Below are 71,879 nucleotides of genomic sequence, written 5' to 3'. Positions count from 1 at the left end.
AAACATCAGTTCAGTATAAGGGCTGCAGAAATTTTTTCCCTAGAAACCTCAGCTACAGGCATTAAAGGATAGTTTGTGTTAGGGTGAAGCAACAATATCTGAGTGCAAAAGTGTGAATTTCCTGAACTGAATCACTAAGTTCAGTTTAGCAAATGTCCTCAAGGTAATTTCTTTAATTTCCCACCTCTGGGGTTTACATTGTTCATCAACTGCTTTCTATTCCAGATATGTGAAATCATTCAAAGTAAATAAATATGACCACGAAATACATTATTTAAGCTGGATCTTCCAAGTCTCTCAGACTTCAAAGAAAGGACTTTCATTTTTGGGGTTTCTGGACACAGGTATTCATATTTTCAGCAATTGTTTTCAAATTAGGATTTAAACTAAAAAAAAAAAATTTCCTTTTTTACCCCTCTCTCTACCTTTCATTTTTGGTTTTGGGTTTTTTAAAAACATATCTTTTTTTTTTTTTTTTTTGTCAGTGGATCAGCTCTCATTTGAAAGCATCCAATGAAATTTTTGGAGCTTGAATAACTAATTAGAAATGCCAAGTGGCTTGAAGCTGCATCTAAAAAAATAAGTGAAAGGAGCTGAACATCAGAAAATAACATAGATATTACACTGGTGTACTATAGACTCAATGGGAAAGGTCTAATTATAGGATTTTTGCTGAAATTATATTTTTCGAACAATAACAAGCTTTTTTCCCTAAAACTGCTTTTCCTTAGTCTGCTACTGTTGTATAATAACCCTGATTCAAACACCTCAGCTTCCCATCTGACCCTGGTAAACCCCTTCTCCCCCTAAATCCCACAAATGAACCTCTTCAGTCTTTGTCTTAGGTATTGTGCATGGGCTGTGGACAACCACATCTGCATTTTCTGCTCCAGTCCTTGTACAGCAGCAAAAGAACGATGAGTTGCTGGTGCTGCTTTCTGTTTTAAAGCATGTACTTGTAGCCCTGCATGTGGGAGAAAATAACAGACCACAGTATTACTAAAAATTTTCTGGGCATTCTCAGGCCTCTGGTCATGGGGATTTTTAAGGTGTTTTAAGTTCCTGAAATGCAGGTTGTTACAGAAATGCCAGCCATTGTTGATCCTCTCGAATTGTGAATTTGTGAAATGGAAAACCCCAGGACACATTGTTGTGGTGGAGGGACAAATCTTCCATTGTACAGCTTTCACAGATAAAAATCATCTCCAGTCCCAATGTAGAATATGCTGTACATTAGCATTTAAGGCAGCAGCACTGGAAAACAGAAAACAGGCAATTAAAAATATCTGGAATGTACACGTAGAAAATAAAGCAACAATAATAAAGTAAGGCCCACTTAAATTCAAGATAAAAGGAAATAACTTGAAGGTCTGTGATTATATGTACTTGAGAAATGACTACTCTGATGCACATAAAAATAAAATTAATGGACTCCTTAACAGCCTTCAAATGCCCCACGTGCCTACGTACACAAAGGGCTAATGTAGGGAAAGTATTAGTTGAGGAGACCATTAATTCCCTAAATAATGGAAAAACAGCTGGATTGGATGTTTTCCCATATAAATTCTATAAAATCTTCAAAGAAATTCAGAGTTCCATTTGCTGTGCAATATTCACCATGGTCCTGAATATAGTAACAAGCTAAGACATCTGGCATGATCCTGGTTGAGACTGTGCATATCCAACATCCTTTCATCTATCTACAAAGGCATTTTGAGAAGACTTAAACCTGTATTTCATCATTGCTCAAAACCACAACTAGATAAACATTGTTAACAGAGATTATTTGTGTAATGATAAACATATTTATGGCTTTTCTGTATTAATCAGATTGAATAACAAGAATCATTACTCATGAAGCCTGTAAAGGGTTTGGTTGCAAAACCATAGCTTTTAAACAGTGATAAAAGGCTTCTGCATCCATATCAGCAAATTGCACTAGATTTTTCAAACAAAATATTGTATCTCAAGTATAGAGAGCCCGGAATTAGTTAAAGCACCCTTTTCCTCCCATAAAATGCTGATTTCTCAAACCAAAAACTGTTTCTGGGGAAACACTCATTTCAACAAATTCTTGAGCTTGAAAAATGCCTGGGAAAGTTTCAGAATCATTAAATTAGTCTGTCCAAGAGGCAAAATTGAGTCTTTCTCTCCAGTGTGCAAACCACAAGAGAGTTATAGTGGCAGGTAGTTCCAATAGATTGTTGGAAGTGTGTCAAAGAAATGCTTCAATGGACCCTAATAAAATTCTCCCTGGCTTGAAGAGCAGGTCATCCAGACTGAAGCCTTTCACTGTATTTCCCAGTTAACAGTTTAGGAAGATACCCCTATTACTCTGACACAAGCAGCTACTTCTGGTCTTCTTACTTTCCAGATCTCTGGATTGCTCATAGCAAGAGATTGAAGGTTTTCTTTCACTTTGTGTAGGCCAGAATTGCCCCAAAATTTTCTTAATCCAGATCATCTGCTATCCTTTTGTCATTTTGTTCCTCACAGTGAAATAGGTTTAATGCATAGGGAAGACATCCATATGTGTAATTGCATTTGTTTTCCGAGGCTTTTGAATTATTTAATGTCCTAATAGTTTCTTCTCTGATTTTTATTTCCACTTCATCATCCGGTCCTATAAATATTCCTACTCAATTCTTTCTTCCTTCCTTCCTTCCTTCTTTCTTTCTTTCTTTCTTTCTTTCTTTCTTTCTTTCTTTCTTTCTTTCTTTCTTTCTTTCTTTCTTTCTTTCTTTCTTTCTTTCTTTCTTTCTTTCTTTCTTTCTTTCTTTCTTTCTTTCTTTCTTTCTTTCTCTCTTTCTCTCTTTCTCTCTTTCTCTCTTTCTCTCTTTCTCTCTTTCTTTCTTTCTTTCTTTCTCTTTCTTTCTCTCTTTCTTTCTTTCTTTCTTTCTCTCTCTTTCTTTTCTTTTTTCTTTCTTTCTCTCTTTCTTTCTTTCTTTCTTTCTTTCTTTCTTTCTTTCTTTCTTTCTTTCTTTCTTTCTTTCTTTCTTTCTTTCTTTCTTTCTTTCTTTCTTTCCTCTCTTTCTTTCTTTCCTCTCTTTCTTTCCTCTCTTTCTCTCTTTCTCTCTCTCTTTCTTTCTCTCTCTCTTTCTCTCTCTCTTTCTCTCTCTCTTTCTTTTTCTCTTTCTGCCTGCCTGCCTGTCTTCCTGCCTTCCACCTGCCCAAATGACAGCAGACTGTTCAGTTTCCTTGGCAAGCAGAATTTAAAATGAAAGCAAAAGCAAATTACAGTAATACAAATTAATTGCCTGGGGAAATTATATCTACAGCTTACATTCTCAGAGGGAAGAAGGATGATGTTGTGGTTTTAGGCCCAGCTGAGAATTAAGCCCCACACAGACATTTGCTCAACGCCCACTATCTCCCCCTCCCCTTGTACAATGGGAAGGAGAATCAAAGTAAGATTTGTAAGTTGAGATAAGAACAGTTTAATAATTGAAAAGAAATTTAATAAATTGAAAATAAAATACAGTAATAATGGCAAATAATAATAATAATGGTAGTAAAAAGGGAAAAACAAGTGCTGCACAATGCAATTGCCCACTGCCAGCTGATGTGGATGCCAGATCCTGTTCCCACACCTAGATCAGCTGCTCTTCCAGGTGAGTCTCCCCAGTTTATACACTGAGCATGATGTTCTATGGTGTGGAATATTCCTCTGGCTGGTTTGGGTCACCTGTCCCAGCTGTGCTCCCTCCCAGTTTCTTTTGTTTACCAATTCACTGGGAGAGCAAGAGACACTGAATATGTCCTTGACTTAGGATAAACACAACTTAGCAGAAAAACATCAGTGTGTTATCTATACCATTCTCACTCTTAATGTGAAACACAGCCCTGTAACAGCTGCTGAGAGGAAATTAAATCTATCCCAGCTGAAACCAAGACAGAAAAATATTTCTTTTTAAAGGATGACAAAAACCACGAACTGCACTGCCAATGAGGGTAGTTACAAGCATTCAGCCCCTCAGGTTTTCAGCATGGCAAGTCACTTGGGAGTCACTTATGATTGCCAAGTCATCAACTCCTGAATATAATTTTACTTTACTACAGCTCCCAGCAATTATTTTTTTCTTTCAATAAAGTATATGACCCTCTGAAAATACCATTTGAAAATCCTAAGATAGAGGTCTCTTTACTTAAGCTTCAAAAGCTTCATTTTTCAGACATTGATGTCATTCTTTGAATTTCCTCAGGGAATAAGAGGAAAAAACCAAAGGTTTTATTCATTAACTCAGATGTAAATCAAATAAGAGAATGTTACTTTCTTAGTCCTGTGTAAACACATATGCACTGTGGATATTTTATATCGCACTTCAGAGTGTCCTTGGAAAGACTCTGTCAAATTTCTAAGCGTACACTGTACCAATTACAGGCGATCCCCTTCCCATCAGAGAGTGTCATCTCAATAACCCACATACATTATGTCTTTTCCATTCATGTGCTTGTAGAGTTACAAAGTGACAGGTAGCTTAATCAATATTTTACACATACAGATCTATTACTTCATCATCTTACAATAACACATCACACCCCAGGCACTGTCAAAAGTTCTCTGAGGTCACTGTGCCTTTCTCTGACTCTGCTTACATTTGAAGCAGGCCCTAAATTGCTGGGACTCTCTCACAGAGCAGTAGACTGGATAACTTCCTAATGCTTGGCATGGCCTTGTCCCCATTTTATTGTCAGATATTAGTTCCATGACATTTAATTGCATATATTGACAGGTACTCCCTATTCGAAGATAGCCTAGAAAAACAGGAGAAGGATGAAATGCATCAATGAGAGAGGGAAGCCAAGAACCAAGGAATGACTGTGGCTGGATGACCCTGATGTGCTTAATCACCAGAAAGGTTGAGCTGTTTAACAGATTTGTGATAAGAGACTAGAAAATGGAATGCAATGTAGCTGATGGGCTCAGAAAAGTATTTTTAAAAGTGGGGAACCACAGAAACAGCACACAGCTGAGTCAGTAAGTCATGAGTGCAACAAAGTCAACTTAAAACCAGGGAAGAGGAGCAAGGAAGCAATAGTTTAAAAAAAGATGAAATTTTAGAAGGTGGCAGAAGTTTCTAAAGGAGATGAATTTCCCATTATTCTCAGAGAATGAAGAGGTTGGAGATGAGTTTTCAATCAGCCAGAGATGATGAGGTGACAAAAGAGCAAACGTGCCTCTGTGAAAGTCTACACAGAAGCTGGAATCTTGGAATATTTCATTTTCACACTGAAGTTTAAAGTTTTCCAGAGATGGGTGTTTTAAGTAGTGGGCCTCTTTGGGCTCAAGAATGTTTGCTGCAGAAAACTCACTTGACGAAAAGCAAGTGCGCTTACTATTCCATCATCTCCTCTTAAATGTTGTGCTTGTCACTCTTGTGATGCTTTGCAAACCTGAGCTTGGAAAACTGGCAATTAAATAACAGGAGTGAGATCAGGCATTCCCTCAAAGTGATTGGCCCATGGATACAAGCTAGTTTCAAGCCTTTCTTTCTAGACTGTTTCTCATCACAGTAAGTAAACCCTAGCTGTGTGAAGAGATTTGTGGCAGGCAAAACAAACAAACAAGCAAGCACCCATCCAGGAAGTAAAAAAGTTGACAAAGGAAATATTGATTCCAACTCTGAAAAACATTCCCAGTCATCCCTCTGTTTTTAATACTTTTAATATAAAATTGTTTTTTTGGAAACCAGGCGACACAAGAGCTGGGGAAAACATCAGACAGCAAAATTAAATATATACATCTATGAGAGATTCACAATGAAAGATGGAGGAGTCAAATTTGCAACACTGATGAGAGCTATTATACTTTTTGCTGGACATGCATATTGATAAAATGTTGGCTGAAAGCTAATTTTAAATTAAAACCTTTGACTTCTTTGGTGTAAATATAACTTTAAACAAATTGGTTGGTTGACAGAAACGAACCTATCAGATGTCAGTTGTGCAACATACATTAATTTCTGAATGTTAGGAAGCCCAAACACTGACAAAAATGAGAATGATGGCCTCAGCCATCATATGGAAAACCAAAGTGTGTTCTGAAAAATCTCTCTAAGAAATAATAGTTGCATGGAAAATGTACAGAGGTTTTGATTACCACTGGTTTGAATTTTGTATTTCAGGTCCAGTTTCCAGGCTTTCTTAATTGCTGTCATCTTTTACCTTTGGGCTGTTGAGAAATTTTAGATTCTTTTGCATACTCCCAGAGCACAAAGTAAGGAAATCCTTTTGTGTTATGACAATCCTCAGCTCACGAACAGTGTTCAGGTCCTTATTTTGCAAAGACAGCTTTGAATTTTTGTGCTCTACATATGGTCAAAGCCCCCACTCTCATCCCACCCCACACTGTGTGTCCTGTGGCTCCTTTGCCCACAGCCCTTCCTCCCTGTTGAATCCCGTCCCCCTCCTTGTTCCCCAGAGGAAAAGCAGTCAACTGGGAGGCAGCAACACACTCTGGCCTCTGAAAAGAGAGACAAGGAGACACAGGGAAACACGGGGGAGAGAACAGAAAAGAGACAGGAAAGCATCAGAGGGAGAATGGAGAGAGGAACTGGGGACTCCTCATTCCATGGGTGCTGCGGAAAGGCAGGAGTACACTGACCCTTGGCAAGGCCCTTTACAAAAGAGTCAGAGCAGACATGAAGGACAGAAAAGAGGTTTGAAAATCTTAAACAGATGCCACAGACATAAAGAAACATCTGCCAAAACCACAAACACTCAAGTAGGAGAAGGCATCCATCGTGCCTGGAGATGTACATTCTTCCCTGACTCTCCATCTTCTTACTCCTCAGGGGAAGACTGCGGCTCAGAAGCTTTCACAACATATGCTACAACATATGTCACTATGTCACAGCGCCATATGGATCTTTAAGATCTCACAGTGTAAACAGCATGGAGGGGATTTCTCAGATCTTTGTAGTAAATGATGACTAGAAACAGCTTAAAAGCATACATATGATGTGCTAGTGGGTAGTATCCTTCAATCTGGAGATTTCAAACTTTTTTTCAATTGTAGCAGTCATCTCTTGAGAGAATATCACAATAATATATTCCATGGCATAAAGCTTTACATTCCCTCCAGAAATCCTGTGAATTGCTGCTTTGTCCCTAACTAGACCTGAAATCCAGAGGAACAGGCAGTACTCTCTTAAGATACTTTACTACTGACGGATGAGAGGTACAAAACAGTCACACAGACCTCTCAACCCAGGGAATGTTTCTCATTCAGTCCTGGATGCCCGACGCCATCATTGCTGGTTGGTTGTTTTTCTCTAAAATAATGATCTTTCCTGGCATATGTTTGTGAAAGAATCATAGGATTCCAGTGCACTGGCAGACTGAAGCAAACTTAATTTTCAAGTAGAAAAATGCTGAAGAGGAAGGTACCTTTGGAAAAAAGGTTTGGCTGACAGCAGAGGCCACCACAGCTCACAAGGCTAAGCCCTATGGAGAGTCTTTCCCTGACGAGCTTACGCAGCAAACACAGCTGCAACCTAGTCAGTTTGGGAGGGGTTCAGATCCCATTTCAGCAACAGACATACAAGACTCTGGATTCTGACCTCTCTGGCCGTGTGTGCCAGGATGCAAAGTGCTTGATGAGGAGCGTATAAAAGTTGCCTGTAAGTGAGACAGGCTCAAAAAGCTGTCCCCAAACCCAGCTCTTCTAACACGTTCACAGCAGCATGGCAGCTCTGAGCTTGGTCACTTCTCTTGCTGGTGCACTCAGACTTCATCAGTGTGGAACCACAGAGCAGCCCTGGTGCCAACATGGAGGAGATGACCAGGCAGGAGTGTGGGACTGGATGACCACCGGAGGTCCCTTCCAATACTAACAATTCCATGATTCTGTGAGCTCTGTAGAAATGTGTACATGAATGGAAACAAAGCCTGCCTCTGCGATGTTCTGCTCCTCCTTTAGACTTTCCCAGGCAGATTTTAGCTATTGAAGAGCACATTTTGCTCAGGTAGCTGAAATGAAAAATAATGAACTTTATCCTTAAATTATCTTACATTTTATATGAGAAAAAAGACCATAGATTTTGATCGTACTGACTAGAAGTCTTGGACGGGTTCATGTAGCCCCTTTTCTGTTAAATAATACTGTTAAACTAGGTTGTTCTGTATTTATAATGAGACAGAGGACTAGCATAATGTGTAATATTTCCATTAGTATTGTTTATGGTATTTGTAACTCTTTATTAATAGAGAGAACTTGGAATTTGTTTACTGTTTTGTTTTTCACATCCAGTCTGCTGGGGCATTCAGACCAATTTCATAACCTGAATATTTTCCATAGCTGCACATAGACAGTCTATGAGGGCACTTCCATAAAAAAAATATGTGGACTTCAATGGTGGATCCATTCTGGGGCTGGCTGGACCTTGGTGCGTGAGACACAGGGACAGCCCTTGTCCCTTCTGAGAGGTCAAAGCTGCAGCTCCCCACTACCTAAACCTTGCCACATAAACCAATACAGCACTTCACGATGACAGACTCTGTGCTGGGTGTTTGTGTGGTGAAGCAACAGAAGCTCCATAACTTCTGACATTGATTTCAGAAGAGCTCTAATGGCTTCACCTGCACTGATTTACAGCGGAGATCTAGCACAGAGCCATCTACACCTCATAGGCCTGTCCTAGACTCAATGTAGAGCAGAGAGCTGAACAAGATACTGTAAAATCAATGCCTTCGTTCACGTATGGTCATTATCAAGCTCTTTGTAAACAAAGCAAACAGAAATGCCAAACGAAACTATTGCCTCCCATCCTCTCCCTTTACAAATACTTGTGAAAACTTTGTTCTTGTTGACCCTTTTTCAGCCCCACAGGCACTACCAGCAGCACCATGAGACATGTACATGTTCAGTCCTGGTCTATCTAGACATGTGGTGAGGAAACCACATCTAAGACTGGTTAAAACAAAATAATTACCCTGAATATCCTCATTGATTCTAGAACAGTACATGAGTCACTTCAAGGGACACGTGTATGTGAAACTCAAGTACCAACCCACTGAGAGGTAGTGTTTTTACTGTGGTGTGAACGAAGCCCCACTCCTGATAATAAAAGAGAACTTTGTCTCTTTTCCATTGCCAGCAATGGAACCGACCCATACAGACTAGCAATGGGCTACTGAATGTTGTTGAAAATAGTAAATTACCAGATTGCAGCATATGGTTTTATAAGCAGTTGAGGACAGCACTGCACAAATAATATACAAGTGTAACACATTCATACTCTTGCTTAGGAAATGAGGCCTGGTCATATTTGTACTAAAAAGTAGTGTTGTAAAGTTTGTTTAAACTGTGCTCTGTATCATCTCATTAGTGGCTGCTTAATTTGTACTGGCTTTATGATATGTGTGTATGTGCACCATTGCACCAGTGTCTGGTTTTGCCTTGATCTCTGTGTGTGTTCTTCTGTTTACTCCATAAAAATTGTATCAAAAGCTTTCTGTTGCTTCGGGTATATGTTTTCATAATGTAGACTAAAAATGAGTTTAGATCCTGTTCACTGTCCCTCACAAAGTAATACTCAGAATTATACTTACTGTGTTTTAGAACATGTTTTGCAAGAAACAGTGCCATCAAACAGAACAGGTACCATCAACATAATCTTATTTTGTCACAATCAGGAAACAGGCATTTAGCAGCAGGTGTTTTTATTTTTTTTTTCCTGTGGCATTGTTCTAGTTTAAGCCCAGATGGAAATTCAGCACCACAGAGCTACTTCCCCTATCTCCACTCTCTCCCTCTACCATCCTGGTGGAATGGGGAGGAGAATCAAAGTCAAGCTTGTAGGTTGAGATAAGAACAATTTAATAATTGAAAATAAAGTAAAATGCAATAATAATGGTAAATAATAATGATAATAAAAAATGGAAAACAAGTGATACACAATACAATTGCTCACCACCCACTGATGGATGCCAGACCCTGTTCCTCCGGCCAGAGCAGCTGCCCTTCCTGGTAACTCCCCCCAGTTTATACATTGGGCATGATGATCTGTGGTGTGGAATATCCCTTTCATGAGTTCAAGTCACATCCCCCAACTGTGCCCCCTCCCAGTTTCTCTTGTGCATGTCCTAACTGGCAGAGCATGAGACGAGAAAAAAAGTCTGACTCAGGATGAAGACGACTTAGCAGAAAATCAAAACATCAGTGTGTTATCGACACCATTCTTATTCTGAATCCAAACCACAGCACAGTAGCAGCTGTTGAGAAGAAATTAACTCTATCCTAGCTGAAACCAGGCCAGGCATATAAGATGGTCTTCCAGGAATTCTAAATGAGATCACTTTTACAGAGACAACAGTAAGAGTTTCCAACATTACCATAATAGTTCCTCAGTCATTTGTACCCTCACCCCAGCGTTCAACCTTTTCTCTCTGAAGTGTCTATATTTGCAAAGATAATCTGCAAATGGAAGATTTCTTGTATTTTAAAAGCTGGTTTCTTCTGTGTCCCCTACGAAAATAAACCAGGAGGAGAATTACCATTCTCCTCTGCTTTGGACAGCACTATCAAGTCTGGTTCAACTGAAGCTTTCTCTGGTAGATTCATGTTTGTCAGATAATGTATTGGTTTTTTTCCTTGACCACTAGTGCAGCTAAGTCAAATAGTTCCCAGGTGTCATGCTAGCTCTGTCTTTGATGGCTAATAAGTAAACTACCTGACTGGATTTGTGCAGAACTGTAACAGGTGTATCTGAGAAAGCATAAAGCATGACAAGAATATAGTTCACTAACTGTGGTCACCTCATGCATTTTTAGTTGCAGTCAAATACATTAAAACATATCTTTTTGCCAGATAACTATGCACATGCAAGTGAGCCTAGTGCAGAAGCCATTTTGCCTGATGTCTGTGTTGTAGGATTTTGGGATATGTTTGCACAGACCAAAGACCTTGTCTCAGAGAAGAAATAAATCTAAATGCAGTTGGAAGCACCTATTGCTATTTTAGGGATTATTTAAACAAGAAGCAGGGGGTGAAGGTGACTTCTAATGCAGGAACAAATTTGGTACATTTTTAGCACCCTATTGAATCCTTAAAGATCTCCAAAAGACAAGGTCATTATAGATCAGAATAGCAACGGTTAGATAAAGAATCATATTTTTATAGTTATTGCAATATACTCAGATGTGGAAAAGAAAGTTCTTCCACTTGGCACTAATAATTTTGAAGGAATTTTAGGAAGCAAGCTTTATGGAAAGTAAATCTACCTCTATTTAAAGTCTAGCATTTCCCTGTTAAAAAAGAAATAAACAGAAAATACTATGGTGAGTAAGACCAATGTTTTAGTTTTTTCCTTTTGATGATTATTTAGCAAAGTTTTCTTCACAAACAGTCAGCTTGAGGTCTCCAGGACAGAAATACACCTTTTGAAACTAGCTGAAAGTATTTTTGGTGAATACGCTCTGTTTCATGTCCAAGTGAAAATGCTTTTATGAATAATTTTCCAGAAGAGGGAGCCTTTTCAAAGCTGGATATTGCTAGTAAGAGTATAACCACTACTCATCCTCTACTGCTTACAAGGGCTTCAGTTAATTCTGTTGACAAACATACACAGGAGGGTTTATAGAATGACAGAAGGAAACTAGAGGAAGAAAGCTAATGAAAGAAAGCCAAATCTATCTAAGCTCTCAACAGTACATTGTTGTTGAAGGGCTTTGAGCCATTCAAGTTTCTTGAGAGTGTTTTGTGGATGATTTCTGAAGGATGGGTGCTCACATCTTGTGTATGCCTTTCCTGAAGTTCCCATTAACACAGTCATAGATCTAACCAATGAAGAACAGCCCAAAGGCAGTAGCTGCTGTCTCAGGTTATTAGATAAAACATTTCTCAGTTGGAGTGCAAGTCATGGTGAGACCTTCTTATTTAGGTGTTGAGACTACTATACCCATCCAATCTCTTTTAAGGAGCCTTTTGAATTCTGTTGAGGCTCTTGCAACACAGTGTGAGCAGGTTACTGTTCTGCAAAGTGGATTACTTTGCCATATTTAGAAGTAAGCATCTAAGCTCTTGAGTAGTGGTTCTAGTGTCTCCGGAAGGCAAGGAAGGCTCATTGTTCTTCCCTGTTCCCTGTATATAAAGTTTGCCAGACACTGCAACAATCAATACTCCAGAAACAAACCATTTACTTGAGTAAACGAGTATATCTCATAAGGATGTTTTGTCACTGTTTTCTCCACAATAAATTCCCCTCTCCTTTCCAAGGGTACTGTTTTCTAGGACTGCTACTCAAGGTTATGTCATTGTTAATATGTTTTTCTTAACCCTCTCTCCCACAGTGAGATGGCTCCTCCTGCTCTCCCTTACCTCTACAAGGCAACTAAGGAAAACTATATTTTTGCCTGGAATAAAACACAGACCTTTCCCAAACAGCATTAAAATGATAATATAAAAACAAATGATTTGAGTGAAAGGCTTTCAAGGTGCACAATATGGTGATATGTCCATGTGATAGAGTGTTTCTACAATTTTTATAAGATTAGTTGATTAGTGTACCTATCAAATATTGTCCAATTAGAAGAGCAGTTAGTTAGGTGATCTTTCCCTAGGTTCTGCCCCTCTGGAGTTATTCCTTGCTTTCTTGTTATGTCTTCTAAGTTCTAGCGGCAACAAAAGTGTCCTTGCCAGCCTAAAAAGCAAGACTAAACAGAATTCCAAGAAGCTAGCATAATATATGGGAAAGTGCAGCTGCTGTGTTAAAATGACCAAGAGTTAGAAAATATACAGCTATATATTAAACTCTATGAAGCTACAGATATACATAAAAAAAGCAAAAACCTTTAGACATCAATATCTGTTTGTGAAAAGCTTTATGGTGTCCAGCAATCCTGAAGGCAGACGACAAGCTGAAAACTGGACAGGTGGTGGGGGCTATAGTAAAATAGACTTTGGTGCTGTTCTTGCTTTTGCTATTCTAGGCCATGCATAACCTTTAGAAACCTTTAGCCCCATACTACCAGCAGCTAAACAGGATGAGGATATTGTAGCAGGATACACAACCACCTTCTTCACACCTCCATCTGCTGCGAGTTTTTTCAGCATCTAAATTTTATGTATTCCGTAATTAATTCTTCTATTTTCTCTAAGGTAACTACAGACAGGCACTAACACCCTTCACCGCAGCCTACAAAGGTGATAAGGAATATGGGGAAATCAGCAGACATCATTTAAGGAAAACATGATCTTCAGGAATGGCCATGTGGCACTCTGGAAGTGGAGCTCTCAAGTGCCCAGGGTGGCCCCTTAAAAGAAAACCACCTTAGCCAAAGCACATAAAATTTTTTATTGAAAAAATTACCTGAAAACAAGGTAACAAAAGTATTTAACATGAGCTTTTGATCACCAAAAACCGCAAGTGGGCCACATAAAAAGTAAAAAGGGATACGTGTATACCTAGGTATTGTCTAGGGAAGAGCTTTTACTGTGTGTCTTCTGCCATCTAGTGACCTAGCACAGGAAAAGTTCCAGCACCCAGTAATGGTGTGTGAAATAAAAATAAAGGTGATCAAAACCAGCAGATACAGTGAGCAAGATGTGAACAGTGCTTCTGTAAAGTCACGGAGTGGACAAAGGAAGAAAGGAAGAAAAGCAGGAAGCAAAACGCTTGGGAATTCAACAGTTACCTGGGAAAGGAAGCCTGACATGAAATCTCAGTCTGGGCTCTGTTGTGGTTTTATTATGGCAGTCAAGTAGCACAAGGGCAGAAGTGATATTTCTGGGGACATTTGCAATTTTTCCTACATTTTTTTTCAGATGAAGCCAGGTTCCATAATCACTTATGAATGGAAAATGTGCACAGTACAGAGGGTACCTTAGTTGACCTTAGCTGAGCTGTCTGCATAAATAGCACACAGCTGCAAGGATCAGTTTGTTTTTTGAATGCCTGAGCATTATTATTGAAAAAACTGTGGAGAATGGGTGTCTTCTCCATGGTATTCCTAAACTTAAAATAGAGAAAGACTTTTTTAAAAATGGCTCCTTGGGGAAGTCCCTGTAACCCAAAAATTATTCAGGACAGAGACAAGATACTTTAGAGACCTTTCCCTATGTAATAATTATTGTAATATGACCAAAGAGCCTGCTAGATTCAAATGAGAGTTTTGTGAGACAATTTCAGTCAACAGTTAGTGACACTTGGATTACTTTGGGCTATAAACAACTTTGGAAAGTAGGTGGGATTGTGTGATACAGCAGTAATTGTCTGGTGTGGACACCAAGCTTGTGTCCCTGCTGTTGCTTGAGCAGTGAGATAGTTTTTCTTCAGAGAGAGGAAATAATGTTGGTACAAACCTAGCCACAGTCTTCTTTCTGAGCCAGAAACCAGAGCTGTTAGTTCAGGCAAAGTACTGGGCTGGCGAAGCTTTTTCTGTTTCAATCCATGTATAACAGACTCTGACAGAAACTAGGCATGTAATATATAGTTTCTCCTTACTTTCCAGCACCAAATCAGACAGATGGATTTCCTAGGAGTATAATACCACATCTGCAAAAGTGCTGCTCTCCCATTTCTGCTGTCTGACAACTTTTGCTGCAACACAACTTCTGACAACACACCCAGGTAACTGCTTCATTTCACAGATCAGGAACCCAGATGAGAAAGCTTCCCAAGTGAACATGGGGCCTGTTACACAACACACAACTGGACACAAATCCAGGTTTATTGTACTAGGTATGGGGCCATTATCCCTAACATGGGGACTCCAAATGCTGTAAAGCAATTGGTGCTGAGATAGGAACCCTCACTATGTGGAAAACAAGTAAGCAAGAAGACCCAAATTTGGTATTTCTTACATATGTTTAATTCTGGTAACAAGCAACATTTTGCATGTAAAAATTCAAAATTTTCTCATTTCGTCTAGACAAATGTGATCCTGAGCTGCCACCTATATTTGCCATCAGGGAACAAACAGAAATGTCATGTAGGGTGCTCCCATCACACTCACATTTCTAGCCACCTGACATCAAAGGCATCAATCAATATTGCAAAAATAAAATATTCACTGTGGCAACCATGGCAACATATGCATTCTGATCAATGCCTTATGAGGTAATGCACTGGTTGCTATAGTGAATTCCTATGGTGCAAAATGCCATAGCAACAAGAAAACACTTTGATCCTCCCCCCCCCCCCCCCAATAAAACCATCAGGAGCTATAGAGTGAACTGGTTTTCACCAGTCAGTTTTCCAGTTTTGTATTCTCATGTTTCAGATTAATAGCATCACAAAGCAAAACAGAAGCATGTGTAGAGTTGTACACATACAATACACAATATTGTGTTAAATTAAGTATTTTCATTGGTTTCTGTGCACTGATAGACTTCAAAACCAGCTTGAAATCAGAATCAAATCCAAGGAAACAATTCCTGTCTGTGTTGGTTCTGCTTAGCCCAGAACATCAGCAAGGTATCTTTGGCATCTAAGAGAAATTTAAACTTTCAAAAGCTGTTGTGGTAGGCCTGGATAAGAGGTTGGAGAGTTGGGAGAAGGCACACTCCTGTGTTCATGAGTTGGTTTTCCTTAGCCCAGTTTTTGTTAGTGAGTGGGGAGAGGCACAAAGATGACTCCTGTGTGTCCTGTGTGAAAGTTCTGGATCTTTTCCACCATGTCCAGTAGAGCCAATCTCTGATGGCTCTGAAGGTGATGGACATGCTGCTGGCCAAGCCTGGGCCAATTGGAGGTGCTAGTTACGCCTATGTGAAAACATATTTAAGAAAAAATCAACAAAGTAGTCACACACTTCTTTTTAGCTAGAGGAGGAGGTGAGAATATGTGAGGGGAAAACAACATGGAGACACCAAGGTCAGTGCAGAGGGTGGGGAGGAGGTGCTCCAGGCACCAGAGCTGAAAACCCTCTGCTAGCTGTGGTGAAGGCCATGGGGGGAGCAGGAGGTCCCTTGCAGCCCATGGAGTCCACAGGGGCACAGAGATCCACCCACAGCCCATGGGGAGGTGCCCACGCCAGAGGAGCAGGTGGATGCCTGGAGGAAGCTGTAATCTACTGGGAGTCCCATATAAACAGTTAAAGCTGCAAAGCCCTTGCAAGGGAGAGAAAGGCCTTGCTCCTGGCAAGGAACAGCCTGGCCTCTGCTCAGAGGTCTGCACCCTATGGACAAAAAACTCGTGTTGCAGCAGATTCAGGCAAGCTGCTGCTCATGAGATTGGACCCAAGGTAAAGAAGTTCGCAGAGGACTGTCTGTTGTGGGAGGGACCCATGGCTAAGTAGCAGACCCCTCTCCCTGATAGACTGACCCAAGAAAAACCCCCATACCCTGCCCTCCCCGAGCTGTTGGTTGGAAGGAGGGAGGGGGATGAACAGAGAAATGGTGTCTTAAGAGCTTATTTTTACTTCTCATTTATCCTCCGACTCCGTTAGGTTAATAAATCACTTTGCAACTTAAAGTTTTCAACCTGTTTTGCCCTTACAGTGTGTCCTCCCACGGTACCTTATCTCAGCTCATGAGGCCTTTGTTTATGTGGTGTGTTAGTTTTTTCCTCTCTTCTGCACAGCTGCAACACAGGAGAGCAGAGAGAGCAGATGTTGTAGGTGCCTGGCATTTGGCCAGGGTCAAACCACGACCCTGTCTGATTTACACTGTCACAAGTGTGTGATAACTGCAGCTTCAGTGAAGATCCACCACGTTTAGACTGATGTAAATGAGAATTTGATTCAGCCTCTCTAATATGAAAATTTGTGACCTGACATTCATTTTTATGTTGATACCAGAATTAAGCCTAGGACTGCAACAGACCTATTTATTCTCTGTGTCTGCTCACAGAATTGGGATGGTCCCACATAAATGAACTTTTTTTGAATTTGTGCCCACAAATGCCAAACTTAGGGCTTCACACCAGCTGTTCCCAGGGCACATCCAGCTGTGCTGATGACTGCCAAACTGGGCTGTGCTCCCCATGCTATGTACCTCACAAGGACAGAGAAGCTTCCCTTGCCCTACACAAATGCTCTCGACACAGATTTGTCTTCTACAACAGCTGGTGGGGCTGAGGTTCAGAGACACCTTCACATCTACATGCCACTGCTAAGCAACATGTTTAGTGCAAGCTGTATTTAGTTGAAAGTTGGAAGTCTGTCAGTGATCCGCAAACTCACAGCTTTTGTGAACAATGAATTTATGGTGCTGCATGGTGAGAAGTAGACTGACCACTGAATAGCAAAACCAGTTTGAGTCTGTAGAAGAACTGGGATTAATATTCTGTATCCTTGGCATCTTGCCTCTGTCTATTCACCTCTTTTGTGAGAAAAAGGTGACACATCTGGTTTGAAGAGCACTGATTGGCTCTATAATTTGCTGTATACAACATGCCTCTTTGACACAGTGTCCTTATTTTGGCTAGGATAGGGTTATTTCTCTTCCTAGTAGCTGGTATAGTGCTATGTTTTGGATTTAAGATGAAAACAGTGTTGGTAACACACTGATGTTTTAGTTGTTGCTAAGTAGTGCTTACCCTAAGTCAAGGACTTTTTAGCTTCTTGTACCACCCCAACAGTGAACAGGCTATGGAGGACCACAAGAATTTGGGAGAAAACAGTCTTGCTTCCAGCCAGCAGACGGTTCATTTTTGCTGTAGCCAGGAGAGGGTGTGGCCAGGATCTGGAGGTTATTCTATACTGCCTTATTATTCTGTACCACCTCACATCACTGCTAGGGAATAGAGGAAGGGAATCTCCTCTGAGGTGAAGGGGTTCCTTCTGGTTGAGTAAGCGTGGCAGAGGGAATGATGGGGTAATGCAGAATTTCCACTCAGAGGGAAAAGTTGTGTGGTGCTGGTTGTAAGCCAGAAAGAGCAGTTGGGGTGGCGTGGCTGTGGTCAGGTTGAGCTCTGTGGTGAAAGCATTTTTGCATGAGAATCACTCGTTTTTGTACATTTTTGCTATTCATATTGCTGCTGTTAACTGCTTGTTTTCTTATCTCATTGCCGTTTCCTGTAACTTGTTCTTATCTCAACCCATAATCTGCACCCTTTGTGCCTTCAGTTCTCTTCTCCAGCCACTCACAGGGGGAGTGGGAGGAGAAGTGAGTGAGCAGCAGTCTGGTTTGGAGAGTGTCAGTGAGAGCATTGCCTTGGGGAGTACCATTCCTAAACCACAGAGCCAGACACACAGAGCCAGAAGAGCTGGCTCAAACCCTTTGAAAGGATATTTCATGACGTATGGTGTCATGCTCAGTATATAAACTGGGGGAAGGCTGGCTGGGGGCTGCAGCTTGGGGACTGAGTCGGCAAGAGTCGGTGGACAGAGAGCAATTTCTTTATGTATCACTTCTTATATATATTTTATTATTGATATTATTACTGCCTCTGTCTTTACCTCAGCCCACAAATTCTACTTTTTTTGCTCTGAATTCTCTTCCCCATCCCAGTTAGCAGCAAGGAGTGAGCATGTGACTGGGCAGTGTTTAGCTGCCCACCAATTAAATCACAACAGATAATCAACTACTCACTTGTGCACAAAGTTATAATGTTGCAGTGGCTGCTGTGGTATGAAACTGAAAAAAGATTGTTTCTAAAATGTCTTTGTTTTTTCCATCTGCCTCTCATCTCAGCCCATTAAACTAGAAGTATTTCTGTTACCTGCCAGACATGCCTAATTTACATATTCCAGTACTTTTCTAAATGGGGTCGAGACTTCATCTTACTTTAAGAATAATTTTCATTGATTGTACATGTTCTGAGCACGATAAAGGCTATACAGTAGATTTCCTGGAACTGTTGCACACAGAACTGCGTAAAAGTTTTCCTGGAATTATTACCAGTGACTTTTAGTGACTAACACCCTGCGAAAGCTACGGTACAAAGCTATTAGATATGTACTGACATCCAGTGGGTAGCTTCTGAGGGTGAGAAATTGAGTCATGCCACTAATGCTTCATTCACTTGTCATCTTCATTAGTTCTAACCTATTGTGCACTGCCGTGCCAGTAACTTCAAAGAAAGTTAAACTCTTTTTTGCAAGACCTTTGAATCAGACCTACCTCCACGCAGGCTTCATCTGTTATTTACAAATTGACAAAATGTTCGTTTACATCTTTGAATCTATAGGTGTTCAGAGTGTGTACTGGGTTTATGTGGCCAGGTTTTGGTAGCGGAGTGGGAGAGGGGGTGTGTTACCAGGATGGCTTCTTTGAGAAGTTACTGGAAGCTTCTTCCATGTCCAGTGGAGCCAATGCTAGCTGACTCCAAGATGGACTTGTCACTGACCAAAGCTGAGCCCATCAATGACAGTAGTATTGCCTCTGTGATAACTATTTAAGAAACAGGAAAAACCCTGCTGCAAAAGAAGCCAAATGAGAAGAGTGAGAATATGCAAGAGAAAGTCTTGGAGACACCCAGGTCAGTGAAGAAGGAGGGGCAGGAGGTGCTCCAGGCACCAGAGTGGAGATTCCTCAGCAACCCTTGGAGCAGACCATAGTGAGACAGCTGTGTCCCTGCAGCCCATGCAGATCCATGGGGATGCAGGGATCCATCTGCAGCCTGTGGAGGAGACCCACACCAGAGCAGGTGGATGCTCAAATGAGGCTGTATCCTTGTGGGAAGCCCATGGTGGAACAGGGTCCTGGCAAGACCTTTGGCTCTATGGAAAGAAGAGTCAGTGCTGGAGTAGGGTCCTAATAGGACCTATGGCCCTATGGAGAGAGGAGCCCATACTGGAGCAGTTTTGCAGGCAGGACTTGTGACCCTGTGGGGGACCCACACTCGGGCAGCCTGAAGGACTACACCTCATGGAAGAGACACATGCTAAGAGCTCATGAAAAACTGCAGCCCATGGAAGGACACACTGGAGAAGTTTGTGGACTGTCTGCTGCAGGAGGGACCCCACATTGGCACAAGGGAGTAGTGTGAGGAGACCTCTTACTGCGGAGGAATGAGTGGTAGAGGCAACATGTGATGAACTGACCACAACCCAAATTCCTCATCACATTGGGGTGGTGGGGCTGGAGGTAGAGAAAATCAGGGGCAAAACTGATCACAGTGCACAGAGAGAGGAGGGGGAAAGTATTTTTAAGATTTGGTTTTGTTTCTTTTCATCTTACTCTAAATTGCTCTGCAATAAGCTACATTCATTTTCCCCAAGCTGAGCCAGTTTTGTCTATGATGGTACTTTGTGAGTGATCTCTCCCTGTCCTTATCTCAATCCATGAGCCTTTCACTGGATCTTCTCACCTGTACAGCAAAGAAGGGGAGGGATAGAGCAACTTTTGTGGCACCTGGTATCCATCCCACCACAAGGTCAACACACTTAATGTGCTAGCAAATATTTAATTACATCAAATGTTTGTTCGGGGGTTTGTCAGCCAGTTTGTTGCTGCTGGTATAGTCAGAAATGTGTCCCTGGACACTGGTAGCTCCGGGTCCAAGCTGCCAGGGTAACTCCAAGCTGGTGAAATGCACTATGCCACTTTTGTGTTGAGAGAGACCCAAGAGATCTACACCGAACTCCTAGCACAGGAGTGAAGGATGGAGGGAAAACAGTCACCAGAACACATGATGGTACTTGGTGGCAATCCCCTCCTGCTTTCACTGCTCTTTTTGGTACATGTAGGATATAATGTCCCATGTTTATTGTCTTTTGATTAAGCCATCAGTAAACCAGGTGGGCAATCTTTGAGCAGATGCAGAGAAATGTCACATGTACTCCCCAAAAATTGCCTTCCATATAACCCAGCTATAGAGGAGTACGAAAAAAGGAAACACCACATATCTTCTGCAGGAGGAAGGCTGCTACCTTCAGCTATATGAGGGGCATTTTTAGCAGTTTATGCATGGTTGTGTTTGCTAGCCCAAGCAGCCCTTTTACCTGGCATACAATTGTAGAATGGAAAGAGCAGCCATTTCAAAAGACTGATATTAAATAGGACATGGTAGGGAGTAGCAAAGAGGGAGAGTTCCAGTGATGATTTGTAAACAGAGCACATGGGGTTTATTCTTTTTGACAGTGAGAACTAATGTTTCTGATTAATTTCCCTTGAAATAATACATTACTCTATTTCAGAAAATTTCTAAAATTACTTGAAATATAAGCCCTGCTGTAACCAGCATGCTGGATAAAAATTGTGGATCAAACCCATGCATTTTCTTTAGGATGGGTTAACATTAAATATATGAGCATATATCTGTCATAATCAGGATTATCAACATCCTTTAAAAGCACCTAAACCTAGGTTATTGAGGCCAAAGAAAATACCTAACAACATGAAACCAGGGATAAAAATCACAAATAATAGCAATACTGACATTTATAACTTTTCAGAGGATTAAGTTAATAAACGGAATTTTACAGGAAACTAGCACTTTCACAGTAAGTTCAAAAAAATACCCCCTGGAAATAGCTGTACTGGCAGCTGTCTAAGTTAATGAATCTGGATTTCCTGGAAAAGATTCTGCAGTAATTAATGGAAGCTTGAAAAGTTAGTAATTGCTTTATCTGAATAGACCATCTGCACAGTTTTTATTTGGAGAATGTGTCAGAATTTTCTGATGTTCTTGTACTTTAGTTCTTAGCTTTTTTTCCCCAAGCCTTTAGCATTAACAATGTCATAGGATAGCTCTCTCTCTCTCTCTCTCTCTCTCTCTCTCTCTCTCTCTCTCTCTCTGCAGAGAACTTCTTAGTTTTGGAGTCCATGAAAGTTCTCAAGCTCAAAACCATAACAGACTTTCCTCTTCAAGAGGATCTTTTAGAGGTCGTCTACATTAATCTTGCTTTTACCGGGAGTAGTCATGGTATGGACCTGATTTTACATGCATTTGAAAATGTTCAAATGTGTGTAAAAGTTCCTGGTTGGTGACTCCAGGATCAATTTTCACAATGGTTAAAAACAGATTTAGATGAATTAATACAGGAAACTTTACTTGGAGTCTGGATATTATCATTCATATGAGTTAACTCTAAACTGGCACCAACCTCCTGAACTCTCCTGTGGGCAGAAGAAGGAGGACTGTGGCACAGAGTGGCTAGCCCTCAGTTTAGGTGCTTCAGTGGACAAGCTGGTGAGGTACAACACGTTTTCAGCTCAGTTCATGTGCAGCTATAGTTACCTAGCTATAGGTGGATATATACATATGTATCTATCTATATATGTGTATATATATTTATATATATAGAGTTATCTCTGTAGTTATATATAACTATATATAGAGTTATCTCTGCAGAATGTGCAGATTTCTGAAAACAGTAATTTCTCTTTATACAAAAAACACTTCTTTGCTATCAAAAAGGGCAGAAATACTATTAGAAATGGATGGCAACTCTGAACATTATTTCTAGTTCATAGCTTTCTGTAAGTGGCAGCCAAATCTTCTGAATCTTATTTTCTTCGTGCCTACAGCAGTTTTATCTGGCAAATTGGTCAGTTTCACAGTAGAAATGAAAGCAGGAGAATCAGGCTTAGAAATGTTCTTCTACTCATATTTGTAATTTGAAGAATTCTACAGCAAGAGGTGTCTTCCCATTATCCCAGTTTAATTTATGAGTAATTCCAAGCAAGTCAGAGGAATTGGGCTTGTAAGAGATGAAAAATAAAGATTGTATGATGGAAATTCACAGTCATTGTGGCAAAGGACATTTTTTATTTCCTTTCTTCCAAGGAACACCATTTTTATTTATGATCTATCCTCCCAAAAAAATTAAAACTTAACCTAAGTGCAATGAAAAGCAGGTTGACCCAGTATTTGGCAACACACTTTCCAGGAACTCAGACTGTAGTTTCCTCCAGGAAAGATCGCCTCCGAATGATTTGCACTGGGGAAGGAAATAAAGCAGAAATCAGATAAAATTCCTTCTCACAGAATCACAGAATTTTGTCATGAGAATCTCTCTTTCTCTGCTGTATATGTACACACACACATGCAAATGGGAACACATACTGTCCCCAAGGCAACTTTAGATGTGTTAAAATTTTCATGAGAAATTAAACAGAGAATATTTTCCAAACAGCAGCCAAGTGCCACATCCAGATGTTCTCCCTTTTTATCAGGATAATTCCTGATTTTCTGTATAAAGTCCTCATGCCTCTGGTATATTTCCCTAGATAACTAAAATGGCTGAGGGTTTCACTACTCTATTCAATATTTTTACATTTTTGAATCATCTGCTTAACATTGATTCTGCTGAAAACAGAGCAAGTTCTTGTCTTTGTAGCAACCTGGTAGCTAAAACTAAAATTAGTGTGATGGGCAAAAGTTGGAGTAATGAAAAAATAAGAATGACTGAATGTACCCAGAGATTACTTTTGCTGTGTAAGTTCTCCTATTTTCAATAGCAAGGAAAAAAGATGAATTAAGAGTATTTGTTTCTAAAGCAATTAGTTGAAAATGAAGAAAAAGAAAAGCAGCGCATTAAGAAAAATTCGAAAAGTTCTTGCCATAACCTAAATGCATTGACCTTTGGTTCTTTGTGAGATAGTTTTAAGTACATCTGAATATATTCCTTATTTAATATCAGTATTTCCTTCTTCTCTGCCTTGGATAGAGAGTTATGAAATACAACTTATCACAGAATATTTTTCAACTTTAAATGTATGTAAAGTTTTCAATGTAAACAGGCCCAATTACTATTATCTTCAGTCACATTCACAGACAGAAAAGGGAAAGGCTCCTGACTTTTCTTCAGCTATTGCTCTCCTCAAATACCAAGTTAACATTTTATTAGTCCAAATATTTGATTTGTTTTTGTTAGTATTTGAGATAAACATGAGCTGTGCTACTGAATCTTTACATAAAAATCTATCTTTAGTCTTTTGGGTTGCTCACACAGAATCACAGAATAAGCTGAGTTGGAAGGGACCCACTGGGATCATCAAGTCCAACCCCTGGCCCTGCACAGGACATCCCCAAGAGTCACATCATGAGCCCAAGAGCATTGTCCAAACACTTCTTGAACTCTGTCAGGCTGGTGCTGTGACCACTGCCCTAGGGAGCCTGTTCCGTGCCCAGCCATCCTCTGGGGAAGAACCTTTTTCGATACATCCAGCCTAAACCTCCCTGACACAACTTCAGGCCTTTCTCTTGTGTCCTGTCCCTGGTCACCACAGAGAAGAGATCAGTGCCTGCCTGTCCTCTCACAAGGAGGTTTCAACAAAGATATTTTGAATTGTCTGTTGATTCTATATGTATTTGTCATGCAACAGAAAAAGACCCAAGAAGAGGAAAACAATTCAACAGCATTAAAATATACATTTCTCTAAAAGATGCAAGTTCTGAAAGCAGGTGCCTAAGAAAGAAAACAAATTTTAAAAAAATTAGGTTTTTAGAGAATATATGAGCTTCCTAAATTATATTCTCAGAGGATAAAGAATTCCTCAATACCTGGTGAAGAGATGCTGGCAGCATTTAACGAGCTCTGTGCTGTAGTCAGGGAAATCTGTGAAGTTGGAAGCCTTTCCTAATAAGATGTGGCAAGGAACTTCCAGACCAGGGACAGTCAGCATTCCTGTGAAGTAAGTTACAATTTTCTTAATGAGTAATGAAGAGGAAGATAAAACTTGGGGATGTGAGTCATGGGGGCATGATCAAATGAACCATCCTGGCTGACGCAAAATCACCACCTGAGGTGATTATGCAAAGGTACAAGATCAAAACCCTTGAACTATGTGATTTTAGAAGAATCTGAATCATTTTTGAATAACTGAATTAAGGAGAAGCCACAACCATTTATTTACTTATTATTTGTAGAAATTAAAATATAGCAACCTGTTAGGTTTAGATAATTTTGGTTTTCTGCCCCTTATAATGATACTAATATTGTGTAGTAATGCCTTTCTCACTACTGGGTCAGGGAGTTTTCTTTATCTAAAATGGAGTTATGTTGTGTTTATAGAGGTGCAAGTAAATACAGAACCTTTTATTTTGTTTGAAAATGAGTTTGCTTTGCAAATGCTTTGCATTTGGAGATGTTCTCCAAAATTTCCTACAAATAGTAATGTCAGCACTGGAGCAATGAAGATACAAAAATATGAAAGTCACAGCTCCTTCTGTATGTAGTGTTGTGGAACTTGGATACAATATTGGCATGTTCTTAACTGGGGTGATAGAAATCGCTTGGCTTTTCTACTTTCTCCTGAGCATAAGGAAAGCATTTGCCATGGCAGTAGTGGGTGGAATGCAATTTTCTTTCCAAAGCACATTCTATTATTTTGGAAAGATTTTCCCAGTGGCTGTTCACAATATTATTCTTAAGATCAGTACTGTGAAATGATACATTAGAGTAGGGCTTCCTGATTCCTCAGTTATGCAGAGTAGTGTCATGTATTAAAATATTATGGATGGCTGTGAGACTATTGCTGTTTCAAGTGTGCTAGTTCTGTAGCCTTCAGAAAACAGTGTGGGCTTATCCTTAAAACGTGGATGTTTCTGTTGCTGCCATGAACACAGATGCGTAGAGAAGTTGTAGTAGAAACAGACCAATGTTTTTAGCTACAAAACGTACCAAGATCGCTGTTGAAATACATGTGGTTTAACCTTCATGACACAATTTTGTATATTGCATGCTTATGAAAGACAGGTGGAAATTGGATTGTTAAATACTGGGGATAAATTTTACCTATTGAAACATAACTGGTTAATTAATTAATCTCTTGAATAATTAGTATAATACTATTTTTAATTTACTCCCTAAAATGGCTGTTGCATTGTGATTTTCATTCAGATTGAAGGTGAAATTTTGAAAATGAGCATCTGTTGTGGAGTCCCATTTTAGGACCATTTCACTAGCCTAAGCATTCTGTAGAAATAATATCCACTCAAAATATCAATATAACAGTAGACTTCCCCCTCTCTCTTTCTCTTTTACACTCTTTCATTCCACTTTTCTGTTTCTTTTGCAAAATTAATTCTCTATTTCTGTGCCTAGTGGTGTGGAGGAGGGATTGTAACTCATCTGTAACTTGCTTTGTTATGAGTCATGTGTTATGCACAGACAAAACAACAAAAAAAACCCAATAAACCCCCACCCCCCCCCAAAAAAAAAAAGAAAAGGGAAAAGGCATAATGGAAGAACTAAAATCTTTACATGTTTTCATATGCTAGTTTTCAGGAACCTTTTGTCTCATACCAGCTTTTAATCCTGCCATGTGATAGTCAGCAACTGTAGGGGACACCAAACCCAAGCACTTTACCTGCAACACAGGCTGTCATGAAACAGGCTGCAGTTCCTGCAATCATTGCTCTGAAAGCACCATCGGCTATTTCCTTCTTTTTTGAAGGAGCAATGCTTGCTAGGAAAAAAATAAAGTGTATGTCAAACAGATATACATATAAGTAAGATGAACCTTCCAGCTTTTGCCCCCACAAGAGGAATTTCCCACCCTTCAGTTTGAACTAAGGGAAACGCAGAGGAAAAATGAGACATTTTTTTAGTGGGCTATGTGAAGGTCAAGTGCCAGTGTTGGCTCGCCCTGTTAAGAAGGTGGCTTGTGTATAAAATGGTAACTTCTGTTTGCTTTGGCCGTTTGCACATCTGCGCTGGTTGATTGTGCCCTTCAAAAAAAGTATGTCCCCATGGTTGGGTCTTACTCCTCTATGCTGTCCCATTGCTGGCACTGCAGAGCCCAGTGGGACTTCACAGTAAAGAGGACTGCCAGCAATTCTGACTGCCTGGTGAGGAATTCAGATGGTTTTTAATTTTTCTTTTTCTGAAAACCATCTTTTTCTCTTTCCCTACAGGCCTACTGCATGTATGTGATATTTTTACCGGAAACAGCCAACTTCATCTCTCAAACCAGCATGCCATGGAGATGATTTGCTCTTCCTGAAACTCATGGGCTGTAGTAGCTCAGGCTCATGTTTGAGGGCTAAACAGTGAGGGCTATCAGAAGGGCTTGGTTCCCTCCCCTTTCCATCATTACCTCCCCCAGTACCTCCACATCAAAGCCTGTGCCCCTCTGGGTGCCCTTCCATTCACAGTTGAGTGCTAGGCCTTGGCAAAGCAGCTGCTCAGCCTCTAATGCTGCTAAGCTTCACCCACAGCCTGTTCCTTTGGGTGTTTTTTTTGGGATTTACTTAACAAACGAATTGTCTGTTAGAGGGGTTCTTACTCAGGCCTCCTATGACCAGTCCCAGGGAGCCAAAGTTGGCAAACCCACAAAGAGCATAGGTGGCGATTACTTCAGAGCGAACCTGAAAAGCAAACACACACCCTCTGAGTGGTTTGAAACAGCTCATTGTAATATAAAGGTCTGAAAACATGTCATTGTGGCTCAGGGCTTCGACTACTAAAATCACCTTGTTTTGCTTGGTTGCTGCTCAAGGTGTGGCTTTCAGAACGGTAGACTTACTCTCTTTGTTGAAAGTCACAGGCTTTTATACCCACTGCCCATGTGAAGACTCATAAACCATGTTATGACTTTATTTTTCATATATATTGTTGTGCCTTGTTGAATTGAGTCCTAGTAATTAAAGAAAAAAAAACTTCTTATCATACTACTGGCAATTTAGCTGCTGTTTTCTGAACGTATGAGTCAGAGAGCTATAACTTGTTTTTCATAGCTAGATGCCTCTGTAAAACTCTGTTGAAACCTCAACTTTTAGTATGTATCCCTGACGTCTTTGTCCCTGAATTAGTAGAGGGCTCTATGTAAAAAGCTGCTTTGTGCGTGATCCACCCTGTCCAGGGAAGGCAAATGGGTCTCCTAGGAAGTGGGTACATTTATGTGTTAACAGGCAGGGAGGGACATTATGATTTTGGAATCCCCATTAACAGCTCATTTCCATACTGATTTCTGCCACCTTTTTTCCCTTGGGTAATACCAGCTAAACCTGGACCACAGAGCAGAGACAAGGTTGGCCTTTGCCTTCATGGAGGGACCCCTCACAAAATGACTTCAGGTGAAATCAGGCTACAAACCTTGCAAATCTTCAGACAAATGTAGTTTGAGCATTTTGAGAAAGGAGGCAACATATCTCTGTTGAATGGATTTTTGTCCTCCTGGCAGCTCTGAGTTCCTATTTACTGTGTTTTAGGCTCAGTGTTTTTAAGCTAAAAATGAGAGAGTGTTCTAGCAGGTTTCCTGTTTATTATAAGTTTCTCTGTTTTAATTCCTCTTTTATGAACATCAATTTGTAGATACGTTCAATCAATCTGCACAAATGCAGGAAAATGTTTTTCAAGTACCCACTCTACCAGCTTTTCCTAGAAAAAGCTCTGTGTACTGTGATTTCCCTGCTTTTATTTGCACTTTCCTAGCACTGAAAACAGGAAGCCATGTAATTAATGACTCAGGTGAAGACACTTGTTTGCTCAGTCTGAGTGAATATCTGTGTATGGATGAATTAGAGCTCTAAAGCTGAAGGGAAATAAAAATGGAAGCCAAGCACACCCTCACCTAAACTGTAATTGTAATGGTTACCAGCCAATTTTTACTAGCATTATGAATCAAAATTGTTTATGTATCTCAGAGCTTTTCCATGGAAGCTAGTGCAGCTCTTTATAGGTATTAGAAGTGAATGCGAATGACATTCTATATGACATCTTATGGGGGAAAAAAAAAAAAAAAAGAATAGGTGAAATAGATTTCACAGGATCTGTCCTTTAAGGCTGAATTCCAGGCTGGACAAACTTCATTCACTCATGCAGGAATTCTTTGTTGTATTCATGTAGTAGAGGGAAACACAGCTATAGCAGGGCACATCAAAGATCACTGCAGCCCAGAATTCTACTTCCAGGATTTTCAGGAACACTGGTAATGGATACTCAGGCAAGGGTGTGACTATTTGATCAGACCATCTGGCTTTCTATCTCCACATGTGAAATATGTTCTGTTAATGAGGAATGCAAGTGGTCAAGAACTTGGTTTTGTGTTTTAATATCAGAGGTATCCACAGCATCCCACCTGATTCAAAGAAGCAAATAAGAACCATACAAAATGCTTTCTAGCTAAGGGCTTCTCTACAGTGATCATTTGTCTCAATTTGAGAAAGAAGGATCAATGCAGGTGTAAAGTTGGTTATAATGCAGGTGTAAAGTTTTAGTTGCCTGTGCTCAGGATGAATTCAGCCTGTGCTGTGCATGTGAATGCCAGATGGTAGAGAGGTCCTGTCTGCAAAGGTCAGCTTTAATCACTGCATGACCTTTGGTCCCCTGCACACACCTAGGAGGCCCTTAGCCCTGCCTTCCTCAGAGCACTGTAGTAAGAGCTACATGTCTGTTGTGTAGACTGTGAATGAGAGGTGGGACAAGGCTGGAAATCTCAATTGAAATAGACTGGTTGGACTACATGTGGCAAGGGAGGTGTATGCCATGCAATACATGTCTTTTATTACTGCCCTCTGCAGAGAGAACAATAGCCTACAGCAAAGGTCTGCCAGTAATACCATTTGCTAGATCTTGCTGGAAGCCTCTCTTCAAGTTTAATGCTTGGACAAACCTCTGAGGGCATGTGAATCCTCAAGTTCTTCCTCGGGATTTTCTTGGGCAAGTAGCTCATAGGGAAGTGCTAGTTAAGAATCAAGTAAGTAGAAACTTGCCTTGAGGACAGCCTGTCTTAAGTGCAGTGCCCTGTGGGACACTGCATATTCCCCAAGATGATGTCCTTCTGTTTTACATTTGTTCAAGATAGCTAGGGTAATGACAGTCATGGCAGACTCACAGAATGCTGCACTTTCCTAATTGAACTCTGTCATTCAAAGACATACTTAAGAGTACTATGCAACCATTTTATGCCCATATTAAAAAATAAGTTGTTTCAACACTGAAATACTAGATCATATAAATCTGCAGAACAGAAAATGTTACTTACTTTCATGTACTGTTTCACACCATTAATGTACATGCTTCCACCCTTTTCTCGGTTGTGAATCAGTTTTGAAAGGCGCTCATAAGCCAAAAATTCATTGAAAAAAGTTTTGTATCCTAGTAGTCCACCAACAATAAAACTGTCTTCCCAGTCTACTCCCATCATGAAAGAGAATGGCATGAAGATATAAGCACAAATGTTCTGCAAAATATATAAGACAAAGCAGGTCAAAAAATATGGTTGGTCAAAGAACAATGGCATGCAGTAAGTTTTCTAAAGTTAAAATAAAGATGGTTTTATTTCAGCGGAGGAAAATAAGCCTTGAATTTTTGCTGCCAATGCCTCTGGGGGAGTTTTCAATAGTAAGGCATGCTTGAGTAATTTTTAAAACACTAACCTGGATTCTAGATATAACAAAATATTTATGTATGTCCCTAATTTTATATCTAAAATAAATCAAAGTTTCCTGTGCCTTTTTTCCCCTCCAAAAATGGCTTCAAATTAGGCATGGTATTTGAAGAAAAAAAGGAAGATTGAACTATAAGAGCTGATAAGAGAACTGAGAAGTCTAATTCTTCTGCAGATTAAATCAAATGTGTTAATGAACATGCTTAATTACCAGGTTATTGAACACCAACTGGTATAAACAAAAGAGTTGTCTCTGCATAAAACTTCCGCATCTGACACAATTACAGGTGTACCTGTTTCTTCCTGGTATTATAAGTTTTATGCAAATTGAAAAAGAAATCCCGTATCACAGTATGGCTTATTTTATAAGAGAAAAAACTCCAACCATGAAAGGTTTGGTCAGATTGTCCTCAGGGAATATAATGGAGGTCTTTAAGCAGTTACTATTCCTGGCTAGTTTCTCTGCCCACAAAAGGTTACACATTAGTATCTCTTCCTAGGCAAGGATGGCTACATGCTTCCTGTCTGTGTGTCTCAATTCCTTGGGGACTATCTATCTGTCCAAATCTTATACCATCCAGCAGTAATTAAAGTACCAGCCCTTGCGTGAGTGTGCCTGAAGCATGCTTTTCCTCAGCTGTGGGTGTCTGGGGTGCAGTGAAGTATCTGTGAAAGCTCTGCAGGGTAATAACTTAGTATTGCAGAAGGCACATCTGTTATGATTGTGTGCAGAACCTTTAACATAAGTTATATCCATGTTTCACTCAGGGCTTTTATTTGTGTCTTGCAAAACAAAAAGCCCCAAACCATTGAAACAAGGTGGTTACATTGGCTCAAAAATGACATATGCACGTAGGTTCAAGCAGAAGACCTGTTTGAAATCCATTTGTTCAGCTGAGTGATTTGGGTACAGTTTTACATTGCAACTGTGCTGAGATCTAAGCGGTATTGAGTAAGTCTGGTTTCAGACAATCCAGCCTTGCTGCAGTGTCCCCAGCCAAGTGAACCTAGTGAGTATGAAGGGTTTGATGGGACTCCCTGAAGCTAAAGCCACTTTAATGTTTAGCTGAAGATGATGTTAATAGCCTGGCAAGTGTGTAACTGACAGATCTGCTGCACTGCCAAGTCAGGAGGCAGGTGCTAGCATACTCTATGTAATATTCTGAGGGTTAGCTAGAACACCACAGAGGGAAATTGTAAGTGGACAAATAGATACAGAAGTACTTACATGGCAAAAAATTTTACTTTGACTGTTGAGAACTTTTTCAGAACATGCAAATAAAATACGAGCTTAGCTCATGTTAGAACATAAAACAACAACAACAAAAAAATCCATGCAAATAAACCACACAAACACATTTCAGACAGACAAATTATGCACGTATGTAAGCTGCATGAAGAACCTGGAGACCATACCTCAAAGTTCAGCTGTGGATAGTCAAACAAGCTGCCCACCCAAGAAAGGCCTGAGTCAAGGAAGCTCAGCAGGGCGAGGAAGGAGATCAGATTCACGGCGATGTTTGCCACCAGCCTGATGGAGGTAGAGGCACCCTGACTGGCTGCTTCAAGCAGATTCTTTGATTCACTTTGCCAATGAAGAGAAAACCAGAGTGTGAACATTTTTAAATTCAAAAATAAATAACAGAACTAAAAGGTACATGCACTTGATTAGATGTCTAGTATTGAAGCTGTTCTCTCATAAAGAAAAAAAATGAAGAGGAATGATGAGGTGAAGTTGGCTATTCCTATCGGTCCCCATGCCAGATACATGAAGTGTATGCTTGTGGTGCCCTGAGGATGAATTCTGGTACATTCAGATGGAAAGATATGGATCAGGTCTCAGTACTGCAGCACTGCTAGGATTAGGGAGTGGTCACTGCTCTTCTTCCACGCAGCCCTTGCAGAAATGCCTGGGCCATTCAGGAACAGATCCTTACAAGCCTTTTTGCTTTGCCTGTCATTCTGAAGGGAAGTCTCCCTGCAGATGGGCAACAAGTTTGCTGCTGTTATTGAAATGACTGCTCTGCCTTTGCTTTTACATATTTGCATTTGGAGATTCATTATAGAAAAATGACAACATTACAAATGGGAAAGCCTCCTGGCAGGTCACATCAGGTAGGCATTTCCCTCTTTTTCTGCAGAGTTTACATTTTGGCCCAGGTCCTTGGCATATGTTAGATTGTAATTGGGCACACTCACATGAACAAATACATCAACCATTTGCAGTACATTAGTCTATAATTAATTTATTGCTTGCACACCTACAATGTAGCCTCCCTAAAATTTATACGTGACGAATTATTTTTCCAAATCTCGTTTTTGCAGTAGTGTTAACGAGTGCCTAGATCAGCTTACCTTTTTGCCATCTGTAGACCACTCCTCAGAGTTATCAGAGGCTTTTCAGTTTCAGGCCAGAATAATTTGGAGGCAGCTAATGACGCTGGTGCTGACATGACAGAAGCAGTCAGTAGGTGGGAGGAGGAAACCTAGAATTCCAGGTGACAGAAAATATTCTGTGATAACCATATAATGCACAAACATGGACAAAAGCAAAAAAATTTCTAAGTTGCTTGGAAGACTTTTTTACAGGATGTCATTAAAAGTTTATATTGTTCATAAGGAAGAGAAGGAGCTATCAGAAGACAGGGGATTTTGATGGTTAATTCCTTCAGAGGTGAAGAAAACAAACAGTGGGAATGATTGAGGGATACTTTCAAAGCATTTTAGCTGGGCTTCATGTTTAGATTTCAGATAAACCATATATTTTCTAGTTCTCTTGTCCTGTCTTACCCCAAAAGAAATATATGCTCCTAAGACACTTCCAGCAATAGTTGAGAATCCTGCTGTCATGACTGCATGGAGTTCAGATTTGGTGATATATGGTAAGTAGGGCTGTACCAGGAGAGGGGACTCTGTCTGGAATTGAAACACAAGCATCAAATTAAAAAATTTATAATAAAAGCACATAAATTTCTTTTGTTAAAAGTGCAGAAAAGAGAGTGTCTGCATCACACTTTCTTAGGTGTCTTTGGCTAGTTATTCCTAGTGCTAGCAAGTACTCAAATTTTAATAGATTGAGGCATTTTTCTCCCAAGAAGGAGAATGTCTGAAGACAAGTCTGGCTAGCTTGCTGTCTCTCTGAAAGGCACAATGAAATTGCCAAGAAATTATTTTCCAATTTTAAGTGACTTAGGGACAGCCACAGGTGAGAGCCACAGACAAAGCTGTCAGTCAAGTGAAACATGCCCCTCTGACATGTGTGAGCACATCCTGGAGACAGTGTCAGGCAGAGGTACTACTCTAAATCTAGAAGTAGTGTGCAGTGGTCGTGTATCGCTGTTAAACATGCTAATGCTGCATTTGGACTAGGTCACTAATTGGTGATCTTTCTATGTAGCTCTTAAGCTTGGAACAGAAACTGTAAATGTGGGTTTAATGCATTTCCCATTAAAGTGGTCTCCTAGATGCTGCCCACTGTGGATAAGGCCTTGTACTGCTAGCCCTGGATCTGAGTTTTCTGCATTGTCTCTCTCTCCTGCTCTTGCCTGCTTTGCGTGCCATCTTTTCATACCACTTGCCTTTTCAATCGGAAAAGAACCCTTATTTCTTTATTGCCTTTGAGTAGTCTGGTAGGAAGATCTATCACCTACATTTATGCTTGACCTTGTGTTGGGAAAACATTTCTTCTTCCCAAATCCACTCCATTGTGCATCATTGCCAACATATAAACATACTGAATTTTCAAAATCAACCATCAGACTTGCTGTAGTGGAATCTTGGGCTTATAAGAGAATAATTTTTTAATACGCAAATGCTCAATGAGCAGCATTATTTCCCTATATTCTGTAACGTGTTAGCACGTTTTTCTGTGCTCCAACTCACCTGTCCCACAAATATGTTACCCGCAGCTACCAGAGACTCAACAGGAGTTGTCCCCATGAAAATGTGCATTATCCAACCAACCTAAAATGATTAGGTTAAAGAAAGAAAAAAAAAATTTGGTCTGTTTGTTCCATGCTGTTCTTGAGTTAATCATATCACTCTAAGAGTTCAGAGACATATTACAATATTTCCTGATTTAATGATTTCAGCTTCAAGGTATAGCACATTCATGTAATAGTTACATGCTAAAATAAGACAGAGGAGGAGTAATTTAATAGAACTGAGAGTACTCCAGGCTCCTTGTGGGCACAAAAATGTTAAACTAAATTAAACAAAACAGATATTTTGATGTGTTCTTATTATTTGTGTTCTTGTCCAAAGAGAGTTGTATCATATGAAGGGAAAAAAAGTGAAATTTAGATTAAGGCTAAAAATGTTTCATTGCAATCTGAGCACACTAATGTCAGCTATGTGAGCTTCATGGCGCTTATATAACAATCCTGTAAATGTAAGGGGCAAAGTACTTTTAATTTAAGAACATCTTCAAATAAGGTTTAACTACTACCATGGAGGAAGATTTTTTTGATAGGTTTATTGGACAGAGGACAGAAAGTAGGCTTGATCTTATCTTAGTGGACACTAGCACTAGACATAGAAGCTGACAGAAATGAACACGTAGAGAATGAGGCAAGGAACCTGCTTAGATCTTATCTGGGTATCTGTGATAGGAAGGTATATGCAATTGCTGTTGCAATGCTTAGCAGAAAGCAGAAATCCACTGTCTCTGATTTAATCTCCATCCTGCACTTTGAGGGCTGGGAGAAGGGCAAGCAGAGAGGAAGATTTAAGCAAGAATGATATCTGAGGAACACTAAAGCTAGCCAGGCAAATCTAACAAATAGTATGACATAAGCAATGAAACCAGACTGAACGAGGGAAAGTGTGCTATGTGATGCCATTTAAGATTTTGCAATGGTAATATTTGGAACTATTTCCAGGCTACAATTCCTCTGCATGTGTTCAAAAACTTTCCCACACTAGCCAAACGAGTACCTAACTGGCAAAAGGGCATACCTTTCCAATAAGCCACTGCATGAATCCAACATGGTAAAGCACAGACATAACAGTACTGAAGAAAACCACAATTGGCAGTACCTGGTTTGAAGACACAAGATCATTAAAACTTTTATAGTGGTTCCCTGTCCTTTAGGTCATTTAATTAAAAAAAAACCAGTCATGTTTTTGGAGTTGTACTTATAAGTATTGAAAACTCATCATTAAGTTTACATTTACACTGTAAAATTGTTGACCTTCCAGATTTGTTTGTGCTGGAATTAAATAATTCTCATTTATCAACATATTTTTCTAACATGATTGCAATTATTTTGAAACTGTCTGGTTTAGCATGGTATACATTAGTTTATAGCTATTTTTGTTTGAGTCAATTCAACCACTGACATTCTTTAAACAGAATCTCTTTAAAGGTATATATTTATTAAATACAGAAAGTGAATTTAGGTCCCTTATTGTGGAGTCTGGAAAGTACTTCCCTTTGACATTATTTGAAAGAATTGCATGAATGCCAAACCCACTGTCTGATTACTAAATGGTTTGGGTTTTCATCCTGAATAAAATTAATATAACACTTGATTCTCAAGTATGTTAAGTACACATCCCACCACTTCCAAGCTAGCATACAACAGAAAGAAAAATCCCCCCAAAAGGTCCAAAATTAGTCTGGCAGATTAGTTACAGCTAAAACAATACCGCTGTCACGTGAAAAGGGGAGGCTTCCTCGACCATTAGTGTTTGATTTGTCTGTCAGCATCCCAGGAAAGCCAAACTCCTTGTTCCCAACCAGTATCTCAGCATCCCGTTAGGGGGACCCTTCACTGAGCAGTCCTGATGGATTGGAGGATGGTTCAACTTAGACTGGAAAACATACCACCAGCTTAAGGGAGACCCCTCAGCCGATCTTCCCCTTTATTAGAGTGTGTTGCCCACCACTAGTGACTGCTAGCATCTACACTAACACTTTACGGAATAACACTCTTTATTAATATAAAATCATGACACGTTAAGTTTTGAAGATTGTTGATGATAATATCTGACTGCAAAAATATACTTGAAGGACTACAGAGACAAGCTCTAATCCCCAATAAAAATATTCAGGGCACACAGAGTCTGGTTCTTACACAACAGGCGTCCCTGTGGGGGAGAAGACAGGTTCAGCCCATCAGCTGGTCACAGCAGTAACAATGGAGCCTTCCCTAACTTTTCCCCTATTCTCAAATACACTGTTTCTTTGTGTTTAGGTGGAGCTTGAGTGACTCTAGTCATACATATCTTTACTGTTACTAATTAACATAAAATCCTTCCCGTTTGCTTTTAAAGATACAGTCAAAAAGAACATAGAGCGCATGCCCAGTGAGGGGTGGCTGTACCTCAGGGGCAAATAACTTTGGCATGGAGGTGTCCATTATTTTTGTTATTAGGCTTTAATGAAGCAAGTTAATCTATGGAGAGGGATTTTGCCACGGTTGCTGGCTCACCAGTGGGACGTCTTCCTCTCTCTCCCTGGGCTGACAGGTGGTGTGCATTTCATCAGCTACAGAGAACCACCAAGCTCCCTTCCTCTCAAAGACTTCAACAGACCGTGGCCGTGGTGTCTCCACTCCACTTTATCCTTCATTCTATCCCCCTCAGCAGGTGGTAGGGAATCACAGTGGAATAGGTATTAAGTCATGCCAACTGCATTCCATCCAGGGAGCAGCAACTGTCATTTGCTGTATAATTTCCATACTGTTGTAGTTCCTGTTAAGATGCCAATATAACTCCCCAGTTTCCTCTAATTGTATCCCCAGTTACCTGTCCACAGGGTCCTCAGTCATTTTCCCACAACTGCTAAGACTAGGAAGCTTTCATGTGTGTTCACTAACGACACAATGTATTATAAATAAAATCAGTAATAGAATGAAAAACAACAAACCACTTTGTTAGTTCAGATCTTTTCAATAAATAGAAGCTATGCCTTTCTAGAGGAGAGTTCGTACTATCAACAATTTTGATAAACATTTAGAAACTCAATTTTGCTGATCAAAACCTTTCAATGAAAGGACAGAGTGCAATTAACCAATATTGTCGTGCGGTTGAACAAGTTAATATAATGCTGCTTTTTCTAGTTTGACTCTTTGGCCCTTTTTGCAACCATGTAGGGATAGTTTGCCATACAGTAATAGTGGAAAATTTAATTCAGTAAAAGCAATTTCTTTCTCCCCTGCCTTTTCTCTTGTTATTACCATGCAGAGTAGGGAGTTAAAATTGTTGGCTGCTCTCAACTCCCCTCCCATTTGTGGCTTGATGTTCAACCTTTTCCTTATTTTCCTTTAAAAAAGTTGCTACTGATATTTAAGGAACATCCTGCTTTTTCATATGCTCCTAAAGCTTGACTTTCAAAGCAAAGCCTTTCTCTAGGAGCTGTAACCCTCCTGGTGTAAAAAGGAAGATGCAGATTTAATAGAAGTTTAATTTCTTGCTTGCTCAAAGCAAGCTTTGCCTTTCAGAGTCAACAGGATAGAAGACTTAATACTAAGAGGTCTTCTTCATCTACTTAAGTACTTGGATGTGCTTGTTTACATGGGCAAGTGGTTTTTTTTCCAGAACTCTGAAACTCTGCATCTGTATACACAAATGCACATTTAATGTTCATACATGCAAATGCATTTATGACTAATTATTGATGCTAGAACCATGTGCTTAAAGGCACTGGGGGACTGGTGGGACTGGTCAGAACACCCCTATCGGTGCGCATACACACATATGGGATGTGTCTGCTCTAGTAACATGTCACCTCACGTGTCATCACGTGATGTGTCCCTGCATATTGCTAAGGATGCAGTATGGATACAGCTAGACTCTGACTTTTTCTGTGAAAACATATTCTGTCCCTCGTCTAATCTCTCAAGGGCTAAGCATTCTCTTTTGGAGGATGCTTTGAGATATCTTGGGGCATGATTTGGAGAGCTCATCACAACATGGAAACCTCATAAAATGTCTAAAAGACACAAATAGCACTTTGAACCAACTTAATTTCTAAATAAATAACAAGTGTTTCAAGTGACAATAGGCTGGTTGTCACTCACTGTCACTGGAAAACGGAAATCCCTGTCTACAGGAGGAGTAGATGGAACATGTTTTGGTATTGCTGTTCACTTGTCTGCCACTGTTTTCTACATATATATTCTTATATATATGCAGATCTAAAAATCAACTGATGGGTTTTGTTTTCTTGTTTTTTAATGTGAGAATAATCTACTTGTTCCTGTTATCATCTTCTAGAAACTCTATGGTTTTGCTGGCTTGAACCATATAGTAAGAATGATGGACGTTTACCTACACAGAACTTTCAGCTGTCAAGTCCCTAGTTATGGCTTTAGTAAGCAAAGTATTTTGCATAATCACTGAGGCACTTAATATCACTTTGAAAGAATCATATTCATAAGGCCTTGTCAAAAACCACGGGAAAAACAACATGGAGGGGTGGGAATTTAATAATTTCATCCCCAAAATATGTAATTGGGAATAAAAATTTTTGAGTGCTCAATAGAGCAAAGGTGAGAGGAGCCTGGAAAGTGCTTCCTTATCAGTCCAAAAGTACAACTCTTGAAACCTAAATCATATTTATTGATTAAATGCTTAATTATTTTTTACCCTCTAAGATATTCTCACTATTCTTAATAGCACACTATTCGAGAGATATAACATCTTCTTTCTCAAGTAATGAAAGAGCTAAGTTTGAAACATATCTAGTTCAGAACATTAACTCAAGAAAGATTAAAGGCATGTAAGCCATGGCCAGGAATCTGAAATACTGAAAGAATGGTATATGAGTAAGTCCTGATGCATTTCTCATATTTGTTTGGGAGTTATTTATTTGCTATTTGGGTTGATTTGGAGTTTGGGTGTTTTTTTTTTTTTTTTTTTTGCTTTTTATGTTCTTGCTTCCAGCCTAAACAGGCGTTGTGGCATAGGCTAAGTCTCAGAGCAAAACTAGGGAGGATGCTGGTGCAGATTAGAGAGCACAGAGCAGATATACGGTATTCCAGCTGTTTCCCAAAAAGGTCTCTTAAGAGACAGATGGGAAATCTCCCTGGGCTCTTACTAATGTAATAGTAATGCAATATCATGTAATTCTTCCTGCTCATGCAGCTTCTAGCTCTTCTACCAGGTATAAATTACACATCTAGGCTTTCTACTTCTTCCGGAGGAACGTCTGTGAGGCAGTGGTCTGCGCAGCATTTAAGGCTACAACAGCATAGCATAGTAGAACACTTTTACTCATGGAGAGGTGGGGGAGATAGACAGGAGGTAATATTTGTGTCAGTGGTCAGGTACAAGCCTTTTAACCTACACTTGGTAGAAAAATATCCTAAAGGTCTACATGCAATATATGTTGTTATAAGTAGGCTAAATAAGTGCAATCTAACTCAGTGTATAGCAGTGAATGAAAGGGATCCTAAATTTTCTATTCAGAATGTCCCATAATAAGGAATAATTTACCTGTTGATTTCTCTGGTGACTACATAGGTATCACAAGACATACAATAAGTCTATTTCTCAGCTATACTGTTCCTTTCTCCATTGTATACCTGTCACATACAGCACATAACAACCATCTTACCTTAAAAGCAAAGAAATGATCCATGTATTTGTCACCAAACACAAACTTGGCACCTGCATCAGAGTACTCCAGAAAAGTCTAGAGACAGAGAGCAAAATAAATTAGCCATTAACTACCTGTCAAAACCCAAGCAATTACTGCTAGCTGTCTTGCAGAGATATGGTGAGGTCCAAGAAACTTGGGTTCTGATTTGTATGGGTCCAGGCCTCTCTGACTGTGTTTGGCTGAATTGAGGGTCTCTGCTGTGCTCTGTTGAGTACCCAACACAATAGAGGCCATGCACTACACTAAAAGAAATATTTACTTTTTAATCCCAATGCTGCTGTGATACACTTGTATGCGCCATCTGGTGAAACTAAGTACAACAAATTTTACAGCTTAAAACAGAGCTTTGATGGCTGACATAACGAGCTTTGAAAAGTGTAACTAAGAGCTAGCCTAAGGGAATACTCTACTTTTTTGATCCAGTGGTGCATTTTTATACTCCTGATGCAAACATAGGCATTAATGATACAGTTTAAAATAGAGTTAAAATACAGTTTATAATAGATAAAGTAATTAGTTCTGACAGAAGAGACTACAAGACATGAAAATATGAAGCTAACGAAACAGGGCACCAGACTTGCTTCAGTCAGAGACTGAGAACCTGGTGACAAAACCCAGATGACTCCTACTGCCTGCAGATTAGACACTGCAGGTCAGTGCCTTTGTTCCTGCACAGAGACAGTATATTCTGCACCATCTGGTTTTACATGTTCCTACTTACTTGTGAAGAACAGCTGTGAGAATAGTATCCCTGGGGTGAAAAGTCTGACATCCTTCAGTGAGTACTCTCTGATCGGCATTTTGAATATTACTTATTCATTACTTTACAATAACGGACTTCTAAAAAAAATTTGTGTCTTCAGGGACACCTGCAGGCAGATCCTGTCCACCTTTTTAGAGATCCCATCCTGCATGCAGATGTGAATTTTGCCACCTGTATGTATCTAAATTAATTTTCTTATATATCGTGAGGACTATGAAGTGTCCCTGATGCCAGGACCGTTGATGCTCTGAAGATAACAGTGGCTCTCCCTAAATCCCAAGGCTTTTCAGCACATCACATCTATCGCAAGAATGATTTGGAGTTGGGCCATGTCTAAGAGCTGCTATGAGTGCTCTGGCACAACAGTGGTTTGTGTTTCAAGAATTCAAGTTGTAACTTCAGTCCAATGATGGTGAAGCCTTTAACAAGTGGGAGTACTCTGGCCATTGTATTAAGTGGACAAAAAATAAATGAGAAGAAGATCGAATTGAGGAAGTCAATTACCTTTCTGAGAACCCAGTTTTCTTCAAGAGGAGAAAAAATCCAGGGACAAATGGATCCTTGAACAGCCTGCTCATATTATGTAAGACTCTCAAGAAAATGATACTAAACAAGTAAGGATTTTACTCAATAGCTTACCTGGATCTGAATGCCTAGCCAGTTAAACACATCAAAACCAACTTTGGTCCTCAGAATAAGAAGCCCAAGAATAAACTGCATTCCGATTCCTGAAAATACTGGTCTCCAAGCAACCTAAATAGTCAGGAAAATAAAGAAACTGCCCGTTATTTAAATAAATAATAGTTTACTTTAGATGTTTGTTTAAATACTGTAAGGGGATTGTCTGACTATACTGCAGGATAGGAGCAGCTGCCAAAACAGGTTGTAGGGGACTTGGATCTCCACATATCTTATAGATATGTGAGGAGATTTTGCTACAGGGTTTGTCCTTAGGTAATTTCAACTCTGTTTCTGCTCTCCAGTCTTAAAGACTTTGATACAAGAACTACTCAGTTATATGTCATGATTCATCATTTAAAGTCAGTCCTAGGAAAAACTGTGGCTGCCTGTGATGAGTTTCTCTTCATTACACTGATGATTCTTGCCTCAGAAAACATCTTTGTTTTGTGAAAATTGAATCATATTACTTACAAGACAAAAAGCTGATATGGCACTCTCTAATTTAATCAGATCACATTTGAATAACTCAAACCTATTAGGTGTAATGGGGACTCATGGGAGAGCACAAAGCATTTGGAGTAGGAGTTTTGACCTCAGTGGGAGACAGCAGCGGTTGCAATGGATGGGGTAAGGTCATTAGTCCTTTCTGAGAGAACTTAACCTGTTAAGTCTTAGCACTGATGCAAGAAGTTTTGCAAAATATTGGGAAAACTTGGTGACCTGGAAAATGGATATATGATTAATGAAAGCATGCACTGGTATGTGAGTCATGCAAACAGGAATAAGGAGGTGAGGTGGTAGTTGTGGTGACTGAACTAAGCCCTTTGTAATACCACAGAGCGGACATTTCTGATTGAAAATTAAAATAAATAGCATTTATGAGCCTGTGGGAGTGGGTGAGCAAAAAGTGAGGACCTCATCTTGGCCTCAGCTGCTGAATTTGCAGTGGGAAACAAACTTGTGAGGGATTAAGAGCTATACAAGTCTATCAGGGCTCCAGTTCCATTGAATTTGTGTTGATGTGATGAGAGTGTCCTCAAGCAAGGGACTGTGATGTCTTGAGGACTGTAGTGAGGCTCCTGTGGGTGAAAACATGGAGAAGACCAATCCCAGCTTGCACAGGTTCTCCAGGAGAAAATGTATTCCAACCTGCATCAGGGCTGGAACAAAAGATGGGCAACAGCTTCCCAAAATAATGAGAGACAGGTGTTGGAACAGCCCCACACATGTTCACCACCAACAAAATTACTTTCCTCAGAAACTAAATGCACTGCTTGGTCTCACGGAAACCTATATTTTTACTTTTCCACATTTTCTGTTACTCTTATTAGACTTGGTTCTAGGGTAGGGGAATAGTTTTTTAGACACTGAATAAAAAAACTCCCAAATGATCTATCACAGACTGAATACTCACTCTAGTTGGATATTTTGAAAAGGCAAGCATCAGGAAAACATACATCACAAGCCCACCAAAGGAGATTAGCTGACGGTATCCTTGTTTTGTTGTGTCAAAGATGAGCCAGCAGATGATAGTTATAACAAGAACTGCACACAACACCCTAGGAAATAAAAAGCATCATGACATCCTGAAAAAGACATTTGGGATATTCCTTTCTCTTTCCATACCCAAAACATTTACATCTCTGAGAATAAACTCTTTGTACAATGTACTGGGCTGAAACATGTAGCTCGACACAAGCAGGAATCTGCCTTTGCTGATGCACTCTAGCAACATCCCTTGGTGGCAGGTTACAAACAGCTCATTTCTTTGTAACAAGCTGTAGTCTGTTCAGCTGTCTCAGAAACAATTACAAGAAATGTGTACATCTGGATTTCAGTGTTTCTATGGTCCCCATTATTACAGAACCATGTTAAGCTTATTTATTGAAGGTAATTACCACAACAACTGACTTAGAAGGCAATAAAATACATAATCCCATATACAGAGAGGAAATAAACACAGACCCAAGTCTTTAGTGCTAGTTTTGTCCAACAGTAAGCTTTCACAGATTTCAGTGGTACTTAGATACATAAATTCTATTTTTAGATGTGAATTAAAAACATTGCAAGCAAACTCCACAAAATTGCTTGGCCATTGCAATGCTGAGTAATACTTTCTACACCTGAGAGACTTTCTGTCCCTTGGAAGAATACAGTTAAGCATTTATTCTGCGATATGTACAATGTAAGGATTGCAGCCCAGGTAATACAGCATTTACTTCCTCAACTTGTTCCATCTGCTCGTTGGGGCTCTCCTGTTCCTTTCGCTCCTGCCCCCACAGAGGCTGCCAGATCATCTAATGGAGATGCTCCTGTGTGAATGCTTTCTAATGTGGCTCCTGAGCAGAAGGACCACAATCTTTATAGCATGTGTCTTAGCAAAACCATTTTTAAATCTTAAGAATAAGCAGGAACATTTTCCTGAACTGAGAATGACTTGTGTCATTCTCACATACAGAAAGAGAGAGAGCTCTTTCTCTCTCAGCTAGAAGGTGACCTAGCTGAAATAGAATGTAGCTGGCCAATTTTGTTTTCCTTTTGAATGAGATTTCATTTGGTCTTTTCTTTGGTCTACAAGGCTCCTTTGGCTCTTCCTTTTCCCAGGGGTAACTTCAATATCCCCAAAAACTGCTCAGGAATACTCGAAATAAGTATCTGCCAGATCTAATTATCTACCATTTACCTACCAGATGAATGCCTACCATCCCAAATTAAGGCCATATTACCTTATTATGACACTAAATCTGGCTAGTATGTTTTGATTCCTGAAGGTAAAATGAAAATTGCTATGGGGGTATGTGGAAATGCTTTGTCTAGATAATACCCACCAATCTTTAGCAGTTTGCATATGTTGGAGTTAAGGTTCTTATGAACCTAACAGCTTTCTAAACAAGTGACAGTGAAGCACTTCCTGGCTTACAGAATGAATGCAAAAGGCTGCAACACACATAAACTTCTGTGAATATAGTTTCTTTCAAATACAAACTTGTCCCATCTCAATTCATGATATTTTTCTACATTTTCTGCCAAGCCTTTTGATCCCTAGCTACTGCATTGCAATTCTAAATGTGTTTCTGATATCTATAAACTGGTAAATACTGAATTATGCTGTCATTTTACTGATATATGTGTGATTGACCCATCTCCCTGTGCTTATGGGGGAGTAAATTGAAATAAAATTATAGGGGCAACTTGACTAGTGCATTGTCGTTCAACATAAATAGAATTCATATTTACCATTTCAGCCAAAACCACTGTTTTTTCAGATATCTTTCTCCATGGGAAAAGAATGCAGAAACTCTGTCTTCATATTTAGCTATTAAAAAATCCCAGCAGATGAAGAAGATGGCTAGGACAGTGATGACAAAGAGCGGCAAGGCTCTCTGAAAATTCAAGCTGCAGGCTGCAATAACTGCTGCCAAGTATGCTGGCAAAGAAACAAGAACATACATGTCAGGTGGGCTGGTATTTTTAAAAACAGGATCAAATATTATCTTTAGATGATGTGATCAAAGTCAGGCCTGTGTTAATCTTTTCAGTGCTTTTCTGACTCTCAGCTTGAATACTGAAAAACTTTGTTTTTATAGATAGTGTGGTTACTTATGATATGTTCATTCATATGTAAGGTAGCTTTCATTCTGCCAAAGCAAGTTATATGCTTTTGCCAAAGCATGTTCACACAAACATGTAAACACTTGGGAAAACTAAATACATCTAAAGAACTTCTTTTTCTTGTGTAGAAAATATGAATTAAGAGTAGGAGTCTTGTTCCTTTTTTCAAAAAAGGATGTGTTTATCCAATAAAGCTAGAAAAAATCACTGAGAAACATACGTCAATTGACAGATTTTATGACCTTCTCAAGTAATTGTGAAGCTCAAAAACAGTTTATTTCATAAAGTAGAAATGAAATTATTTGCTATTTGACAGGTTCACTGCTGACAAATGCTGGCCAAAAAAATATTCTGTTCTTATAAATAATACTTGGATTTTGCCGAAGAAGGATTACTGATTTTTGTAAGGCAAGTTGGTTTTTCTGGATTTCATACATGAAATCCTGACATATTCTTAGAACTCACTCACTCTCTTGAGCTAGAACATGTCTGTACTATGACAAAGCAAGACAAGATGATGTATGAGGAGAGGTTATTCAGCATGCAAGTGGCACTTTTGTAACCACCTTCTGGTGTGCTGACACCTGTCTCACAGACATATTTTAAGTCTCTGCATTCCCTTTGTTCAACAAGGAAGATCTCAAAAGCAAACTTAGTGAAGCAGATGGAAACAAACCAACCTACTGGTTAATTAGGAAAGGGAGAAAGAAGAATATCGGAATGTTTTTTCAGTGCCTACAGTCATAAGAAACTTTAATCTAGATAACATTTGCTGTAGATATTGAGTGATATGGGTCAGAACAGAAAACTTCAATTTCCAACCTGCTGACTTAAGTTCAGTCCTATTTGGTGCATGACTGTTTTTAATGTGATTTCATGGTTTTGGACAAGTTACTGAAACTGCCATTTCAGAGGCAGATGATAATGAAGTAGACACAGAGACTGAACTATCCTGTTATCACAAATATAATTGCTAGTCAGACTTGAAACACGCTGGAGGAGCAGTTTAGCAAGATCTGTGCTTTTGTTACGTTTGGGAATGAGTGGACTTTTTGCAATATGGAGTTTTCTCTGGGACTAAATTCCTAACTATGTTGAAATACATTCTTAAAGGCAATCGAGTTTTTATGTCAGACAAATACACAGCACAGTCTATAATCTCAATAAGGCTTCAGCTATCCCGGATGTCAAACATACTGTACCTGTTATTAAAATTCCACAGATGACATAATGAATTCTAGTTTTATGTTTCTTGCAAAATTCACAGACTTTATCATATTTTTTTTCGAAAGGCCTAGGAAAAAACATAACAAAGAACATAAATGGAAGTTTTGCAGAAGAAAATTGGGTTAAATTAGTCAAAATTTCTCCACTGGAGTTTGCTGAACTTGGCACTGGTTAAATTTGGATCTTTAAGTGCCAAATAAAAAGTGCCTTTTGAGAGGGACTTCTTTGGGTTGATGTTAGACAAGTGAAAAAGAAAATACGGTAGATGTCTAATGGGACAGTCTGTCAACTATGTGATGGGCTGCAGTTAGCAGGCGAGCTCTGCTACCCTTTGAAGCATTCAGCTCTTCTGTGAAGAGGTCTGTTAATAGGGTTAGTGCAAACTGAGCAGCTAGTTAAAGATTCAGTGTCCATTACTAGACCCAGAAAGTCTTGTTAATACAGCCAGCCCAGCATTGCTATGTGGAACAGGAGTGTTGCCTAAGGCCACATGTGAAAGCCTAAGGCTGCATTTGTGTGTGTAAAATAACCAATATCCATCTGAAACCTTATTATAATGTGCATAGATATTTCTGGGTTTAAGTTTGGTTGTTTATTACATAAACTTTTCATCTCATCATCTCACGGAAGTTAAAATTGTTGTACCTGAATGTTGTGCTCTGGTATCAGCTCTTCCAATTACAAAGTATTTCACTTTCTTTGTTTTCCTCACTAAAGGTAAAAGAGTGATTTCATGAGGAAGGTTGAAATTTAGGGAAATAACAGTTAAGGGAGTTAATTCAACACCGATTTCCAGTGTTTAGAATGCTGGTGAAGTGGAGGTATATCAGTTGCAGAAGAAGTGGCTAAATAAACATCTTCATATTGTGCGTGCTGGAGGAAAAAATTATAGCTATGGCTCTGTCATCTCAGAGGCACTGCTTTAAAGAGGCATATCTCTAAAGCAGAGCCTCACATTCTCAGTCCATAAAGGCAACGTTGTATTTAGACATGCTAATTATCCAGGCTGTACTTGTTTGGAAACTAAATGCAGCCGGAGTTAGATGTACACTGAAATCCAGCATCAATACCCTTCTTTTCTGCACTTCAAAAAATTCAATTAATTTAAAATAAATTTGAGGGAAACAAGTAATAAAATATTAATTTAAATTATATCAGCACTCAGAAGAACAGAGCAGGAACATATTCCTTCACAAGTACAAAGAGTAATAGGTTCTCTGAGAAATCTTGATTGCTTTTGATATTTCAATTTCAGTTCTGGGAATTCCTGTTGCTTCACAAATCACAGTACTTTTTGTTTTTTAACTTGTAAGAACATTAGGTTATCTACCCAATCTCAACAGAGTGATTAGATACAACAGGAAAAGAAAAAAGGAGAAATGAGAGACAAATATATGAAAAAGGCAGAGTTACTTTATCAAATTTATGGTTCATCCATCACCTAAAGAAAGGAAAAAATACTATATACTGTCTGCTAATGCTGCTTATGAGTCTTTGGGATTTAAAACTGTTACTTTCAGATTACAATTTCTTGTAATTTCTTCTTTGAATTAACATCTCTCTCTCCATTACATTTTATTAATTTAGGCTATTATCACTTTGGTACCAGGATATCTTAAATATTTAGACATGTATGCCATAAATATGCAACTCTGTTCTGAAAGGTGGCAGAAAAAATATATTCCTTACAAAACATGGTTAATTTATAAAGGAAACATTGTTTTATAAAAGCTGATCCTAATGGCTTGAAATGTAACTGAAGATGTAGAAAAAACGGATCTTGCTTAAGCACATTAATGTGAAATATTCACATGTGTCAAAACTATTCTTGCTGGCATTTTGCAACTCAGAAATCAATTTTCTCTTGTGCATGTACTCCAGAAGGGAATGTTAACACCTTTCACTTGTAGTGAATCCTTATTATCAATAAACTGATATTTCAAAAGTCTTGTATCTCAGACCACAGCCTACTTAGTACTAACTGTTGAAAGAAATCAATGACACATATGAACATTTAGTATGATTTTAAGTATTGTGTCTTAATATTTTTAATGCCTTTAGCAGGGTTTATTGTTTTCACTGTGTGATCACTCGGAAGTAGTGCAAACAAAATGTAAAAATTTTGCTCCATTAAAACGGCTTTTTTCGCAGCTATTCTGTTCTTATTTTGGGCTGGAGTAAATGGCTATGCAAACTGAAAGACAATAGTTGATCTTTAACTTCCTGAAAGAGACCATTCTTCAAGACCACTCTTTAAAAAACACTGTTCTAGGACTACTGGAAAAGTACTTACTGACAAGAACAAAAAATATTGCTCCTTTAATTTGCAAAGTTTAAAAGGATAGTTCCACAACCACAGGCCCCATTTGTAAGGCATAATAATTTTAAACGTTGTGTTTCTGTATTACACAAATTGCTAGGCAATGCAAAGATTTATGTATCATACAGGTACAGCAGGAAAATTCAAAACTGTCACTCCAAAAGCAGAAACACTGAAAGCTTTTTGCTTAGGCCAGGATGAAGTGAGTGGAAGACTTACTCATGCAAAAACACATTACCCTTTCAAGTGTGGCTGCTCATCATCTATGGAGGCACATTTGTTTTCATGCTGATCACTCTCAATATTGATGTATTCATCCCCCTGGAAAACAGATCAGTGCCGCGGCTGTCAGAGGGGTTTATGCTTATTAAATAAGGTGCAAAAAAGCATCCCTGCTGGCAGATGGCTGAAGCAGTATCTAGACTTTCTTGTCTGCGATGCGTGCACAGCTCCAGCTCTCCTGTCTGCCACCAACTCTGTGATCGGTGTCAGGCAAACCCATTGTTTAGAATGGTCATCCACACCACTTTCCAAGGGGGAAATAAAGCAGAAAAGAAAAACCATTGTTACTCATAGCTGAAGAGGGCAGGGCCTCATAGAAAGTAGAGTACAGCATACAGGTGAAAAGAACGAGCTCCAGGTAGGGAGAGCAGAGTGGCAAATTGGCCAGCTTGCCCAGCACCCTCTGTTTACACCACCCTGGTTTTGTTGCTTCTCTCTTTGCAGAACTTTAATATGATGGAACTTTGCATATGGAGATTGGTTAACTGGACAAGGCTTAGCGTTTTAAAAATTTAACTAAGCCAGTAAATTTATTATTAAGAAAAACTGCTGTGAAAGGGTAATAGCTAACAATCATTTAGAGAGAGCTATCATCCATAGGCTTTGTAGCAGAAGGCTGAGCTGCACCGTGTCTGGGCACTGCCTTGAGGCAGCCAGGAGGGGCACACCCCCTGGAAGCTGCTGGGCACACCTGTGGGGGTTGTCATGCCCACACTTCACGCTTCCCCATCCCGCTGGTGGGCCACAAGGAAGGTGCCTGTCCCAAGGCTATGTACCTCCATGCTCATGGTGAGGCCTGTGGAGCAGCCAGGGCCCAGAGCAGGCAACCATTGTGTTCAAAGACAGCAGCGCACCCACATGTGGCCTTCACACCTTCCTCTCTCAGCACCGTGCCAGGGCAGACTGCCTGGGGTGTCTGGCCAGGACCAGGGCGATGGCAGACAGTGTTTGCCTGACCTGGTGGACATGTCCTACCCTCTTCTGAGGAGCGGCCCACAACACCCACAACAGGAGCAGAGGCAATCTGCAGGTGAGTTTACCTTTTCTTTTTCTGTCACTGTTGTTCCTGGTAACTCAATTCCCCAGTCTGCTGTGGAAAGCAAGGCCCACCACAGTACTTGCCCTGGCCCTGGCATTGTCTGCCCTGCTGCCGGTGCTCCCAGAAGTTGCCAGGGAGAGACTTGAATCACAGCCACAGAATGGCCTGGGTTAGAAGGGACCTTAAAGATCATTAAAGATCATCAAGTTCCAAACCCCTGCCATGGGGACATCATCCACTAGACCAGATTTCTCAAGCCTTCATCCAGCTTGGCCTTGAAAACCTCCAGGGATGGGGCATCCACAACTTCTCTGGGCAAATTATTCCAATGTCTCATTACCTTCACAGTATAGAATTTCTTCCTAGTGTCTGAGCTAAACCTACCCGTCTTCAGTTTAAAGCCATTCCTTCTTGTGACTACATGCCCTTATACAATATTGCTCTCTTTTTTCCTAAGCCCATTTTAAGTGCTGAAAAGACTCACAGTGAGATCCCCTGGAGTCTTCTCTTCTCCCAGCTGAACAACCCCATATCTCTTAGCCTGCCAAGTATCTAAGTACTTTAACAATATCAAAGGCAAAATTAACACATGAAGAGACCAGAAACGTATGTATGTGGAAGCTTCTGTTCTCTCTCCTAGCTCAGCCTGACACCAACAGGAGTCTGTTGGTCCTCTCGGCTGCACTTTTTAGAGCAGGGTGCTGTGGGGGTGTTACATGGCTCTGTGGAGTTGCACCGTGGTTCATGACCATATTTTAACTAAGCTCAATTTCTTTCTCTCTTTGTTCTTGACTGTGAAGTATCGCAAACCTGAAAAATGCCTACTGAATTACTATTACTTTTGGTTACAGGCAGTACTCAGCGGCTGTACAAGGTAGGCTTCTCATCTGAGGAGCACTGAATGCTGATACGTTTTATCATAGTGTCATAGATAATATTTATCATTTATTCCTGAGCTTAAATTTGGGATATATGGCATACCAGTGCTTCTCACAGATTTTTTAAACCTACATTATAAATCAGGAGAATCCCAGCCCTCCAAATTGAAGTGCCATGCTTTCACATTTGCATGCAGTTACTCTCCCTATGGCACCATGTCCACTCTCCAGGTCACAGCTTGAAGCTCATGTCCTACAGACATTGTTTTCATCCCCACTGTCCTTCCCAGTGCCCCTGCTTCATGTGCTGCCTGGGCCAGGCCAGGTTCCCCTATCTCTTTCTCCCATCCCACAACACACTCCCTGTGCCTGGATGGCATGTTCAGGATGTTCAGGATCCCACAGCCTGAACTCTGGCTCTTTGAGTTTGTGAAACATACGGGTTGTCTTGAGAATATACCCTGTTTTTACTTCTGAGTATTTAAATTAAAAAGCATCTATCTACTGTTTACAAAGTATTTATTAATGCTCACCATATTATTGTGTCACTCTTTTATTGCCACAAATGCTTTCCTACAATGACATTAAAATCTGTTGAGAAAATCTGAAATCAAAGACAACTTTTTGTGAAAGTGTGCAGATACAAAAAGAAATTTGAGAATCTATGCAAACCCCTTTTAATTTTTTTCATGGCCAAACATGATACCAGGTCTGGCTCTTGGGGAGCTACCTAAGGGCTGTGTAGGGCATGTGGACTTCTGCCAGCATGAGGAGACACTGCTAAGCCCATACAGTAAAGACCCTCGAAACAAATTCTTATGCCTTAGTCACAGTGTACCTGAGAAAGTGTTGGTGTGAATATAAGCAGCTCTAATACACTTGTGCCAAGTAGTGGTTGAATGCTTTCAGATGAACACTTTCAGCAGAAAATTGGTTTCTCTGATAAAAATCAAGCTTTCATTGATGGCACTACTTTTCTCCAATTTTCTAGAGTTTCAATCAGTTCTGAAAGTCCTTTTCCTTTCTTTTTTTTTTTTGTTTTAACAATTTCCTTTATGCTGGCTTTTTTGAAGATGAAGGTATAGAAACCATCTACCACCTTTCTCTCCTAGGACCTCAGACCCCAATCTAGTGCATATCAGAGCAGTCTAAGTGATCCTTTCCATCACTGTATATCTGGAATTAATTCAACTTTGAGAGCAGAAACATTATTCTGGCAGCATGCCTTTGTTGCCTCTGATCACATCCAAGAAAACAACAGAAGATAGAAATGAGTATCCACTGCACCAAGTATTTCTTATGTGCTGCTTCAAGTACCATTACCAAAATTGGCAAGTAGATGTGATTACAACAGAACTGGAATTTTAGAGTAGCAATTTATTTCTGGAATGGGGATATGAAAATGTTAATACCTGATAATGGTAAAATACATAAGGATGTTTTTTTTAAACCTGACTCATTTTCATAGCGAGATACTCACTTTGTGGGCTTAAACAAACATACAGTCAAAAAAGTCAAAATGAATGCATTTATTATTTCAGTAAATCAGTGCTCTCTTCTTCTCTGGTCAGTTTTACACATGATCTGTTGCCTCAAGTTTATGTTTGGCTGAAATTTTCCCTATTTTGGATGTTTATTTCACAGTTAAATATTGATTTATTATTAAATATTTCATAATATGAATTATCTGACTGAATGATTGTATCACTAAAACAAATGTTTACAGATTCTCTTTTTCCACCTTCTTAGAACAAAATGCTTCTATGTCAACTCCTTGTCTAGTCCTGCTTTTGATTACCATTTCTGATGCCTCTTTTGTATTTTGTATGAAGCCATTATAATACATTTTTTCTGAATTCTAAACATCCTGTAATTTTGTTTTTTACTTTATGTATTTTTGAGGACAGGACTCACTTCCCTGTCAGTTTATGCATTTTAAATGATATTCAGATTTTGTTAAAACAGAGTTTATGCATTTTAAATGATATTCAGATTTTGTTAAAATATCTGTCTTGGATATATTATCACATTGGTGACATTGAATTCAAGATTTACAAATTTTTATAAGGTTATTTGAAAGAAAAAAAAAAAAGAGAGAGAAGAACATACCTGATTAGTAAGCACTGTTTGCTTATTTTGTGAATTCTTGATTCTCTGAGAATTGTCTCCGTGGCCTTTCAGATTTGTAACATCCACACCATCACTGTCACTCTAGAACAAGAAATTATATTGGTTCAAATCAGAAGCTGAAAGCCTTTCTCATGTACAGTAAGAACTGATTTATACTCTGATGCCTGGGCTTCCATGGAAGCAAGTGAATGGGGGACAGGAAATGGCCTCAGGTTGCACCAGGGGAGGTTTAGATTAGATATTAGAAAAAATTTCTTCACTGAAAGGGTGGTCAGGCATTGCAACAGGCTGCCCTGGGAGATGATAGAATCACTATGCCTGAAGTGTTACAAAAACCTGTAGATGTGGCACTTTGGGGACATGGTTTATTGGTGAACGTGGTGGTGCTAGATTAATGGTTGGACTCATAGATCTTAGACGTCTTTTACTCTTTAAATCATTCCTCAATTCTCTGTGTTACTTTATTGGAAGAGGGAGCCCAAAACTCGATGTGCAGAGCTTGGCTGTTCAGGTACCTGCACTACTGCACAAAGGTGCCTCAGTCATGGATGGTACTCAACTAACTTGACTGCTGTTTTCTTGACTAAACTCACATGCCCTTCCGTGGTGAATAGTGCTGCTTGTTGTCTCAGAACTGGTTCAACAAGTTTACAAAAATCCAGCCCTTCTCCTCACCAAGGGCAAAATGGACTACTGGGGCCTTCCCCAGTTGTTAGTACCTTTGCTCTGGCATTTATGCTCCTTAAGCACATGGAGTAAAACTGTGAACTATTGCTCTTAGAATAAAACAGTAAAGGTATCTTTAAAGAGAGGAGTCAGCTTTATTACATTAATCCTCTGACGTATACTCTTTAATCATAATATACTGAGAGATGAAGACAGCCATAATGAGCACCACTATTTCTAATTAAAAAAAAAATTCTGAATCTCTGTTTTCTTGTTTCTTAATGTTTTGAAGGATACATCATCTCTTTTTAATTGTCCTAGAATGTCTGGTTCTTGATTTTGTGAGAAAGCTGCTTAAACAAAATTGCAGATAATTTATATCCACAATTGCTGTGCATGTTTAGTATTTCAAAGGTTCATTATGGCAGCAGTTACAGTGGGGTCATTTCACTGGGCTTCATAGCATGAAGTATCTCATTATTTACATGGTAATAAACCCAGTAAATTAGTATTTACTAATAAAAAAATCACTTACACATGAACAATACTAAATAAGCTTAATCACAGTAAATTATGATAAAGACAGGAATAAGCAGTACTACCAAAAATAAATTGAATTTTGCCTTTTAGCAGAAACATGACCTTAGAAGCAACTAGAACACTGTTCAGTTACATTTTCCTAAAGATACTTTGCCTCTAAACTTGACAAAAAATCAGTTTCAGTAAAAGTGTTTCTGTAACCTTGTGTGTCTGGGAGAAGAGAGAGGAATCACAAGAAGCTGTTTATTAAAGTATTGTGGCCTTGATACATCAGTTCTCTTCCTTCTAAGAGAAGAGTATCTTTTCATTCTCTTTAGAGAGAGGTATTTCTCTTTCAAAAACACTTGTCACTTGTCTGCCTTCTAACCATGTCATCACAGGAGTTTGCTGTGGCTCCACCTGCAGTCAGCAACAAATGCAACTACTGAGTGACCATACAATTAAAAAAAAAAAAAAAAAGCACAAGAAGCAGTGATTAACTGTAGCACTGAGATATAATATATTAAAAATACTACACAGGACAGCATAGTGAAGTCAAAGCAGTATAATTCTGTAATTCACATAGACGCGCACACACACACACACACACACGCACATTCCTGAGAGTAGTGTGTCTTTGAAGATTTCTATACTTGTTGCTGAGGAAGAAAAAGCAGAGATCTCCTAGGACTTTTGTCAGTAAACATGTGAAAAAGCATGCAAGTTGCAGTTAATGAAACACAAGTAAAGAATAATTTGCACTGGAAGAAACCTCTAGAAATCACTTTGTCCAACTCACCGCTCAAGTGCAATAATTACATAAGTGTTTCATTTATAGAGTAATTAAAATACATGAATGTATGACTAATGTAAGGAAACTAGTAAGAACATCTCACAATTGCTGCAATTCAATAATACATGCTGCAGAATGAGAGATTTGTGTCCTTTTCTGTGAATATAAAAGTTCTTATTTCAACTATTCATAACACATTTCTGGAATATTCATGATTCAGTAGAAACTGGCTAATTACTGTTGATAACAAGTTTATTTCAATAATACTTATGTCGACTAGACCAGTCTTTGAATGAGGGCCATGAAGCTGAGTAATTTTCTTATTTCACAGCTGATTCTTCAAGTCCAATCTCTTCATCCTCCCCTTTACAGAATTTGTTTTGTTTGGTGAAAACACATTATTTAACCCTACTGCTGAAAGACAAAAAAGCTATTTTTAATTTCTAATAAGAACTATCCAAGTGACAAGTAAAACTGCCTATTCCCTTTTCCTTTTTACTTAGTGCCGGAGTTGCTGAAGGAAGTCCTCAACAAAATGTCAGTCTGTGCATATCACCTGCTATTGCTGATTGCTATCTGAGCACCCAGCACAGGCAGAAAAATTCTATCTCATTTACTCAGTATCCTTTTGCAGCTCTCTGTAAACATCTGCAGAACAAAATACTGTACGAAAATGGGAGTTCAAGCCCTAGGAACTACAGTTACGACTCTTCTCTTATAAGCACAAGCCACATTCAGCAATATGTAAAGTCACTTCTGAGTTTACTCAATCTCCAGATGACATGAGAGAGCAGGAAGTTCACAGAGAAGCTTGGATGGGAAAATTCTCTTTGCTTTAGTCACCAGTTAAAGGATTACAGAATTGACCCACCTATTTTGAATGTTTGCAGTACAAAAATTATTTTGAAACTGTGCTTCTGCTTTCACAAGCTGCTTTACTTTCACTGATTGGAATTCCCCTCTTGTATAATATTTGATTAAATGACAAATAGAGCTACCTCATCTGTGTATGTTAAACGCTCTTTCACTGTTTGTTTAGTTCCCTCTTGACAAGCTGTTGATTCACGGAATCGTGCTGCATGACTACCTACATTCATTGTCCTTCCCTGTCATCTCCTTGATTTTCGAAGGAAGATGGATTTTGCAAGGAGCTAATAACTTCTGTTGTTGTGCCTTTAACACTAGACACTCTGGAGTCGATGGTGTTGCACTCATGCTAGACAGGGATGAAAAGAGACTGGCCATCACAGCATCCAGGCAGCTGCTTGAACTGTTTATGTTTTAACGGTGGGTCCTCACATTAGGTTGGAGACAAGCATCAGGATACTCAAAGAACTCAGTGGAAAACAGATGCTTCAAAAGCAAGTAGTTTAAGTTATAATGTTGGGTTTTGTTGCATTTCACTAGATTTTTGTATTTGGTCAGCAGAATTGAAGCCATCTAATTTACATTCAAAACCTTCTTTTCTTTAAATATTCAGTGCTACTGAACACAATTCATCTAGGTTTTCCCTCATATACTATTTTTTGCTAGCCACTGGCATGATTCTGAAGGAGCTGAAATGCATTTTATATATGGAGAAAGAATTATTTTAAATGAATCATAGCACTCATAAATACCTGTCAAATTATATAACTCAGTGTACAGCACAGAAAGGATGAATGTTTATTATTCACATGCTAAACTACAGTAAATGAGCTGTAGAAACAACAGATAAGAAATAGGTACTGTGTAAATTTAAATTTAGCAGGCCAAGTCTTCATGGGCTGTTTTGAAAATGAGTACCCACCTCTGAGTACATTGTTATTTTCTATTAAAATTTAGGTTGTCAGGGTAGGACAGCTGGATAGTATCCTGAAATGTAGGGTTTTTAAAAAAAAAACAAAACCAAAAACAAACAAGTAAGGCTTTGGAAAGCAAGCTTTGATAATGTAGAAAAGGGCTGCATAATTTTCTGTCTAGATCTGCTTAAGTAATGCAGTGCAACACCTTCTCCATTTCCAAGGAGACACATAACAGTGATGCCCATGAAATATAAATCCTCAATAGCATCTATAGTCTTAATTAACCAACTAGATCTAGCAAGCTGTGGAGAATAATGATAAACAGAAATTTTTAGGATATATTTTAAGCTTGTTTGGATGAAATGGAATACAAATACTGCATGCATTATGACCATACTAATGCCCTGTGCAGTGTGAGTAAAAGGCAGACTTCTAAAGGGGATCCTTCCTCAAGTCAACTTCTTAAGAGCATGGTGAGCTTTGCTACAGAAACAGGTACAGGCTGTTTAATGCATCATAACACTAACAATAGGAGGCCATTGAACAATAAATATTTACTAGCTGTTCCTTTCCCTTTGCACTGTATTTATTTTATGCTTGCCTCTGTGTTGCTTTTAAATGTAGGGGAGTTTATTCATCCCACATACCGTTCCTTTTTATGATGCAGCTTTTATCATTACTTATGGAGTGTGACTGGATGTTTAATGTTATCAGAGATATGAGTCATCAGAACAGATTAGATAAAATTTTTGCCTTTTAAATGAGGGCTAAATACAAGCTAGGTAAATCCAATCTCAGTTTTAGGGTTATTGTTAGTGTTACAGGGTTTCTGAGCAGGCAACACTGTGGGCAAGTGTAGTGGTCCTCCAGCCAGCCAGTGCCATCAGTGAGAAGTTAACTGAACCACCTTGAAGGCAAGAGACACAGTGTTTCCACATATTATGTATGACATTACTGTAGCTATAGATACACAATGTGTTACACTGGTACACAGACACTTAGCAGAAACAATTTTCTGAATTGAGGATAATGATTTAAGTTCCTTAAATTACATTTTTAAGGTAAAAAAAAAATTTAACAATTTGAATGTCTCATTATAAACAGTGCAGCTAGAATCTGTTGATTCTAGCTATGAGGTAGCATCCGAAGCAGGTACCTTTAGCAAGTAGGTCTTAACAATTGCACTGGGTTTTTTTAAGGTAAATACTTTATAACTGAAGTGTGAGAGCATGCTAGGGAAGACTCACAGTATGGGTAAAGCTATATATCTTCTCAAAACCAATACAAAAGTCTCACTCATTGTGATACACCCCAATGACTGTAATTGAGATGTTCCTAATACCAAAGAGAGACAAAGAGAGATACAGCAGAGCTGTACATTGGGGATTTATAGTCTATTTCCTTTGGAGACCATTTTCAGCTGTTAATAAGGTGGGGGGAACGTTGCTTCTGGGTATCCCAGGTACTAGCATTATCTCAAAGCAGTAAATCAGCACTTGCATAATGTACAAAATAATTAGCAGATACTTTGCAGAAGCATGCATTTTCTGAAATGCAATTATTAGTAACAATATCATTTGCTCCATGCTACATGGATGCACGTCCTATCTGGAAGCTAACCTTGGTTAACTGAGGGTATACTACAGTATCATTGAAAATAGTGATGCTTCTGTGATGTAGTGAAAATCCTACCACAATACAGACAGGTGTGTGTTTACTTATCAATTGCAAATGAGAATTGAGAAGAGTTATCCCCCTTTCACCATTTGTATGACAAGTCAAAAAGTAGACTACTCTATATTACAACTTCTTCAGGCTGTTAAGAGTCCCTCTACAACAGAAAGTCTAATGCTCCTCATTCTTGACTTAATAAAACTCCAATATGATCTTGGATCCATCACTTCTTAGCCTTGAGCTGCTTTGTATTCCATTGAGAGCTGTTTTGCTGGCTTAGGTACTTTATAAAAGAAATTACCTAACTCAGATTTACTTTGTCCCTTGCTTAATTTATCCTTTTGTACACTAATCATTAAGTGGTTCAGGTGCCTCTGAAGATACCTATGGATAGTTACAATTATACCTACACGGATACTTAAAATGGTTTAAATTAAACCTTTTCCAGAACACTTTTTTATTTTGTGGTTTAGGTAAGATACTAATTCCTTAATACTATAAGGCATTGTTATTTTGGAGGAATTAAATTGTCCACTCTTTGTGGCAAAGTAGATTAAATACAAGGAATAGGGGGAAATTATGAGATTGTTTACTTTTTAGTAGCTTTTAGTGTGAAGTTATTTATTTATTTATATGCAGAAGTTGACCTATTTCCTTCTGTGTCTTATTTTGTCTAGGCAGTGACTTACATACTGAAACAGAAATAGACAGTGTGAATGTAAATAAAAATGGCCCAGATGAGCTAGCTGCGTAAGGTAGAATGTTAACTCGGATCACTGTACTGCGCTCCATACAAACTTCTGAGGAAAAAGCTGATTTTCACCTTATGCCATTCATGAGAGTTTAAAGCCTAGCTTCTGCAGCTAGAGACTCCTCTCTTTTTTGAAAGCACAGACTTTGGAAGCTGATGGCACTAGCTTAGGCACACATTTTGTGTGAAAACACAGGATGAAAACTTCTCTTACCTCGCCCACTTGAACTGAGTTCGAATTGTTCGTCTGTCTGCGCTGAAGCACAGACGCGTTGAGAGCGCTCTGATTACCCCGGAAAATGCCCTAACCAGGCGCCTATCATGTTTTTAGGATGTTCTGTCTTGCCTACATTCCGTAAATATTCCCTGACGGGCTTGTCTGTCCGTATAGCGCAATGAATAAATATACAGAGCGGTTGAATGCCACTGATATAACGCAACAGTCCACAAGCTTAGCATCTACAAAGACCTTTCTGTGTTATTTGAATAGTGCTGGCTGATACATCCACTACCCACTTCCTGCTAGCTGAGCTCAGGCCGACATAGGGATGGGAAACTGCGGAGGAGAGCAAGGAGTTGCTTTGCTAACACAGCGTTCTTCTATTCAGACTATTTCAGACACTGTCTCTCCCCAGTCTACTCTAGCTTCAGCAACAAGTACAGTAAGCCAGACCGGCTAACGGTTCGCAAGTCTCTGTTTGTCCCTGCTCTAATTCCAATGAAAGTACAGGGTTGCTGGACACCGAGAAAAAATAACTTACAAGTTTTGGAGGTTGGGGGCGGGGGGGGGTGGTGTGGTGACGGGCTTGTGTTTGTTTGGGGGGGTTTTGTTCTTCCACTTTTGAAATCTGCGTTTTTTCAGCGGCTGTTAATATTACTTTATGCCCAAAAAATGCAGAGCCTTCTGGGTTGGCTCCCTACCTTCTCTCGGTGCTCTTCACGAAAGCAGAACAAGACAATTGCACTTAATTTATGCATGGAAGAATGCTATGCGCCACTACAATTACATTTTTTCTCATATTATTAATATACATTGCTTTAATGAGTTATATATCTGCTGCATAACGATGATAACTTCAACAGAACTGTAAATGACATATCCTCAGGAAAAACCAACAGCTGATACTGCAGATGATTGCCAGTTGTGAGATCCATCAATCTGTGAAATATTACCGAGTAAGGAGACTTTTCAGATAGCTGGTAGCAGATGAAGGCAGCGAGTGGAGCATACTCCTGAATATGTCAATTGTGCTCCGCTGTTTTTTTACAAGGGCCGCATATTTTGGCAAGGGATCAGTGCAAGGCATGTAGGGTGTTGTAAAATATCTGCAGGCACAGCGGAGAAAAATGCTTTTTCTTGTTTCGGGGACTGAATTAGACATTGCTCATTGTTTTTAAGTCCCTCTTCTTTCCCATAAAGCAAAATAAACCACACTTACCTGGAAGGCTAAATTGTGCACTCCTGAGTGATCACGGCTGGTCTCCATCAGTTCCATGTGCCTGGTATGAACTGGAGAGGTTTGGGCGAATATTGGAAGCTTCTTGCAGCACAGGGCACAATCAGCCAGCACCTGGTTAATCCATCCACCGGACCGGTATCACTTGAAGTCACGTTAGCTGGAGGTCTTCTCAGGTTTCCCTTACTTCCACTTAGCTCCACCTTCTCGCTCCGCTGGCACAGCCCCTTTTGGCCAACATGGAAAACGACTTTCAAAGACAAGAATGGAGGATACCTGCAGGCCTCATGAACGTATCTCATCCGGTATATTTCTGGGTGATCTCAAAAGCATATGTGTGTACTTAGATATCTTTCCTCACTGGCATGTGAGAAAATCTTCCACAACCAGATTTTAAGGGGCAAACCCATTCTTTTTGTCTTTTTTTACAGGTATTATTAAGTCATTCTTTTTGTGATTGTACTGTAGTTCTAATTTCATAGTGCTTGGGGTCTTCACCTAGCAAGAGAAAAAAACAGAATGCGAACAACACTCAAAAGTCTGACAAGTACTCTTTAAGCACTTTCAGTTGGCATCCTGTATTTCGTGACATGGAATCTTTTGGTTATCTGTTCACAGATTACTCACCTGTAACTGAAGGCTTTTATCTAATACTTTTCAGGCTTGCTATTTGCCATATTGCAAATATATGTTCTCAAAACTCTCAGTTGGGACTCTTACCCATGCTTTTTTTTGGCTACAGACTTTGTGTATACAGCTTGTTCTTTGTAAGTCCTGAAAATACTAGCACTTTTACAGACACCAATGTCAGACAGGATTTGTGTGAATATAAATTTTGCCATTAAGAACAGTAGAAATGACAGTGTTCTGTTTCTTGGAAATACAGCGAAGTATATTTATGAATTCATTAGCTGCCTACATTCATAACTTTTTACATACAGATTGAAAATGTCATAAATTATGCCTCACCCTGTGAAAAGCAAAAAATTATGTCCCATTTTACGTATAAAAACCAGAATGGATTGTCGTGACCGCATATATTATTTGAAATAATGAACAATTACACGAAAGATAAGATGATGCATCTTTCTGAGTAATCTTCCAACTGTTTTACTAATATTATAAAGCAAACGGTTGCAATATGTGCTTGCTGAATATTACAACTTTTGTTCAAAACTGAAGACTAGCTGGGGTTTTCTTTTGGTAAGGAGTGCATGGCTTTTAATGACTTTTAGGTTTGCAGTGTTCAGAATATTTTGGTGACCCAGATTTTGAAATCAGCATATTTATTGTTAATTGTATTTGCCCTAGGAGTAGATTAAATGTTCTGACTAATTACTTCTCTCTGCACAATACTCTTCAGCATGAAATAACTGCAAATGTCTTTAACAAGTTTTGATACAATTGCCTGCTGATTACTGCATTACCTCAGGTGCTTTCCCTTCCTTTCTTCCTTCTCTTCTCCTTCCAATTTTGATCATGCTTTTACTATGAGAAGGCAGTGGAAACAAGACAATGAATCATTTTCAAATCCAGTCCATGCAATCTTAAAATCTATAGTCTGCACTCGCATGGTTGATAGAAATTTCTACCCTCCTAATAATTACAAGACACAATTACTTTTTGCTCCTGTTCCTTGTTTCTGGCAACCCATTAGATAATTTTTAAAACTTTTTCTCATTGAAAAATTTTCTCATTGAAAAGTCAGAATAACACTGACTCAATTATTTCAGTGACCAAAATGAAGAAAATTAATAAACTTGAGTAAATAATACTTTCAAAAAGTTTAGAATATAATAGCTATTTTCTTGAATCCTTTCCTCAAATCATGGGAAAGGTGGTTTCAGTCATTCCCCAGAAAGTATTTAAGAAAGAAGAATAACACCCTCAGAGTGTTCTCCTTGTATTCTAATGTAGATGAAGGAAACAAGAAATCTTGTTAGTAGGAGAGGATTTCAGCTGAGCTTTTTGCTTAGAGGTCTGAGTGGCAAAGCAATTGAATACTATAGCAAATAAATAAAATATTTTGTTAGCAAATGAAAACTTCCCACTGCTACATAACTCTGCCATGAAATCCTAGTCTCATGGTAAAGTATTCAGAACTTCTTTGTGCTTCAAATAACAACACAGCAATACTCAATTTGCTCTGAAATTGTCACACACACTGGCCAGGCCAGAAAGGGGTTTTTTGGGTAGCATAAAAATATTAATCAACAGCACTGTTTACTGTACACACAGCAGGTAAATACATAGCAACATGGTTCTTAATAATTTGCTAGGTGCATACAAAAGATGAGCAGGAGTATGAAGAAACAGGTTAAGATATCTAAAGAACAGTAAGGTCATTCTAGGGTTTTTTTGTTGTTGAACTGTGAGAAGCAGCTTCATAGTTAGAACTTGTAAAGTTTTTCAAAAATAAAATTTTTTGCATACTTAATCGATCCTATTTAATATGTATAGTTTTGTTAATATTACTCAACTGTGATTTCAAGAACATTTCAGTTAAAATTTTCAAAAGCATTGAGATAATCAAATCCAATTTTTCATATATGCCCTGAGTAAACTGCTCCTCAGAGGAAAGGTGAATGAAAAAAAATATGGTTACCATTGACAAATGGTTGGCAAATAGAATAGTTGGTTTACATTTTGCTATATATCCTAAAATTTATTTAGCCAGTCCTGCTTATTCCACTTCTGACTTCTCTGAGCAAAAAAGGTGCCTTCCATATTTGAAAATACATGGGCCAAAAAGACCTTTTTCGTTAATATCTATAACCTCTAAGCTGCAGGTGTTTGCAGTATGGCCTATTCAGTTTTTAGAAGCGTTTTCATACCAGTGTCAAAGATAATCTCGAATTCCATATCATCATGAGAATAAAGGGTGAAGAGAAGAAAGTACTGAGGAAAGAAACACATTTTTATGTGTGTGAAATTGTCCCTTAACACACACTTTTCTCAGAAAGTGTGACTCTAAAACTTGTTTTTATCAAAGGGAATTTCTCCTCCGAATTCTCAGGTACTTAAGGGGAAAGCATACAGTAAAAAGCTCTTAGTAAGATAAAAACAGTTGAAAAATTCAGAATGGTGTCAAGTTTGATGAGATGTGGACACATGCCCCTGCATCTCCATTTTTAAAAATCATTAACATCTTTACGAAATTACTGTAAATGAAGTGTCTGAATGGGCAGGTGCTGCCTCCATCCCTCCCATGTTCTGCTCTGAGATCGGTTGGAGGTTCTCCCTAGTCACAGACTCTTGCCAGTAAATTTCCAGCTCCTACTCTGGCTTTCAGCTCGCCTTCTCAGATCTTTTGAAATCAGTATTTGAGCGTGTTATCTTCCTTGTTTCTCTTGTATTGTTCACTTCCTCGTTTTTCTGTGACAGTAGAAATGAAACATTCTCATCTTTCCCAGCTGAACTTAAGTTGCCCCTTCACGGAAGGGAAACACTGTAAAAGAACTACATGTTTAACATAAGCTATGAATTAGGGAGGAATGACTTTTCAGAGGAAACTCAAGGGCTTTGAGAACTGTTGTGTTTTACCTTTTGGCAAATACCGGTGTAAAGATAAACAGAAGGTATCCTGGGCATGTGTTCATTCTTAAGTTGTAATAATTCTGCCTTTCTGAAAAATTTCTGTTCAGTGAAATGCTACAAAGAGTCAACAAGACAGCCGATCACTCCTGTCGTGAAAACTAGACCACTGAGCTGGAAAGTGAATTAAGGGTATAATTACTTAATGCATACATGTTGCACCTCCTGCAAAGGCAGGTGTGACCAACCGTGTTGGGAAATTAATTTATAATTGTGTTATAAGGAAGAAATTAAAGTTCTTTCTGTAGTTCTAATTGTAGTGTGGCTGGCATGTGCAAGGGCTGTGTTTACAAAGGCTGTGCTTCTGGGCATACCTCTAGTGCTTTCACGGGAACTTCCCAGCTTGTACAGATGAGAGAGCGACTCGCGACAAATTCCTTCACTGAATTCCTAGCTTGCTCTGTCTCAAAGCGGCTGCCTAGTTGACACTGGATCTCCCCAAGTGCTGGATTCCCAGAGGTGCCAGGCATTATGCTGGCAGCCCCCAGAGGAGGCTGAGACAAGTTGATAGGCGCATACTGAGATGTGTCAATGGATATCCTGGGTGGAGAAACTGGGTAATCCTGGGAACTCCTCCGGGCAAGGGAGCTCCTACAGAGGTGAAAGAAATTGCCCAAAATGTGCATAGATAAGATAATTTGGTTAACGACTGGAAAATGTCCCTGCATAGGTAGGAACAGTAAGGTAGAATGGTCTTTTGTCTACTGCCAAGATAATTAGAGTATATTTTGTAGGTACTTGAAATTAGCCCATAGCAATTTATCATGCCTTTATTAGGGTAGTTATCCTCCTTGTAGGACTAGAATCTTGCAGGATCACTAGAGTTGTAAAAATTTATCTCAATGACAATTCAGGCGTCTCATGTGATCCAGTGAAGATGCCATTGCAAGGCTTGCCATGGCGAGTCCTGCACCATCTGCATAGTGACTGACAGCCCTGTTTGAGGGATTTGGTTCTCCACTAAAGCATTACCTCATCAGTGCAAAAGATCACAGGAAATTATTTTTAACTAGCACTCAGTCTGTGAATGTTTGTAAGGTAAAAGGGTATTCTTCCTAAAACAAAACATTCTGGTATAAACCAACATAAATTTTTACTACTTGTTTAAAAGTGAGGTGAGAATATGACAAGTTGGTGGTTTGGGTTTTTTTTCAGTGCTTGTTGTATATTTGTTTGTTGCTGTTACAATCCAAACAATGATACTTACCTACTTCTTGAACTGTTTTTTACATAAGGAAATAGAGATGTCCTGCCAGTGCAGTATAAGCTTGAGTATGGTACTGATTTTCAAGCTCTAGCAGCACAAATTTACTTTTCCTTATAATAAAGAATTTAAAAATAATTAAAAATTTAAAAGAGGACAGCTATGGATCAGAAATCTGAAAAACCTGAGCAAAAGTTGTGAAAGTGTTTTGATATCTGTCTACAAAGAAAAGCTATACTTATAACACAAAACGTATTATTCTGTGTGATTATTGCTTTCTTTACATTCCTAATAGGGTTTCTGGAGCTTGTAACTGCAAGAGGATGTTGATAAACAGGAGCTTAAACCAAACAGTGGGAATCCTCACTGGCTGGAGAAAGAAGAGAAAGTCACAAAAAACTCTGTACTTACATTCCTCACATTTAATGATAAATAACTCATTGTTACTGGGATCCAATGTAATTTAGAAACTGTGAATATACAGTGCTCAGTGTGGTTCCCTGTGGAGACACTCATTACACTGACAACAAAGATTCACTGATGTAAAAATTACAAGCAGCACAGTTTATAGAACTGGAACTATCACAATGAGGTTGAACATTTTTACACAGAACTGTAACTTTCACCTGCAGTCCAAGTAACCTAGATTTGAAGAGCAGCAGCACTGGTGACAGATTTGACCTTGAAATCTCTGTAAGACTGCCTTAAGTGCCAGCAAATGGTCCTATCTTTCCTTTTTTTTTTTTTTTTTTTTTTTTAACCATCACCCGGTCAGTACAGCAAGCTTATATTTTCAGAATAACAGAGCTAAGGACTGTGCCTTGATTTACTGCACCTCCAACATCAGAAGCTCCTCCTTAAGAACACAAGAAAAGTCGTAGGAGGTAGAGGATTGGGAAGTACTCTTCATCTTGGACAGAAAACAAGGCCTTCCCAAGGACATATACTGTTACAAGTACTATGCTATTAAAGGTTCTTTTTGGGGAAATTTCTTACACATTAACTTTGTCTTTTCATTTAATTGTTTGCATCAAGTTTGTTTTGGTTTTTTTTCTTGGGTGATGCTGATACTTACTCTGAGATAATGGTAAATACACTACTCATACACTTCCTCTAAACAATTCTGCTTTAATTACATACATAAATTTTGGTGGAATTGATGACTTGGAAGTAGAGCAAGCACACACTGAAGTTCTGAATTAATATTCCGTAGGTCTACAGCAAGATCAAATCTTCAGAAATGATACCACTATGGAGGATAAAGTCTTGAAGACAAAAGAGGTTGAATTCTAAGTTACCGTGCTAAATCTCTCCCTCATGCTGGTTCCCTAGGTGTACTAGAGATGATACAGCATCTCTCTGTGTGATGCAACGGGAACACCCAGCGTGATTCTATTAAAGGTCATCTCTCGAGTGCTGAATGCAATTTGAAAGAAATAGAAACATGAAAACCTTTTACAAGAAAGAATCCTACCCTTTGAATATCAGGAAGTTGGTTCATTGAAATACTTAAATATGATTAAGCACCCTTTTATATTTTTTGTATCTGTGTATCTTACATTTATTGACCAGATGCAGAAGTTGAAGTAAAATATGCTTCAGAATAGAAAATAGATTCCTGGGTTCTGAAATACTACACCAATGAAGGACAACACATGCACTTGGTTTGAACTCCAGGGCATTTTTTTTAAATTGCTGCCTCCAGGGGAGGGAGAAGCACGTTTTAAAATGGTCTTTGAATTTTTAATGGCTATTTAGGAGTTCAAGCCTTTGCAGCAGCTGAAGAGAGTTAAGGGAAGAGGTCAAGAGTGGCTAAATAGCACTCTTAACATACCACTGTTAACGCAGCTAAAGCTGTTATCATCCTGAGAGCTTGATAGTTTTCAGGGATAGAGCACAATTGGGGCACCTCTAGATTGCTCTAGCGTCACAGCAGTGTTGCCCAGACCAGTTCTTCCAGCTGAAATCAACTCAGTGTTGGAGTCTGGAGGTGCTTGCACCCTGGATCATCCTAGCAGGACCATTTCACCCATCCCCTCCACTGTTTGATTTGTCTGAGAAACAAACTCATCTTGCAAGACAGCCAGCCTGGAATTATGGTTAAGAATAAAAAAATATGTGTTGTAAGCAGCGTTTAGTATAAGGAGTTGCAATGTCCCACTCCTCACTAAGAAATTTGTGATATTCATTTTAAGGTCCAAGAGACACAAAACTGCATCTTGCCTGTCAAGGCAAAGGGTTTAACAGGGCATAAGTGGATTTGGACAACCAGTACCATCAATTATTTCTCCTTTTGCCAGCAGATTCTGTCCACACAACTAATCTGTTAGTGGGAAATTTATATTTGCAGTCTCATTTTTGCAGACCTCGTTTGACTACGTGTAAAAAAAATCTAAAGCTTCTGCCTTGCATGCTTATTATAATGCTTCTGTACTGCGGGCTGTATGTACTGATGGTTCATTAGTACATTTTCAGCTAAACATTTCCTGAACTCATGACATTTTGAATTTTTAAAAATATACTGCTAGATAGAGTAACCTGTTCGTAAAGCTGACACAACATAACCTAAAGATATTTTTTCCTTATGTGTCTGACAGGAAGAAAAAGTCATCTATCTCACTTCACCATATCATGAGTATAATTTTTCTTTCAGCTTTTTCAACAGCAGAGTGCTCTCTAGCAGATTTATGTGACACAAATCAATCCAAAGATTGATGACACACAACAATACTGTTGCAGAAGAATTGGCTATTCTTTGTTTATCTAGCTTGAGCTAAAAACCCTTTTGAAATTTGGTGATGGATATGTACAAAACTTCTACATAGAAAATCCTGTTCACTTCAGTCTTCTGATTCCCCATACTCACAGGTTTCCTTTTAATTTTGTCAGATCTCATACAAGTTACAATTTCTCTGCACATCTTTGAATTCCACAGGTTTCATCCTTTATAGGTCTGTGGAATCCTTGAAGCTTACTGGTGAATATATGAGACTTTTTTAAGAAGTAGGTGAGAAAGAAGTGTACCATAAAGGACATAAAACTAATCCTTCCAGGATCCGTTTCCAAACCTTAGTTGTATACCCAAACACAGTTGGGAGTTGTATACCTTAGTTGTATACCCAAACACAGTGCAGGTAGTCAGGAGCATGTTCAGTATGTATGAGCAGTAGCACCTAGCTTAAAAGTAGTGAAGGGGAAAAGAAATTGTTTACCATTGGACTAAAAAGTACATAATTAGTTTAAAAGCAGGAAGGAATTGCAACCTGAGGGCAAGATGTTCCAGTTAATTATGGAACCGGGTGCAGAGCATAATGAGAGAAAAGATATTGTGTGCCAGAAAAACTAGCAATTGCCAGTTGAATAGCAAATGCCACATGAGAAAAAATAAGAGTAAATAGCTTGTCACATCTCCGTTTAATCACTGAAAAAGTACTTGCTGCTTCTTCTTCGATTCTCTTCTTCCTTTGTGGACTTTTTTCACATAAACAGGCTGTCCATTGACACCTTCTGGAGCTGCTAACTACCATCCGAGTCAGACTCTCTATCAAAATAGCTGACTCTTTAGGCCACACCTAACCAGTGAGATAAACACGACACGTCTGTTTCTGACCGACTAGGCAAGTTCTCTAAGGGCAGCTCTAATTATTTGTGATGGATTATTCATTTTACAAAGCTTTACACATAAGTACTTTATAGTATATTCGAAAATTCCACTGGAAGCAAATTCCCTTGCAGAGCTGCCTTGCACCAGCTGTATGTAAGATTAATTGTTAGGCAGCACCAAATCACACTGTGTGGGAATCATATTACAGACCTAGTAGTGATGGATGTGTAGAGCTATGAAAGGTTAGGTGCACTTTCTGACCCCTTTCTTTCTTGGAAAGGGGAAACAAGCTCCAATAAATTATGTAATTTTAAGCAGAAGAGTAACATTTGTTAGTAGCAGAAACGTAATACATGTGTGTTGTTCTCCAGATAAGCCACACACCAGACACTGTCAGAGCAGAAAGTCTCTGTTTATCCTAAGTGAAAATGTTAGCAAGCATTGGTCTTTTGAACTGTCTTTCAGGTCTGAATAGTGAGTGTAAGCGTTATTCTTCCTATTTCTTGTATGTGATTATTCATATGTATATCTTGATTCCCTGACAACACAACAGAACAAAAGTATTTGGTCCATGCATACTGAGAGATACATTCTTTAGTGTGCATTCATATCAGTTTTCCTGCCAAGAGTCAAAGTTTGACTTGAAAGACAGTGCCAGATTCCCCTACTGCTTGTGAGAACTCATAAATGGAGAGGTCATCCTTGGTCCCAGACGCTCTGTGGAGGCACAGCAACAGCCAACTCACTGCCCACCTTCTCTGGTGGCACTGAAATCCTGCCTTCTGTTTTGCTGTGGTATCTACTACTTGAGTTAACAGTAATCTTCCTCTTCTCCAGACTTACGTTAAATCACTTCTGTCTTGTTTATGTCGAGCCTTCCCAAGTCAAGATTTTCTCTCTTTGTCAGTACAAGGATCCCAAAGATCAGCTATGGCCAGTACTATGATAACTTATAAACATAGACTAACCCAATGCTGCCTATAAAATTATATGATTGCTAAGAGTCTTGGATTCCATTTAGGAAGCATTGATTATCTGATTATCTTCCCGTGTCATATTGAGGCTTTTAGTCTTCATCTTTATGCCTTATGCAATATTGAATCTATGTATTCTATTTCATCTTTTCTATGTTTTTACCTTGATTGCTCCATGTAGTCATATTTCTACTTTAATCTCTAGCCTTATTTATTGTAAATTCCTCATAAATTCAGTTGGCTATCCTAATCCTTTAGTTCCACCATTTCTTTCATCTCTTTCTCTGCCTCTCAACTCCCTATACCCTGCCCTGGTGCTTCCTAAGCTTCAAGAAGTTGCACAATTTCTGTTCATCATCTGTCCCCTTCAAGTCTCTCTGAAGACAGTTTAACCATAAAACTTTCCTGCTCCTGCTTTTTGTACTGATTATTGTTGTTTGAACTCAGTTCCCTCAAAACTTTTATTTACATTGCTCATATTGAAGGTTATGGAGTGAAAATTAACATGACCAGAGGATACACATTTTTTTGGTGACTGCAAAGGACTCTTTGTCCATTACCTGCCTAAAATAATAAAAAATGGAAAATTCAAATAGAATTATTTTTAATGAGAAGACATCTGTTCTCTTCCATTTTTATGAATCAGCCATATCACAAGATTAATAAGAATAAAACTCAGCTAGTGTTTCACTTTTTCACTGAAAACCACCAATTTTCAAAAATTACATACATTCCATTTTTTTTGAAATTGAGCAGAAAGATAAAAAGATAAAGAGAGGAAAGGTGTTTGGTGCCAGTGAGTTAGAGGGCTTGGCAGGCAGTGTGCTGTCACCTCCCAAGTAAGCAGAAGGAAAGAAGGGATCAGGCCCAGGAACTGGTCCCTGTCTTTGGGTGGGCTGTGCCCTCGGGGTCCCCAGATGGCTGAGGGATCCTTCTGGATGTTGTAGGACGTAGTTGCACTGTGGTCAGTGTGTTGACAGAGACACCCACATTAATGGTGGCCTGTGAGGGTGCTGGCAGTGATCCCATGTGTTTAAGAGTGCTTTCTCCTGAAGCTCGTGCCAGCATACCTAAGTTCTGAACCAAGAGAGACCATTTAAATTCGATTTTGAGGCATTCCAGGAAATGGAATCGGCTGCACAGCTAAAGAAGCCCAGGCATGGGGAGAATGATTTCCCATCCTGGCTACAATTTTTAAACTCTAATGCAGCTCTGTTGTCCCCAGGAGGATGGGTTTGCATTGACCTGTACATTCAGATTTGTTAACTGACGTGGTACTGAGAGACTTGTATATGAGCATCCACAACCGATGGATGCTGTATGTTTAACACCCACATACCCATGTGCAGATGTGGATGGAAGAGTCTGCATTGCAAACAGGTCTGTTGGACACTTGATGGCAGTATTTCCTCTGGGTTCTTCCGCCAGTAACTCCATTAGCTCTGATTAATGCAGTCTCCGGAGAGCTGTAGGCATTTTGGGAAGGGGACGCGGGTGATGGTGGGTGGGGGGGAGGGCGGGAAGGAGAGAGTCACAGAAGAGGAGTGGAAGGACAGTAAATATGATTTAGTATTTTCAGTCCTAATGCCGCAGCTGTCAAAACCGATTTTGTTTTAACCTATTTCATTTTCCTATTTATTGTTAACTTTCTGCCTTGGGAGCTCTCACTGACCCTGTCAGTGTTCGATCTCAGGACAAAAGTTAATGTAAACAGATTTGAAATCTATCACAGTGCAGCTGATAACATTGATCTGGTTTCTATCGATTAAAAGTGAAGGTAGGATTGTTATGACAGCATTAGCCTCCAATCATTTTTGTCTTCAAGGGACTACAATGTTTCTGCAGGGGTTGAAGCACTTGTCAACTTGCACGTGCAGTAGAATATGTCTGAACAGGTGAGTAGGTGAGAGAAGTCTCCAGGTGCAATGAGCAGCATCCTACACAGCTTCCGTCTTATTCACCACTGGTAATACTTCTGGAAGCTATTTTCTGAGAGTGGCTAGCCTGTACAGATGACCAAACCAATCCCCTGCTAATGTTGCAGACAAATGGCAGACGTTGAAAGGTGGCAAGAAGCCATTTGGGGAGTTGGCAAGTGCACCCCAGCTCAATATAATGACTGTGGGGAACAAGAATGTCTAAACCACTTTAGCACAT

General features: G+C 39.3%; 1 protein-coding gene across 5 annotated transcripts; it reads right to left on the bottom strand.

Annotated features, from left to right (window-relative positions):
• Window positions 1-22,413: 22,413 nt before the first annotated feature.
• SLC28A3 (solute carrier family 28 member 3) lies at window positions 22,414-60,520 on the bottom strand. 5 transcript variants are annotated; one of them, XM_085042227.1, is made up of 18 exons: window positions 60,329-60,517; window positions 52,682-52,783; window positions 48,612-48,694; window positions 46,029-46,120; window positions 44,452-44,641; window positions 42,629-42,773; window positions 41,173-41,286; window positions 39,726-39,803; window positions 35,120-35,200; window positions 34,046-34,126; window positions 32,954-33,079; window positions 32,519-32,649; window positions 31,580-31,748; window positions 29,759-29,956; window positions 27,059-27,140; window positions 26,141-26,239; window positions 24,333-24,456; window positions 22,414-22,767 (listed from the first exon to the last, which is right to left on the bottom strand). In XM_085042227.1, the coding sequence occupies exons 1-18, from the start codon at window positions 60,383-60,385 to the stop codon at window positions 22,665-22,667; spliced, it is 2,055 nt and encodes a 684-aa protein (XP_084898353.1). In that variant the 5' UTR covers window positions 60,386-60,517; the 3' UTR covers window positions 22,414-22,664. The 5 variants fall into 5 exon arrangements, with proteins under 5 accessions (XP_084898353.1, XP_084898355.1, XP_084898354.1 ...); XM_085042229.1 differs by lacking the exon at window positions 26,141-26,239 and having other exon boundaries at window positions 60,329-60,519; XM_085042228.1 differs by lacking the exons at window positions 52,682-52,783; window positions 60,329-60,517 and adding an exon at window positions 49,696-49,816.
• Window positions 60,521-71,879: the final 11,359 nt, after the last annotated feature.

This window comes from Lichenostomus cassidix, chromosome Z (genome assembly GCF_008360975.1).
Source record: "Lichenostomus cassidix isolate B80296 chromosome Z, HeHo_3.0, whole genome shotgun sequence".
NCBI classification, from domain to species: domain Eukaryota; kingdom Metazoa; phylum Chordata; class Aves; order Passeriformes; family Meliphagidae; genus Lichenostomus; species Lichenostomus cassidix.
The sequence above is the reverse complement of the archived record's forward strand: the minus strand, read 5'-3'. Positions and strand labels throughout refer to the sequence as shown.

Bases quoted from the DNA above. Each gene is read 5' to 3' on its own strand.
- SLC28A3 (XM_085042227.1), bottom strand. From the start codon at position 60,385: ATGGAACTGATGGAGACCAGCCGTGATCACTCAGGAGTGCACAATTTA. The intron at 46,121-48,611 runs GTAATGTGTTTT...GTTTTTTCCTAG, and splicing joins GAGCAGCCACACTTGAAAGG to GCCTTTCGAAAAAAAATATG. The intron at 33,080-34,045 runs GTGAGTTGGAGC...TTTCAATTCCAG, and splicing joins GTAACATATTTGTGGGACAG to ACAGAGTCCCCTCTCCTGGT.